Raw genomic sequence first — 72,089 nt, forward strand, 5'->3', positions numbered from 1 at the left:
AGATCAGTTGGTAAATAAACATTTGGGGTTTATAGATAATCAAGAAGATAATGCTTATAAAATAAGTATTTCCTTATGCTTTCATGGTCTTGGATGCAGAGAATATTGATGGCTTTTAAAATGATTTTGGCCCTTTATTTATCCGATGATGTCTTCCTCAGTCAAAGTTTCTCTTCTATGCCCTTTTATTCTCATTTGTAATCTTTTATTACCAGTAATAAACAATTCACTAAGGTTTGGGTTTTCTTTTTTAAAAAAATCTTTTTATATCTCTTCCACAATGAAACCTTACATCAACCCAAAGTAATACTTTTAGAAGAGAAACAAATAAAAGATAATTCATGAATGATACCAGAAATATACTGTCATTTCATTTGTAGGTACGTGTTATAAAGAATGAGGTAGAAAAGCAAAAATAAATATTATACTAGGATGCAAGATCAAGAGAGCCTTGGAGTCCATTTTTAAGTTTTAAAATAGTTTAGAGCAGGGATCTTTTCCTGAGGTTCAGGAATGACTTTGTGATGGGAAAGGAAGCAAAATGTTGAGTTTCTAAACATTCTAAGATTCATTGCAAAATTTTGGCTATATTTGATTATGTAACTCTTTTTTGGTAAGGAAGAGAAGTTTCATAGCTTTAATCATATATTGGTAGGAATCTGCCACCACAAAACAGAGAAAGACCCTGGATGGGGAGTTCCTAGAGTTATAATAAATAGATATCTGCTCTTTTGAGTCACGTAAGGAAATTAAATTTAATGAAGATATTTCTTTTTCTTTATTTCCTTTGCCCTAATTCCTATTATGATGAATTTAATGTATTTTGAGTCATTTGCTAAACCTTACATAAATGAACAATGTAGAAAATATGAACAACGTAGAAAATATTTTGGACTCACAATTCAGCAGAAGGGTGCCATAGTGATAAGTGTACAGTGGGGTATTTCTGAAGGACAAGTGAAAAGACAGAAAACAGAATGGAGTAGAAGCACTCTTTATCCTTGAGCCCACGCTGGGCTTCACCAGCTGGCTTATCATTCTAGGTGCCAATAGATGCGGCATAAAGAAGGTCAGCTGCCAAACATCATGGAAAAACCAGAGAGTCCTTGCAGGATGTTTAAATTCTTGACGTAAGTTGACAAAGGATGAGGACGTACAAGAGGAGGGTGAGTCAGTGACACATACGAGTTACACTCTCAGATGATCCAATGCCTAGTCCACATACCTTCTCTCAACAGCTGTTTTTATCGGCTACTTCAGAGAAATTCATAATGCATCTCATGAGTTCTGCCAAATATATGAAATTCTGGCAGAGGCAGTAAGGGGAAACATGCTCCCCAGTTGGCATTTGCCTTAGGGATAATGTTTGATGGTCATAATGTATTTTTTGTCACATTTTTGCCCTTTCCATAATAAGACTTACAGACTTATATCTAAATGCTGGAATCCATTTTAACCTTCTTAAAAAATATATGGACCATCAAGTCAAGTGTTTTTCAGATCCTTCCTATGAAACATTTTTAAACTGTTTAATTTCTTTTCAGAAAATGTTTTCAAATGAACATCTTTTGCAAATGTATTTCTCAACTTAAGCTCATATCCCTCTTTAGCACTCACCTTTTGAGAGCCTTTGATAAGTTTATAATTAAAATCCTATCAATACAACTCATGTAAAGTAATAACATCCTAGACCAGGTATAAGTGTTGCAGGCTTTCTCAATATTTGGCATATATAGAGTATCATACACAGTTGGATTCCTTTGCAAAGGAAGTATTTTATATTTAGAGATTTCATATGGGGGCAGAGCTAATGTGTTACTTGAGTCCATTATATTTGTATTTTTTTTTCAATTAATAAATTCTAAATTTCCCAACTTTGTGTAGAAAAACAAATCAATTTTATTAAAAATAAAATAAAAACAAATTACATTTTAATAAAGAGGATTCACCTAAATTCTAGGCCCCAAGTCAAATATTTCAAAAGAAGTCTCTTAGTATGGTTTTTAGGTGTAAAACAAACACAGCCTTTGCAGAAAGGCTTACTTAGAGCAATGAAGAATCTGCTTACGGTTTTTTAAGTAATTTTACTAAAACTTACAGAAATGAACAATTGGACTTGGTCTCTACTACTTCAAATGAGATAACTAAAGTAAATAACAAGATTAAACACTGGACACAGGATTTGTAGAATTCTGGATGTAGATATGGCTTCGGCAATATAGGAGGAATAAGTTCTAGTGTTTTACAGCATAATAGGATGACCATGATGAACAATAATTTATTGTATATTTTAAAATAGCTAGAGGAAAGGATTTTGAATATTCTAAACACAAAGAAATGATAAATGTTTAAGGTAATGGATATGCTAATTATCCTGATTTGATCATTACACATTGTATACATGAATCAAAATATCACACTGCTTGCCTGGGCAACATAGAGACACCATGTCTCTACAACAAAAATTAAAAAATTAAGCTGGCATGGTGATATGCATCTGTAGTCCCAGCTACTCAAGAGGCTGAGGTGGGTGGATTCTTGAGCCCAGGGGTTTGAGGCTGCAGTGAGCTATGATCACACCATCACACTCCACCCTGGCTGGCAGAGTGAGACCTTGTCTCAAAAAACAAACAAAAAACACCACATTGTACTGCATAAATATGTACAATTATTGTGTGTCAATTAAAGATAAAAACAGCATATGGTGAAGTGCACATCTGATTAAAAGATTGCATGATGTTTCTATATGATTCTAAGCACAAATGACTTCTTTAGCTTCTTTTTTTTTTTTTTTTTTTTTTTTTTTGAGGCGGAGTCTCGCTCTGTTGCCCAGGCTGGAGTGTAGTGGTGTGATCTCGGCTCACTGCAAGCTCCGCCTCCTGGGTTCAGGCCATTCTCCTGCCTCAGCCTCCCGAGTAGCTGGGACTACTGGGGCCCGCCAACACGCTCGGCTAATTTTTTGTATTTTGTTTAGTAGAGACAGGGTTTCACCGTGTTAGCCAGGATGGTCTCAATGTGCTGACCTTGTGATCCGCCCACCTCGGCCTCCCAAAGTGCTGGGATTACAGGCGTGAGCTACTGTGCCCGGCCGACTTCTTCAGCATTTTTATAAACCACTCACTTGTGACTTTTCTTCCAATTTTAAAGTAAAGATTCTCCATGCAAACTAACTAGTTGTAATAATGGCAGAGAAGCATTGTCCTTGCTAACGTGGGGAGAAGAAGTGAAAGCAATATCCAGAAGCATCATCCTCCTGTATAAAAGATAATCTTTTTGATCACAGACAACACAAATGGTAGCAATGTTGGGCCAGCATAACTATATTAAATCCAGTTGTCATCTCAGCTGTATTTTTGTCTTCAGGAGTAAGCAAATGAATTTCTCAATATTTTATCTTCAGCTGCTCTTAGGTTGTTACATTTGAGGCAAAATACTCTTGCAAGTAAAGTAAGATTTTTGAATGTAAATGGAGTAGAAACTTAATGGTTTTAGAAAATGAATGCACAATAGAAAGAAAGAGATAACATTATTAGTTCAAATAAACTGAAAAGAATAGACATACAAATCACTCAGTTGTAATTTTAAAGAATTCCTCAAACTAAACTTGAATTTAGGCATAAGCTTATGCTTACAGATTACTATTTGCTAGCTTACTAATTATTACTTGAATTAAGCAGTAAGAACTAAAATTTAAGTTTCTTAGTTTTACGGGTTGATTTGAAGGCATGCTATCTTGCTAATATTGAAATACATTTATTTCTTAAAAATTACTATTTTATTGGATTATGTCAGAAGCAGGGCTGTGTCCTTGAGGAAGGACAAGTTTCTTCTCCGACTCATCAAAATGAAGCTCTCACTGTTCTGCCCTTCAGAGGCTGGGTTGGGCGGTTGTTGTGCTGAATGGGGACAGGGTTATCACCTTCAACATTTGATAGAAGACTGCGGAATTGTGCCAGCTGGAAGGATAAAATATTTTAAAAATAAAAAGTTTTAAAAGTTACATAAAGCATCTTATTTACAGTATTACTAATGCACTGATATTTAGAAAACTGAGTTAGAAATTGCAGTGATATCACTAATAGGAAGAGAGAAAGCCCTAAATCCTTTACATTCATTCCTTTGAGCCAGGCATTTTGCTTTAATTATTGATGACTGGGTTAAAGTATCAACTTTTTAATTTCAGCTGGGGTATGTTGGGCGAGTGATGTATTAGCTTGGTACCTTAGTTTCCATTTGGTACTTACTTCACTGTGTTGTTGTGAAGATTAAATGGGTTAATACATGCAAAGCCCTTAGAATGATGCTTGACATACAGTATGTGCTCAACAAATGTCAGTTAGCAGCAGGCTACAATGCTTGTCCTGTAGGTTTGTTATGAGAATTGGCTAATGAAACATATGTAAGGCACATAATAAAAGTGGTTGAGCAACCAATGATACTTACTATAATCACAATTATACATAACAGTTAATGAGATATTTTGCTGAATATTTAAAAGTTTAAGCTCCACAAAAGGAACAAAAATATTTTGCCAACTCTCAAGGTATGCCAGCTGAGAGCGACAGTTCCCCAAAATCTTATTGAAATATCCACACAGTTTTTCTTTTATTTCTGAAATGCTTAAGAAGATATTTAACAGGTCGGACATTTCCTTATTAAGGAGGAAAGAGTAGTGGGAGTCATTTTTTTTTCCGCATAAAGGTAAAAAATATTGTATTATAATGCAGTTTTGGATAGTTTAATAAACCAATGTCCCCACATTAATATTTTTAAGTTGGGAGGAAAAATGAACTTCTCACAAAGCTGATTGAAATAATAATCTCTCTCACTGATACTACCAATTAAAGTAATATTCCTGCTACATATTCCCAGTACCCATTCATTCACAACTCTACCTGCTCTGAGCTGACACTGATGCTCTCCTTACAGATGATCCAGGTTACACTCTCATAAAGAGGAGGATGAGTCAGAGAGCCAGAGTAGGTCCAGAAATCCAGGGATGAAGGAAGGAGAGTAGAGGGGTCAAAATTTGTGAACGGGGCTCGTTTGCCCTGGAAGAAAATAATACATCATTACAGTATGATATAAAATACTTATGTGAATATATGTGACATATATATGCTATATTATCTTGTTATACATTATGTAGACATTTTTGCTAAGAGTCATTGATTTTTCTACTATTTAGTATTTCTTGACTGGTGTGTTTGTGGGTATAAACAGTAATATCAACAGAAGAAAAAAGATGAAAAATGTGTTACATGTAAGTTTTTGACTAAGACATCTTCTTCCTTCTTCATTTGGTTGCAGATAAGCAAAGATGCAAAAAACGTTTTTACAATCTGTATCTTTAAAAGATATTTAACTTCTAGTATAACGCTTTTATTTTTTCTCTAGGAATGATGCCAGATTCTATTTCAATGGCAAAGATCTTTATTGACATGCATATTGGTTGTTTTAGTTTTATTCTATTTACTCCTATCATCTTTTCTGATTATTACTTGTGTATAGGAAATGTACTGATATTTGTATGCTAATCTTTTATGCATTCTGTATTTTAGATGATTCTTCTGGAGTGTTCAGGTGGATGTTAATGATATCAACTGCACGTAATGATAGTTTTGCTTTTACTATTTCAATATCTGTTATAATATGTACTCTTTCATTATTTTGTTGCACTGATTAGGACCCTTATTATAATTTTCAATTGTGATGGTCACAGTGGCAGCTTGGTCTTGTGCCTGATTCAAATGAAAATGCTTCAAGCGTTTCACTATGAAGTAAAATGTTGATACAAGTTTCTAGGTAAAATTCTTTATCAAATTCAAGAAGTTTTCAGGCAGTTCTTTCATTTTGTTTCATTCTAAAGAAAGGGCATTAACTTTTATAAAATGATTTTTAAGCATTTAACAAGTTGATCATGAGGTTTTCTTCATCTTTAGTTAATATAATGAATTAATTTAAGATTTTCTAATATTGAGTCATTCTTGTATTTTTGGGATATACGCTACTAATTCAGAAACTACTCTTTTAATACACTGTTGAATTTGATTTGTTATAATAAATTTTAGGATTTCCTTTAGCTATATTCCTAAGAAAGTTTATGCTATGTTTTTTGTTTTGTCTGTTTTGTAGTTTTGATACCCGGTTTTAGTATCAGATTCCATTAAATTGATGGGAAGTTTTCTGTCTGTTCCTTCATCTGGGCAGTTTAGTTAACACTGGCATGATTGTTTCTTAAAAGTTGAGTAATCCTTTTCCATGAAATGGTCTGGGCCTAGTCTTCGTTTAATAGATACATTTTGACTATTGTTTATATTTACTTTTAGGTTCTCAGTCTATTTAGGTATTCTAACTCCTTGTGAGTCAATTCCCTTCACATTTTCTTGGAAAATTATCCATTTTATCTAAATTTTCAAATTTACTGGCATAATGTTATAAAAAATTTTGTCTCTTAAAATTTTCTTCTATATCTTTAGTCATAACTCATTTATTTCTAATAATGTTTTATATGTATGGCTTTTTTTCTCTTTATCCAGCTTCCCCATATTCTGACTTTTTTGTTGTTCTTCGAAAGAATCAACTTTTCAATTTATTGATAAAATTTTACCCTTTACTTAGTCATCATTTTTCTTTTTAAAATTTATTTATTTAAGATCGAGTCTTGCTCTGTTACCCAGGCTGGAGTGCAGTGGCACAATCTCGGCTCACTGCAGCCTCCACATCCCGGGTTCAAGCGATTCTCCCGCCTCAACCTCCTGAATAGCTAGGACTACATGCGTGCGCCACCATGCCTGGCTAATGTTTTGTATTTTTAGTATAGATGGGATCTCACTATGTTGGCCAGGCTGGTCGTGAACTCCTGCAATCTCAATCCTGAAACCTCAGGCAATCTGCCTGCCTCGGCCTCCCAAAGTGCAGGGATTGCAGGCATGAGCCACCACACCTGGCCATAATTTTTTTTTCTTATTTTATTCTTTTCTACTTTTATCTTCACTAATTGTTTCCTTCTATTTTCTTTTCTTTTTTTTTGATAACTCTTGAGTTGAGGGCTTATTTTTTATCTTCTGTCATTTATACTTTATAAGACATTCACTTAAGTTTAATCTTTTCTAGAATCAGCATAAATCAGATTTATTTTACACAAAAATATGACAGTTCTCCATGCTGCAAAAAATGACAAATCTCTGATTTATGGTTTAACTACTTACCAATAAAACAATAAAGCTAAGTTTGTGTATATAAAAAAATCCATTTTTTGAGTTGACTAATAAGAGTTATGGTTATCAAAGATTGTATATCAATCATATCTCAAAAGAATGCCCTTTACTTCTGAATTTTTATACTGCTAAAAAACTAGAGATATCTTTATTTATCAAATGGAAAATCACAATTTTGTTAGATACAGTTTTTCAAGCAAATTTAAATGGCTATGTAATCTGCTTTTCTATAGGCCATATTCTGCTGAGATAAATAAACCGTAACTATGAAAAACAAAAAACCAAAACAATTCCCTGCATTAGAGACTTTCTCAGAGGTAGGCAATGTTGAAGTAGCACCTTGATTTTTAGTTGGTAGTTTTTGCTATCACCTTCCTACTTCCCGGTTTTAATACTTCATTAAATGATTTCCATAGCTTTGTAAATTCTTGTTCTCTGATTTGAACTACTTATTTAGTGGATTTACCTTGGTTTTAATTGCATGGAGGGCATCAAGTACTTTCTGCAGCTTTGGGTTGGCCTCACCAACCTGGAGATTTAAGAAAATAAAGTATGAGATAAAGATTATTGTCAATCAAACACTGCTTAGCTAAGCTTTAATTTTTTTTTCAATTAGCAACTGACGAGAGGTAAGGTATTTTCTCTTTGCTTTAGAAGGAGAAGTTTTTCAAGCTGTATGTCTTTGAGAGCCTTTGTACTCTATAAATTGTTTATAATATGTACCTACGGATAAAGTAGCAAACAAAAAACTTGATTAAACTTGATTATTGGCAATATGTTCAAAGTTTTACAGGGCAAAATCTAGAAATTTATCAAAACTGACATGAAAACAAATCTCTTATTTTGGTCTGTTACGTTAGTTATCTTTACTACAGTTTTTGGTATATTGTAAGTGCTCAGTAAAGGTTAAGTAGAGATGCTATAATTTCAAGAGTTACTTAGTTATCCAGGCATACCCAATTTAATAATAACTTTTTTGTAGAACGTTTCAGGGATTCTTCTATAGAGTATTTGAGCAACATCTGCCATTTAAAAAAATCAACTGAATGTTCTTTGTAAGAAAAAATTCTCTTTATTTCTTTCCTAATGAGATTTTAAATTGATGAATTTCTGAATCTATGGTTTCAGGTTTCCTTATTAATATTTAATAATATTTCTTTCTTGATGAGATATTAAATTAATAAATTTCAGAATCTATGAGGTAGGACATTTAGAGGAAAGGGAATTTGGAAGAGCTGGAAAATAAAAATTCCTTTTTCCCTATGAACACCTTTCTATCTCACCTCCACTTGAAACTTATTTCTCTCAGAGGGAAAAGCAGAGATAGAACCAAGCAATAAAATACTAGGGAACTATTTTTTCACCTGTAGTCATCGGTTGAATGGGAACTTTAAAATAAGAAATTCTAAAATTTATGTTGCCTTATTTCCTTCTATTTTGAGGTGTAATTGGAAGCAGAGCTGTGTTACTACCTGTAACTCACCTTCATCAAAACACCAATAACTGCCAAACCATCAGCCTTTGAGACAGCTTCAGCAAGGCTGGAGTATTTTGCAGAATTCCAGTGAGCTACATGAAGCTATAAATGATACTCTGGTTAATTAATTATTTATACCAGTATGACGACAAAAGGTAAGTTATAAGTTAACTTGTTACCATATGATGATGTATCTTGGCTTAGATACATAAAACTTACGTGAACCTTTATCCAGTGGATTAGAAGAGTTACCTTCTTACTCTTAGGAAGGGTTATCTGTGTGCCAAGTAGAGATTGCAAAACCTGGAACCAGTAAGCAAAATGTCCTTTCCTACGATATTGTTATTTAATATTACTCCTTTAAATGTATCTCTCTTTGTTATGAAAGGATCAGGAAACATGACTAACTAGTTTTTGGGAAAATAATTGAAGTAATTTTCTCTCACATGAGGTACTTTATGGTAAATTCATGAGAAAGGGTTCCTGGAGTACCTGGGAGTCGGCCAAGAACCGATTCTTTCAGGCACATTAGTGCCCTTTTCAGAAACCTCTCAAATAAATATCTCCAGCTTAATGTCTCTGCAAACTCTAGATTTGTATATCTAAGTATGTATGTATGTATTCTTGATATCTCTACATGGATGTCTAATAGATGTTTCAAACTTAATCTGGCCAAAATAGAACTCTAGATTTCCTTCTTGGCAAACCTGCTTAAATTTACCTTCTTAGGATAAGGTTTTTCAATTGTTCAATCAATAAGTACAACAATTATCATTCATTTCTTACTTTCCCCACCTATCAGCATTCACATCTTACAGATTATACTTCACAACTTTGAGCCTTTGCGTTAGCTTCTAATTTTCTCTGGAATTTCCTTCCCCATGATCTTCAAGTGGCAAACTTTTGTCTTGAGTTAGGGTTGAACTCAAATGCCACTCCTTAAATAATTCTTTTCTGATCATCCAACATAAAGTAACCACCACAAATCAAAACATTTCTATCCATATCACTTATTTAATCTCTCTTCTTCCTATTCTCCTCCCTCCCTCCCTCCCTTCTCTCTTCCCTTCCTTCCTCTGAAATTTTTATTTTCCCTATCAAATACAAGTTCTGATCACAAGTACTTTTTAAAAACAGTATCTCACGCCTGTAATTTCAGCACTTTGGGAGGCCGAGGAGGGCGGATCATGAAGTCAGGAGTTCGAGATCAGCCTGACCAACATGGTGAAACTCCGTTTCTACTAAAAATACAAAATTACCCGGGTGTGCTGGCGCATGCCTGTAATCCCAGCTACTCAGGAGGCCGAGGCAGGAGAATCACTTGAACCTGAGAGAAGGAGGTTGCAGTGAGCCGAGATCGCACCTCTGAACTCCAGCCTGGGTGACAGAGCAAGACTCTTGCTCAAAAATAAATAAATAAATACAAACAAAAAATAAATAAAGAGAGTATCTGGCATATTGTAGGTGTTCAATGAATATTCATTGAATGAAAAAAGAATGATTAAGATAGTATATTCAGAGGGATCACTTACTGCAATTTCCTCTGACCATGCCAGTCTAGAGTCTGTCCCTACTTGTAATTAATTATTCTTACATCTGTATTCCTGTGCTTCTTTGTGAATAGTCATGCTGCCATTTACTACTATATTTATTTAATCACAATAATTTATGCCTACACTTCCCTGCTTGAAAAGGGCTTGCTTGTGTCTCTATGGAAATATTAAGTAACATTATTCAGCACATGCAACATGAAAGGTGCTGGTCTAAGTGTGCTCTGTATGGGTTTACTCTTTTCATGCTGTTAACAATCATTGAGATGGATACTAATGTTATATTATCTAGATTCTCTATATAGGAATATTGGAACGTAGAGTGATTCATTCGAAGTTGTACAGCTAGTAAGTGGTCGAACTTTGATTCAAACCCTGGCAGTCAGCTGGGTACTTGCATTCTTAAGCAACAGGCGGTACTGCCTCTCAAATCTAGTGTCATAGCTATCCCAAGATGGTTTAATAAATTGAACTTAATCACAGGCTAAACTTTGTGGCTAAGTGTCTCTCATATCTAGCATGGGTTATATTGATTTTTCTCAATTTAGATGAGAGAGTCACTAATTTAGTTTTCTTGGATACTACCAACTGTCTTTCCAAAATGATACTACTAATTTAGGCTGTTAGTCGATTTAATTTTAATCTATCTTCAATTTTATGGAGGGGAAAATCCAATTAACAGATTCTCGCAGCATTGAAAGGTGTTCGTCATGCTTTACAACACAAGGTAAAGCAAGTTTTATTTGTACACAATCGCCGATATTCTATCAGAATAAAAGATACATATACTTTGTAACTTGGCAATCTTCCCTGTAAAAATCTATCCTACATAATTACTTTCACTAATGCACAATATATATGTACAGATATATTTACGGAAGCATTTTTCAATAAAAGGAAAATAAACCAATTAAACAAAAATCGTATGTTGTGATTGTTCATCAATAGAAGGCAGTTAAATAAATTATGATGTATTCACCCAAATGAAATACTATGCAGAAAGTAAAAAAGTGAGGTGGAATTCAGTCTTCTGATTTTTAAAAATTATCATGATAAATGGGTAAATAGAAAAAAGCAGGTTGCAAAATTATGTATATTATAGAATTCATTTTGATGAAAGCAAAATTAAAAAGTCAACCTGCATGTATGGGTACACGTATATTATATAATTCACACAGCTAAAGTAAAGAGCAAAATTTCTCCCATTTTAATCTCCCAGACCCACTGTTGACAGTTTGGTGTACATGTCTCCAATTTTTCTTTGGATATACAGATAATAATGTCCTGAAATAAGTCACAAATTCCATGTGAGAGCAGTTTAAGAGCCAAGGAAGCTCAGACCCTCATCTAGGTGTATGCTGCTCTCTATGACCATTGCTATGGTTAAATTCGAGCTGATAGTAGGGTCTTATTGAATTGTCCCAGCTTGGTCACAACCATACTGCTGGTGTGTCCAAACTTGAACATTTAAATAAAGAGGAAATGGTGGTGTGTTCCATTTGGGGTTAGAGCTTTAAAGGAGAGCAGTGTCACCCTTTGAAGCCTATGATATCAAGGTAACAGTTTTTGAGGCATTCTCAGGGAAAGGTGAATCTTGGGCTCAGGAGTTTAGCTGCCTCTTTCCACATGAAAAATTTCCCTCTCTTGCCAAACATTATGTGTCTGTGCTTGATTTTAATGGAACCTGGGAGTTCATTACCAGAATACTGATTCCTTTGGAGTCGTTATGATGTTGTTTTAGGAGAGAAGGGAGAAGCTGCTTCTGGGAGTACTCTCAGGGTAATTATCTCTCACTTACTAAATTACATTACCTCGCTAGAATATTTCACTCCATCCACTGTATGTTCGGAACCATACTCATTTGTACTGCCCCAGTGAAAATGGAACTGAAAGAGCCTATAGCTGTCGGAGAGAGGACCACCTTTCAGCACTGGAAGAAAAGGGAACCGACTGTTAGTCTGATGCTCCGCAAACTCTAGCTTATCTTTGCATTTAATATAAACCAACACTAAATTGTGCTGACTAGAAGTGAAAACAAACATTAGTGCCTAAACTTTCATCTTGTTTTACCCCACATCCATGAGGATGGCAGCCATATGTATGGTACATCCCTGACTGTGGCATTGATGAGATATTCCATGAGTTATATACATTTCCCAGCACACGAGCTATAATTTTACCTATTTCCAACTCCTAGAAGGCATATTGCAAGGTGAGTGAATTATATCATTACAGCGCTGTCCTTGAATCTCCTTTTATTTGCAAGTTTATTCCTTCATTCTTTCAACAAAGACAATATGCCTCAAAAATCTTCAGTAGTTTATTTTGAGTAATGAACCATTCATCACCTACTCTGCAACTGATGAAGACACAACAGTGTATCTTGACAGCTTTGTTGAGAATCCCTGGCCAAGGACCAAGAGAGAGTACCATGGGGCAGTGGGGCACTTTTAAAACTTTGTTTGGAGAGCCTATCCAATGATAATATTAGCTAAATGCACATCATATCAGACCTAATCTAATATTAATAATGGACATAGCCCCAAGGTACTTAAAATTTAGGCCTCAGAAGGTTGCAAACAAGTTTAGCATTTTAAATCAATAGAACTGTTTTATGGAACTGTCATTTAATAAAATATTCAATAAACCTTCATGAAAAGCTAACTCTGTAGCAAAATTTGTTCCAGATTCTGGAGTATAAGGATAATTCAGTCACTGCTTTGTTTTTCTTTTCTACTGTGCTCATTCATCTTCATCCCAATTAGAAAATATTTTTCTTTTCAGTTGTTATAATATTTGTAATGACTGGTTCACTAGACCTTTCTGGATAAATACTGTTTATTCAGAGAGAGTAAAGTGAGCACACAGATACCGGAATGATCAGAAGAGACGTGATAGTGACTTTGAGAAGAAAGACTAAAAATACAGAGCTGGGAATTCCAAAAATTATCTTTACCACCTGGGCATTTTCCAGAAGTCCAAGATGCCTCACTAGATTACAGCAATGCTACACACAAGCACAAAAGACTTAGAATGGGTGTCATGTTTCTCGAGTACTATTTTTTAAACTTCCCTAGTAGACTGTAAGAAAAAAAATATCAGCAGGGTCTTTCAGCTCACCTGATCGGTTATCGTTGTCCTCAAAATTTACATGGAAGGAATGTCCCACATTGATAATTTCTTTGGCTGTGGCTGGGTTGTAGGAGACACTAATAGGTTTCAGAGAGGTGTCATGTTTGGTTTCACTGGTTTTAATATCAACAGGGGACTGGTTATTTCCATTGGCAATGGGATATAGCTTGCTCCATTGTTCAGGACCTACAAGGACAAACACACGTGTAAAATCAATACTTTATCAAATGCTTGATTCCAAGTTTTAGGAGTGTAGTTACCTGTTTGCTTATTAGATTAGGGTTTAAGTGTATTAAATGATATTCTGTTAAGATTAATAAAAATTCTGTGTTTGAAAATGTCCCTTTTCTTTCTTTCTTTCTTTCTTTTTTTTTTTTTTTTTTTTTTTTGGAGACGGAGTCTCGCTCTGTCGCCCAGGCTGGAGTGCAGTGGCGCAGTCTCGGGGTTCACTGCAAGCTCCGCCTCCCGGGTTCACGCCATTCTCCTGCCTCAGCCTCCCATGTAGCTGGGACTACAGGCGCCCACCACCGCACCCAGCTAATTTTTTTGTATTTTTAGTAGAGACGAGGTTTCACCGTGTTAGCCAGGATGGTCTCGATTTCCTGACCTCGTGATCCGCCCGCCTCAGCCTCCCAAAGTGCTGGGATTACAGGCGTGAGCCACCGCACCCGGCCCGTTTTCTTTCTTTCTTTCTTTCTTTCTTTCTTTCTTTCTTTCTTTCTTTCTTTCTTTCTTTCTTTCTTTCTTTCTTTCTTTCTTTCTTTCTTTTTCTCTCTCTCTTTCTTTCTCTCTCTCTCTCTCTCTCTCTCTCTTTCTTTCTTTCTTTTTTTTGACAGAGTCTTGCTCTGTCACCCAGGCTGCAGTGCAGTGATGTGCTCTCGGCTCACTGCAACCTCTGTGTCCCAAGCTCAAACGATTCTCATGCCTCAGCTTCCCAAGTGGCTGGGATTACAGGCATGTGCCACCACACCTGGCCAATTTTTTTTTTTTTTTTTTTTTAGTAGAGTGGGGTTTCATCATGTTGTCCAGGCTGGTCTCGAACTCCTGACCTCAAGTGATCCACCCGCCTCGGTCTCCCAAAGTGCTGGGATTACAGGCATGAGCCAAAGCACCTGGCCTCTTTTCTATATTATACTATAAAATAGTGTATTTGTCAATACTACTAATATAGATCTATACTCATAGTATATAGGATTAGACTATACATATTTTATTATCAGCAATAGGTTTCTAATACAAGCATACCTCATTTTATTGCATTTCACTTTATTGTGCTTTGCAGATATTGCATTTTTTACAAACTGAAGATTTGTAGCAATCTTGCATCAAGCAAGCTTATTAGGGGCATATTTTCAACAGCATGTGTTTACTTCACATCTCTGTGTCATATTTTGGTAATTCTCACAATATTTTAAACTTTTTAATTGTTCATATATTTATCATTGTGATCTTCGATGTTACTATTGTAATAGTGTTGTGGCACCATAAACCATGTCCAAGTAAGATGATGAACTTAACCTGTAAATGTTGTGTGTGTTTTAACTACTTTACTGACTGGCTGTTCCCCATCTCTCTCCCTCTCTATAAGTCTTCCTATTCCCTGAGACAACAATATTGAAATTAATATGATTAATAACTCTACAATGACCTGTAAGTATTCCAGTAAGAGGAATAGTCACATGTTTCTCCCTTTAAATCAAAAGCTAGAAATGATTAAGCCCAGTGAGGAAGGCATGTCAAGAGTTGAGACAGGCCAAAAAGTAGACTTCTTGTGCCAGTTAGCCAAATTGTGAATGCAAAAGAAAAGTTCCTGGAGAAAATTAAAGGTGCTACACCAGTGCACACACAAATGATAAGAAAGCAAAGAAGCATTATTTCTGATATGGAGAAAGTTTGAGTAGTCTGGATAGAAGATCAAACCAACAACCACATTCCCTTAAGCCACATCCTAATTAGACAAGGTTACAGCTCTCTTTAATTCTGTGAAGGTTGAGAAAGGCAAAGAAGCTGCAGAAGAAAAGTTAGAAGCTAGTGGAGGTTGGTTCATGAGATATAAAGAAAGATGCCATCTCCATAACATGAAAGTGCGAGGTGAAGTGGCAAGTGCTGATACAGAAGCTGCAGACAGTTATGCAGAAGATCTAGCTAAGATAACTAATGAAGGTGACTACACTAAACAACAGATTTTCAGAGTAGACAAAACAGCCTTCTATTGGAAGAAGATAGCATCTAAGACTTTCATAGCTAGAGAGGAGAAGTCAATGCATAATTTCAAAGTTTTAAAAAACAGCCTGACTCTTTTGTTAGGGTCAAATGCAGTTGTTGACTTTAAGTTGAAGCCAACACTCATTTAGTACTCTGAAAATCCCAGGACCGTTAAGAATTATGCTCACTCTACTCTGCCTGTGCTCTCTAAAAGGAACAATAAAGCCTGAATGACAGCACATCTGTTTACAGCTGGTTTACTGAATATTTTGAAGCCCACTGTTGAGCTCTACTTCTCTGTAAAAGAAGATTCCTTTCAAAATATCACTGCTTATTGACAATGCACCTGGTCACCCAGGAGCTCTGATGGAGATGTACAAGGAGATTGATGTTATGTTCATGCCTACTAACACAGCATCTATTCTGCAGTCTATGGATCAAGGAAAAATTTCAACTTTCAAATCTTATTTAAGAATACACTTTGTAAGCCTGTAGTTCCTATAGATAATAATTTTTTTTATGATGGATCTGAGTAAAGGAAATTGAAGTTGTCTAGAAAGGATTCACCATTCTGCATGAACATTCATAATTCAAGGGAGAAGGTCAAGTTATTAACATTAATAGGAGTTTGGAAGAAGTTGATTCCAAAGTCATGGATAACTTTGAACCTTCCCAACCTTCAGCAACCACCACCTGATCAGTCAGCAGTCATCCACATTGAGGCAAGACCCTCTTCCATCAAAAAGATTAATACTTGGCTAGGCATGGTGGCTCACACCTGTAATCCCAGCACTTCGGGAGGCCAAGGAGGGTGGATTATGAAGTCAGGGGATAGAGACCATCCTGGCTAACATGGTGGAACCCCATCTCTACTAAAAATACAAAAAAATTAGCTAGGCGTAGTGGTAGGCGCCTGTAGTCCCAGCTACTCAGGAGGCTGAGGCAGGAGAATCACTTGAACCTGCAAGGCGGAGGTTGTAGTGAGCCTAGATCATACCATTGCACTCTAGCCTGGGTGACAGAGTGAGACTCTGACTCAAAGAAAAAAAAAAAATTAATACTTCTGAAGGCTCAGATGATCACTAGCATATTTTAGCAATAAAGTATTTTTAATTAAGGTATGTATATTTTTTAGACATAATGCTATTGCACACAATAGACAACAGCATAGTGTAAACATAACTTTTAAATGCCCTGGAAAACTCCAAATTTTATGTGACTTGCTTTCTTGTGATATTTGCTTAATGATAGGGGTCTGAACCTGAACCTGCAGTATCTCTGAGGTATGCCTGTACATATATCAAACATATTTTGTAGTCAGTCATGCCCCAAAAGACAATGCTAAGAATACATGCAAAGATAGTATAATTATTTAAAGCAGCCAGTTCAACAATTAACCTACGGCTGTACTGTTATTTTAAATGCTTAATATCTCTCCTGTTGGAAATGGAAAGAAGCTATCATTTTGATCTATATAAACAGGAGAACTCTTACCATTTTTGTCATCATATCCCCAGTCTGGACTTGCCATTATCTTCTACTGAGTTTTCTTTTTCTGAAAACAAAAATAATACCTGAAATAAGTGACTGCAACTGTGCGTGCAGGAGATGCCTTAAATCCCTGCTTGGGCATTTTTATAGAAACTTATTTGCCCTTAATAGGCCATTATTCCATCATCTCTGCTTATCAGGAAGTACACATATCTAAAAAAGGTGTTGTAAAAAATTCTACAAGGGCTATGTTAGTTTCAATTGTTTTATTTTCTTATATTGTAAAAGAGAATTATCAAATCCTAGATTTTATAAAGCCAAGTCCTGTTTCACTCATGTTAGTAGAAGATACGGCTTAATATTATCATATATAATTCTTTAGATTTTTTAAATGAAAAATACTTTGTACACTTAAGATTTCTAACTCTACCTTTGTTAGTTACTTAAGCAATACAAGCAAAAGTAATTTATCAGGAGAATAATTTGTGTGTTTACAGGCTGATCTTAACTAGTATCATAATGTTAATTTAAAATCAGATAATTAAATTACTAATCATTTGCAATATATGTTATTTATAATGGTACATTTTATAGATGTACAGGGTAAGAATAAAGTTCATTTTGGAGCAATATTGGAATTCATAAATGGAGAAGTTTTTATTAATATTAAAGTTAAATATGGCCCAATATTTATTTGATACATCAAATAGGTCTACTAGAATGAAAGTCTTCTTTTTTAATAGTTCTATATAATTTATAAACCCCTTTCTTATTATTTTATTTCACCATCACACATACATACAAATCCTATATAGTAAGAATTAGCATTTTGTAATTGAGAGATGTTGAGGTACTTTGCCATAACTAGCAACAAGCCAAGAAGCCAAGACTTCAGCCTCCTAATCCAGTTGCCTTCTTCACTTACCTCCACCAAATGCCACAATTAATTCCCCTCCTATGCTCACAATACTCTTAAGTCCAAGTTAAGCCTGGACCAAGATGAAAACTGATGCCCATTGAATGATGAGAAGGTACACAGGACTTTTCAGGAAGGCAAAGAAAACTGATTAGAATGTGCCAGACTCTGACCAGTTCTACATATTCAAAGCTCTAAACATGCTCAAAGAAAAGACAACCAGAAAAATAAGCTTCCATAGTGATGCTTTTTTCATGCCATGATAGTCATTCCTCCTTTCACACTGTAAGGAGCTGCTGCAACCCTTGAAAGAAGAGAGGGATCAGGGTAATTTTCACCAAGGCTGACTGGAGAAACGTTGTTTGCTCCTTTGCAGTTAATGATGGTGCATTGTCTTATACGCAGAGTGGGCTGTGGTCATGAACATCCACAGAGTGGGAAGAGACCCAAGCTCCCATTCTATGGCTTCAGTAAGCATAAGAAGATATTGTTTAAAAGGGAATTTTTTTTTTCAAAGTACTGTTTTTTGAAGGCCCAATAGGGATCAACTGCTGTGCTAAAAACTTTACGTGCATCAACTTATTTAATTCTTATTATAACAAAATTGGGCATTAAAATCTGTGTTTTCGGCTGAGATGGGAGGATCTCTTGAGCCTACGAGTTCCAGACCAGCCTAGGCAACAGAGTGATACCCTGTTTCTGAAAAAAAAAAATTGCGTTTTGCATTAAAAAAAATTGAGGCTTACAGAGGTGAAGACACCTCCTCAGGGTTACAAAGCTTGCAAGTGGCTGTTTGTATCCCATAAGCCTAGGGTTTAAACCTAGATCTGTCTAATTCCAAAGCTAATACATTTTCTCAACCTTTCACTCTCAACAATTGTCCACTGACCTCCAGTTGATTCTGTTTTCCGGAGGATTGGATTAGGTGATGTAGCTTGGTTTGGCTCAAGATGACCAAGAGTCAGGCTTCATCCTTGGGCTTACTTCACTCTGGAGGCTCATGGAGTGACGGGAGCAGGCTACCCTTTGCCAGGTAATTTGCCTCCTAATATTGTATACTTTGTAAAAAGTAACTTTAGCTTGAACTGCTCTATTAATCAACAAATTTGAAAAACAGCAACCCCTTTCATTACTTGATTATGTGATGATTTGTTACATGAATGCTTTAACATCCATATGGAATGGTAATTTATTTAAAGTTTTAGGTACAGAATGACACTGGACCCTAACTATTATCACCTTTTATTTTATTATGTACCCAGGGTGTGCTAGTGTACTGCCTCAGGCAGAAAATTATATAGAGAAAGGATATAAAGTTTAACGAGCCTTTATGAGTCCAAACACCCTTCCCATTTACCTTTATCCCTCTTTTTCTGCCTACAAATTTTGCTTCTCCCAGCTGAATCTATGCCAAATTCAAGATGTTTAATTTTGTATTCACTTCACTTTCACCAACAGTCTCCTCCCAGTATACTTTTCCAGGATGATCTTTGGGCTACTTTTGCCTACCAAGAAGGAGTTTAATCTACACAGCCTCTGCTTATCTAAACTAAAAAAAAAATATATATATATATACACTTTTAAATTTTATATATATAATTTAAATTCATATGTAATATAATTTAATTATATATTATATAGAATATGTAGTATATAATATAATTTAAATTTATACATATATATTATATATTAGATTACTACATTTATTTATTAACACTAATTAATTTCACCTAAAGATTTTTTAGTACCCAAAATGTGTTTCAAAAAAGCATTTCTTCAGTGTTTTTAAGTATATATTTAAGTCAGTTTTAAATTATATTTAAGAGCCTTAGTATTTCTTATTTTAACTTTTGTTCTTCTACTTCCTTTGATACTTTTCATCTAATTTTTATTTTAATATTTTAAAATTAAAAACATGAACTCTTCTGGAAGCAAATAAATTATGGTGAGTTTCAAATTTAAATTTGTACTTAGAAAATAACTCTCTGGTATAAAAGGAACAAAAAGTGAAAAAAAGTGTCATCCATGCCTAGTTATGGGCGAGATCTGCTAAATGCCACTGAAAGGAAAAATCCACACCTTGGCAGGACCAAATTCCAAAAAGCCATAGCCGTTCTACAATGCTTAGAGTTCCACAACAGTAAGTGGCTTTCCTGGGATTCATATTTTCCCTAAAATGAGGAAATATATATTGTGAAAATAAGTGTCATTGTTGACTATTAAATTAGGCCTGACTCTCACATTGCTTCCTAAGTTCCCTGCCCCTCCAGAAATGGTATCATTTGGGGTGGCAAGATAAATCTTATTTCCAGTGGAGAAGTGGGTCATGGAAAATGGTGATATTAGCCTGGACATTTCTGCATTGAGACAACTAGACATTCTGATTAATCAACTGAAGTGGCAGGATGGGTTATCTGGATTTCACAGTTATCATTTTCTCTCAGTTGGGCTTTCTCATCACCACTAACAAAGTTGTGTTAGTAACTTTATTCCTTCCAGTGTTTGTATTTGTCTCCATCCATACCGAGCTTGTTCCCATTTTAGGACCTGTGTGCTTGCTGTCCTACTGTCTGGGTTGCTCTGTACCCAGACCTTTGTACAGCCTCAAATATCTCCTGCTTAGATATGACTTTCCTGAACTCCAAATTCACATGTCCCCCTTTTCCCAGTTACTCCATTATATCATTCTGTCTTATTCTTTCATAGCATTTGTCGCATCTTGAAATTATCTTGCTTGTATTATGAAATTAATTTACTTAATGTCTATAATCATCTCTAAAGTGGCATCTCTATGATATGATAAAACCTTGATCATTTTTTTTCACCACCATGTTCTCTTCACCTATAATATGCCTGGAAAACAGTGGTACTCAATAGACACTTATAGAGAGGATAATTAAATGGTCATTTTAAATTTAAACTGTTGTATATTTTTAAAGATATAGAAGAACAGAATGTTTATCAGGGACTATGCTTACCCAAGTGCACTGATCTGAACTCAGGTTCTGTGGTACATTGATATTTGGGCATGTGAATGAGCTTTGCTATACTCATGTTTGTTTTTGGATTAAGGAAAAAGCCTTTCCCCTCTCAGTTCTATTAATGGGAGGAATGAAGTGGCCCGTCTGTGTCTGTCAGTCATTACTGGGAGAATGAGAACACTGATCTTTGTAAGTGTCAAGTTTTTGACACTTTGTAAGTGTCAAAATCTAACTCTTCAAATATAGTTTGAACTTTTGACATATAAATTTCAAAAATCCGTCACTCTTATGGCTTTTATTACTGTAACTAAAGAAAAGTTTCAACCTTTTATTTCCTGTCTTAGAACATTTTATTTTTAATGCAGTTGTTAACTCTGCTAATGAGTGTTTTTTATTAACAACCAAGTCAACTCTTTATATGTAATCATTTTAATACATGCATAGAGGCATTCACAATGTCTTACAATTTCATGCTTTTGAAAATATTAAGTTTTAAGTATGTCTCATTGACTGTCATGCTTATTGAAATTACTGGCTAGAAAGACACACACATTCAGAGAATGTCTTGTGAACTTTTATGCTAATAATTAGGAATCTCTTCTATTGCATGAAGGATAACTTGGGCAGGCTAATAGTACTATCCCCAAATTTGTTTTTAAAATTGAAAATATACTATTGTATCTTATCTTCTATAACTGTTTGGGAAACAAATGAGTCTTTATAGAACAGATGATGACACTATTAAGTAACATTTTCCACCTAAAAAGAAAATAACATGCATTAATGATTTATAAATCATAAACTTCTGCCAGATGTGGTGGCTCATGCCTGTAATCCCAGCACCTTTGGGAAGCTGAAGCAGGTGGATCACCTGAGGTCAGGAGTTTGAGACCAGCCTGGTCAACATGATGAAACCCTGTCTCTACTGAAAATACAAAAAATTAGCCAGGCATAGTGGTGGGCACCTGTAATCCCAGCTACCTGGGAGGCTGAGGTAGGAGAATCGCTTGAACCTAGGAGCCAGAGGTTGCAGTGAGCCAAGACCGTGCCACTGCACTCCAGCCTGGGCAACAAGAGTGAAACTCCATCTCTAAATAAATAAATAAGAAAATTCTGCACTAATATAAATGATCAACATAAGCCTCAAAAAAAAAAAAAAAAAAGGGTTTGATTTTAACTCTCAGGCAAATAGATGATGATATAAAACAAAATAGTTCAAATATTGCATGTGGCCTGAAATTCAAACACTTGCTTCATAGATACCTGTTTGCTGTATGTTAGACTAAATCCTACATGTAAATATGAAAAAAGATAAGTTCTCAAGTGTAAATATTAAGTGAGGTGAAGGTCAGTTCTATTAGTTACCTTGTTGTAACATCCTTCATGCATCTGTTTGGGGGTTCTAGCTATCTAAAATCTTTTTAAGATTTAAAAAAAATGTCTTCTTACTCCTGAAATCAGCTTTGTTAGCTCTCAAATCCTTTTATCAAAGACTAGATTTCTAAAATACATGTGTAATGACATGTCTTTTCTTAATCCAGTGGGTTCCCAATGTGTGGTTTGTAAATCACCTGCTTTGAAGTCACCTGAAGTGATATTAAAATACAATGTGTGTGTCTCAACCAATCCTTTATTTTTGTGAATGGCCTTGGCCAGTTTAGATGATCAACAAATAAGCTCTTTTAGTAAGTATTGGTAGCTTTGTTAGTGGTATCTGGGAGTTAGATGACTCCACACTCACAATCTAATTACCAAGAGGTATATTTCAGTGAAAGCAAGTCTTCAACAATCAAATTTCCCAAGTGTACATGTGTTATAAGCAAACAGCCAGAAAATAGTCATATGACTTGCCTGTTGTTTCAGGTGGGCTGGCTGCACGTGAGGCTCACCAACGAGCACCTTGCACGAAAAGCTCACTTCAAACAGACGTCAGTGACATCAAGACCTCTTTTGGGTCAGGGAGCTGGGTTCAGTGGGGCTTAGACCTCACATACTCCATCAGTGTCATTTGAGTGCTGGGCTTCTCCACTCCTATGTTCATACAAGACATTTTCTGGGTCCATAAAATTTTTCCTTCTCAGTTACTTCTCAGGTACTCTTGATACCACTAATTGTATAAAATTCTTTCTAACATTTTTTATAGTAAATAACACAACTTCAGGTGTTGATTTCAGTACAAATAACTAAGTAGCCACCTCTGAAGAGGGCAGGTCCTGATTAGGACACTATCAAGCATTCCTATTAGGCATTAGATTATATGAACAAAAGTTATTTATACTGAAGTGATGTATAATTATAACACTACTGAATCAAAATCTCTGCATGCAAGACCTGGGAATGTATGTTTTTAACAAACATTTCCAGGTAATATTTTAAAAACATATTTGTAGACTTTTACAAACATTTTAAAAAATCCTAAATGCTGTTTTCTTGACTTACTTTCTCCTTTAGGAAGAATACTGAATTAATATTCACTTCAACAGCCACTTCAAAAACTACTCTCTGTTTTTCCAAATGAGATTTCTCCCCATAAAATTTCTTGAATTTTTAATGCTTTTACTAGTACCTAACTCCAGTGAAGAAATTTTTTTTCATTTATTTTTTGTGATGCCCTTTTACCTATTGAGTCGGTATGCTAAATACAGGGTGGTGACTTGCTCTGCAGTAGTTTTTAAATCAAATGCTCAAGTCAGAGCCATGATTAAGTGAAGACAGGTACAATAACTAAATGCGTTCTAGTACTGGAAATATCAATTGTTGCATGCAGGAGATTGTCATTTTAATTTACTTTTATCTGATCTTTGTCTTAGTAGATCTATCAAAGAAAAGTGGCAAGAGCACTATTTGAACTAAGGATTTGCAGAACGACTCATTACTCAAGGGCAGAGTTCACAGAAAACGTACATTACAGAGGTCTTCTTTACTGATCTTAAAAGAGTAAACAAAGACATACAATGAGGATGATGTAATATCTACAATGCTCCTTTAGTCTCTAGACTGTTTTTTGCTTCACAGTTATTTTTAAGAATTAGTATTAACTGTAAATTTTTTTATCTGTCTAACCCAATTTCTTTGAGTAATGCTATTTCTTTATGATAAACCTGGGTTAATAAGTATAAAATACCTAAAAATATTTTCTAAATGAGGATTAGCGATTAATGCACATAGCAGATGCACAGTAAAAGATGGTTTTTACTTTTTACTGAGTGTACTACTACTAATAGAAAACTGTGGGCTATGGTTGAAACTGAAATGCAGCCAGGTGTTAAGGAGGACACAAGGCTATGTCTGAGCTTCCAAGGACTGGATGATGCACATTAGCTGATCAGCCTTGAAATCAAGGGACATAATCCGACCCCCTCATCCTGGAGTTTTTCTAATAAATGGGGAAGGAATAAATGGAATGATTACAAGTGCTTTCTGATTTTTAAAAAATCTTTTTATTTTTAGCTTCTACATGAAGGACACAACAGGTGCTTTTAAAGAAAGAAATAGATATAGTTTCTTTTTAGAGTAACCCAATAGAATGAGACCATTTTACTCCAATATTTTCTTTACTCACATGATCTTAATGTATAACTTTTAAGAAGTTCAGAGGCTGAGAAAAACAAATATCAGTATTTCCATTTCAAAAGGAAGAAAGAGGCTTTTACAGATGAGAAAGTTAAGCCACTTGTCCAAAGTCAGATGAAAGTGTTAAAAGTGGAATGTCAAGTCTTTAAACTCTGGGTCAAGAATTCTTCCCACCATGGTAAATTATAAAATCAAACTAACAATAACTTTTTCATTACTTTTTACTTTATTATCACAAAAGAGTTTAGTCATATGGGAAACTATTACCTCATAACATCATTGTAGTTTCCCTAAAACAGACCCTATAACTTTGGCTTGATTTTGTCCATGGGCGTTGATGATGGGGTATAGACCATCATTATCTTCGGAGAGAATGCATGCTGCATGCTGTGGTTTTTGCATCTCCACAGCCAGCCTGCCCAGCCCACGAAGCTATCACATGCATCCCTACTGAGGCTCTTCAGGGCCTACCATTCCCACATTTGTGTGGAGAGACCAAGCTACTCATGATCTATGCTTGCTGATTCCAGTGTAGCTGGTGAATGCATATTCTACATTTCCACAAAAATCCACTTTATTTCTTCCAGTCCTAGGTGTAAAGGATGGAACAAAATAGATCCCACAGGATGGAACAAAATAGATCCTCCTCCCTTCTATTTCTAGAATAGGAAGGAGAAAAAAGCAAAATTATTTATTAGGATCTTCACAGCAAAATTTCAGAAAAGAATCCTGTCCTCTTAGCTAAAGGCAAAATAGCAAGGTTTGAATGAAAGTCCTTCCTGATCCTATTTCCTTTATGCCAAAGATTACTTGGGCAATTAATTTAGCCGGTCAAAGTCATGTCTTATTCTGAATTTCCTGTTTTACTTTCTAAACATTTTTTTTTTCAAGTTGCTCCAGGAAAATAAGAGTTACCTAAACATATTAAATAAGTAGATTCCTAAGATGGGCTTAGCTCTAAGTAAGTGAAGAATTTTCAGGCCTCTTAAAGATCTTTGATACCATGTAACTCTGTCCTCAGTGACTCCCACAGAAAGAGTGCAAGGCAGCTTCTCCTGTGGTTTCTTAGGGCTCTTTTAGCTTCTGGAATCAGAAAACTCTGGAGAGGCTGCTTAGGCAACAGTTTTCAAGTGTGACTTGAAAAGCTCTGCGTTTCAAAATTCCAGGGTTATGAGTGAAAAGGTGTTGAATGAAAGGCTCTTAATTGCATCCCCTTGCACCTAGTTTATCTGGCCCTGTGATGGAGTTCCTTAATATGCACCACCTGGACACTGCAGTCGTCCTAATTCCTTTAAGACTGTCCCGGACTCTGCCTTTAACTAGTTGGTAAAGTTCCACATAGCCTTTGTGCAACTGCCTGAGGGTTGCAAAATGAGGGGATGACATGTTGGCAAGTGCCTCAGTTTTCCATCATCACCCAGGAGGCAGCCAGAACCGGTCTGGTGAGAAAGAACTCCAGGAAAAACACCTCCCCAGGTTTGTGTCAATAACGCTTTTAAAATGGAGATCCGGGGAGTCCAAAGGCGTTCTTATGGGCCTCATAGACTAAGAACCAAGCTCAGTCAGAATGAAGCTTATTAATGTGGACTTCTTAGAATAAATAGGGCTGATTTTACGCAGTGATTCGATCTGGGGAAGATGAATTCTTGGCAATGCTCTCAATTCCTCCTGTTGGTAATTCCTAGGGGTGCTTGCTAGCCAGGGTTCACGTTCGATGTTCTTACAATGCAATCTTTTGTCGCTCCTATCTCAGGCTCCAAGAGTCCTCATACAGTCCTCTGCAGAGCTGGACAGGATTTTACTGCGTGGTTGCTTGCAGCTGGCAACAGCTGTCGCTACACTTTTTTATCCACATTTATTTTTGTGTGTTAAGATTGTGTTTCTAGTCCTCCCCCAACTTCTGATACTACATAAACAGTGCCAAATCGTTTGCTGGCGCACATGATATTATTAGTAAAGGCCAGTGGCTTCTTCCAAGGGAGCATTGACTGTTTACGTCGTGGCTTTATGTAGCCACTTCTGGGTATGGCACTCACTGTGGCATTTATTTTGGTTAATGTTTTTCAAAGACTCATTTTGACTTTAAAATCAGAGGCGGCAAATGAAACTTTGTTTAAGGATTCATGTCCCTAAAATGTAATGTTGGAGTGGTAAGGAAAAAATCATCTTTTAGCAGCAGCTAGGTATAAGGTATAATGAAGTTTGCGGAAAAGAAAAATAGGGTTTATTTTATTAGATCCAACATTGAAAACACTGCCCTAGCGTGATGGACATGCCTTCTGTATGAGATGAGTATGACATCCACTCAAAAAACAGCCCAGTGGGGAGAGAAATGCCAGCAATAATAGATGTGACCTTTTAGTGCCTTGGCTATTGGCATTGCCTGAGGGTAATCCTAGATCACCCATTTTTCCATTTGGATGTAGCTGAGACTGACAGGGCAGGTGTCCTGCCTAAAGCAACTGATTTACTGATTTACGAGCAGCTTTCAGTCTCCTTCCTACTTGCCTCTTCCAAAGTGAACTTGAAAATCCAGTTCTTTTCACTACCTCTGCAGAAAACCTAGAGGCAAGCACAGGATTTATTCTTTGTTACTTGTAAGGCTGCTGTTGGAGTCATGCAAAGGTCGATGATTAAATGACATACCATAAAGATTGTTAGTATTGTTATTAAACCCAGTAGGATTAAAATGCAGCTACTGACGAAAGACTTGAACTGCAGTGTCTAGATGAAGCTAATTTGAACACAACTTAATCCCCTCATCATAATATGAACAAGGAACAAAACAAATGGTACCATGGCAGCTGGACACTGTCTCAGGCACCACAACTTCTGGTTGTTGAAATTAGCTATGGGTTGATTTTGTAACTCACAGTTACATATTACCATTAATGTCACCAACCTGTCTCGTTAAACACCAGGTCTGCACCCAAATCATTCAACCTAACCTCATGGGGTGGATGAAGAAAGTGTGTTTTGAACTCAATGACCCATGGCTTCTTAGGGTATAAAATATGGGCTAGACAGCACTGAGTGTGGGAGGGGAGAGAATCACATTTGGCCTCGCTACATGTTACAAGCGGTGCTTGCAGAATCCTGGCTCCCTCTCTCTACATCCTCAGCAGGAAAAGTGCTTAAAACCATTTGAGGGGGCATAGCTTAGTTACATCCTGAATAGACATGTGTGAACCTGTCTTTTCTGGAAGCTAGATTTAGGTTAGCTTGAATGTCCAACCAATACCTGTATGCCTGCTTTCCATTCTGTCCTGTGCCATCTGGAGCAACTCAGCTCTCTGGACCTTAGCCCCAGTTTTCCAGTTTGGACTGTGACCTTGCCTTTGACCTGTGGTTGGTCTTATATCATAACCACTGACTGCTGCCCGTGTCAGGATGCATGCCCCTGCTCTGCCCATCGCCTTCCTGCCAGCTTAGCCCCCAGCTCCATTTTTTTTTTGAGACATCGTCTCACTCTGTTGCCCAGGCTGGAATGCAGTGGTGTGATCTCAGCTCACTGCAACCTCTGCCTCCCAGATTCAAACGATTCTCGTGCTTCAGCCTCCAAGTAGCTGGGACTACGGGCATGTGCCACCATGCTTGGCTAATTTTTGTATTTTTAGTAGAGACGCGGTTTTGCCAAGTTGGACAGACTGGTCACAAACTCAGCCTAGCTTCTAATCCAGGACCTCTTACACCGTCCTGTTCTATGGTCTGATGCTGACCACTAGTTGAGTTCAGGCTCAAGTGACTGCTTAGACCACAGGCTAAGAGTTTAGGCCTGGGAAGAATACTGCTGAGGCACCCAAGACCCAGAGGGGAGAGTACAGGCTGTTTTGAGCCAGAAACAAAGGTCACTGTGTGCTCTCCAGTGGTCAAAAATTTGAGCAGAAATATCTGGCTTAAATGGGAGAAAAGTGAAAGCAAGAAGAACATGAGCCATTAATCTTGTGCCACACGAATAACTAACATGAGGCTATAGACTTGCAACTCAGCTCACTTGGGTAGCATTTGCATCTTGGGTTTCTCACACATTGTGAAAAACCACCCAGGGATATTTTTATTTATGATCTTAATTTAATTTTGTTGGATGGGTACTATGTTCATGTGGTTTCAAATTCAAAGATATAAAAGGGTACAAAATTCAAAAAATCTTCTCCTATTTTCCGTTCCAGAGAAAACCAAAGTTATCAATTTATTTCATACATTTAAAGAGATATTGGATGCATATACATGAGTATAACTGCATGTATCATTTTGCTCTTTTGAAAAAAATACAAATAATACATACTGTATACACTCTTTTTTGTCCCTTACTTTTTCCCCTTATACATTAGAATTTGGCCCTATTACTATACAAAGAGTAATTTTATTTTTCTTTTTGTTTTACATGTTTTGTTTTACTTTTTCTCCAAAACCCATTATCTTGGCATTTGGCCATTATACAAAGAGTATTTGTTTTTTGGCTTTGCAATGTTCTGTTTTATGGATTGCCATTGTTTAGCCATTCCTCAGTCAATGGACATTTAGGTTATTTCTCATTGTTATAAACAATGCTGAAATGAATGGTACATTTCCTTGTATATGGTGAGGACTGCTACTGGATACAGGAAAAGGGGTCTAGCAATATAAATACCTTGTAAATAAATACATAGATTTTTGTTCTTCTCAATGGCTTCTCACTACTTAGATTCTAATAACTATCCTGACAGGGAGGGAAAGGTAATACATACTTTTTTTTTTTCTTTTCATTTTTTGAGGCAGAGTCTCACTCTGTCACCTAGGCTGGAGTGCAGTGACATGGATCTCAGCTCACTGCAACCTCTGCCTCCTGGGTTCAAGAGATCCTCCCAGCTCAGCCTCCCGAGTATCTGGGATTACAGGCCTGTGCCACACCCAGCTAATTTTTTTTTTTTTTGTATTTTTAGTAGGGACGGGGTTTCACCATGTTGGCCAGGCTGGTATCAAACTCCTGACCTCAAGTGATCCACCCACCTCGGCCTCCCAAAGTGCTGGGATTATAGGCGTGAGCTACTGTGCCTGACCCATTTTTCTTTCTTTCTTTTTTTTTTTTAACATAAGGAAAAACATATATAAAGAGAGGCAAAGGTGATAGCTTTCTTTAAAGGGAAAGTTGAATGGAAGGAAATTCATTTCTTAGATACACCTTGGAGTACCACGTTGTAGCAGGGAAGTCCATTCCTGCTTCCAGAAAAAGTGCTAAGACAAAATCTTGTTGGGATGATCTGTTTTTAGAGCTCTTTAAAAAAAATCTGTTTCCTCACATATATACAAAGTAAAGGAAAGCAAATAGCTTATAGAACAAGGATGGCTTTTACATGATTGAGAGCAGATTCAAGGTGGAGTCACCAGTGGAAGTCATTGAGACAACAGAGAAGAGATATCTTTCAAGGTGGTGAACCAGCTTCTGATTGAAGGGAGTGTGTGGTGGTGGGGAGGCAGGAGCAGTCTCATTGTCCTTGTAAGTAGCTCTCCAGGACAGCTTTTGTGTTTGATATAAAGAGAGAAAACAAGTTTTGTGAGCACAGTCTTAAAACCAATGGAGCATACCTTAGTTACATCCTGGAATAGACTTGTGTGAACCTGTCTTTTCTGGAAGCTAGATTTAGGTTAGCTTGAATGTCCAAGCTATACTTGTATGTCTGCTTTCCATTCTGTCCTGTGCCATCCGGAGCAACTCAGCTCCCTGGACCTTAGCCCTGGTCTTCCAATCTAGACTGTGACCTTGCCTTTGATCTGTGGTTGGTCTTATATCACTGCCACTGACTGCTGCCTGTGTCAGGATGCATGCCCCTGCTCTGCCCATTCCCTTCCTGCCAGCTCAGCCCAGCTTCTACTACAGGACCCTCTTATCTCACCCTGTTTTATGGCCTGATACTGGCCACTAGTTGAATTCAGGCTCAAGTGACTGCTTGGACCAGAGGCTGAGAGAAATGCAGCAAATCAGGGCACTGAGATCACTGACTGCTGTGCGAGAAAAACTGTAGCTGCAAAGGAAGAACTGGTACACACGAACACTGAGAAACATCACCCCAAAATTGCTCTTCTCTAACTGAAATATGAAGATGAGTGTACAAAGAAAGAAACTTTAAAGCTTAGTGAGAAAGCAACTAAACATACCTGTGCACTTATTTTTTTATTTAAGAATTAAAAACAAATTTTTAAAAGACAGGGTCTTGGTCTGTCACCCAGACTGGAGTGCAGTGGCGCGACCACTGCAGCACCCAGGTCCTGGGCTCTAGCAATCCTCCTGCCTCAGCCTCCCGAGCAGCTGGGACTACAGGTACACGCCACTATGTCTAATTACCTTTTGTTTTCTTTTAGTAGAGACAGAGTCTTGCTATGTTGCTCAGGCTGGTCTTGAACTCCTGGGCTCCAGGGATCCTCTTGTCTCGGCCTCTCAAGTAGGGGCATTATAGGCATGAGCCACCATGCCTGGCCCAAGTTTAAATTTTCACTTTTAAAAGTATATCCTTTTTATTTTAAAAAAGTGATTAAGTGTATTTTATTTATTTTGTTTTAATGTAACTTGAAGCTAAGCTTACTGTGTGAACCAAGCCATTTTGATCAGTGATAAATTGCAGGTCTAGTTTTCTTTTCTTCTTATTGAAAGATCAAGAACCTCAGCCTGCCATGACTTTCTTGGCTTCCTTTACTAGCATTTAATCCTTCTAGTATTTGACATAATTCCCATGACAACATGTGGACTGACTATAATGTCCTTCATTTCACAAATGAGGAGATTGAAGTTGAAATATTTTGTCACTTGCCAGAAGTCCCATGTCAGGGTGGCAGTGTTGATATTTGATCCCACTTTTTGTGCCTCTAGCCCAAGAGTTTTTTCCATGACAATCAGGAACCTTGAGATTAAAAACACATTGAATGTTGTCATATGTTGGTAAGAATAAAATACCAAAAAGAAAATGCCTTCTACACACAGCTTTTCTCATGTACTCACTCTAACCTTCTATTTGCGCAATTGGAAGCAAATGTGTTAGCCTCATTGAACTTTAGTTTTCTTGTTTGTGAGGTAGAAATAATAATAACCTTACACAGTTGTGAGGATGAGTAAATAGTGTATATAAAGTGTTTCATGAAAAGATAGCACTCAGTGAATGGCAAGTTTCCTATAATGATAATAATAATAATTATTATATATGAGATCAGGTAGGTGAAAATATTTTATAAATTGCAAATTGATAAATGCAAGGTAGTCTTGTTATAATTATTTTCTTACATTTAAAAATATTTATTCACTATTTTTAGAATACGTTTTAATGGTTGGATCCATTTAGTATATTCACTTTAGTGTTATTCTAAGCCATTATCTTAGGAAATTAAAAATTTTAAGTTAGTTTAACTGAAGTGAATACCAATGCTTCTGAAAAGTGCTTTCTTTTTTTTAAATTTTACTTAATCTTAAAACTAAATGTCTTTCTGCAAGAAGAAATAATTCAAAACTTCTGTTGGGATCAAGTATGATTAATAGGCTGAAATCAGGAATAAAACTGCTTTATAGAAGAGTAAGAAAATAAGGCACAGATAAATCTCCTAAATTCTTCTTTGTGTACTAGTGGAAAACAAAATAAAATTTCCTCAACCCTTAAAAACTTCGTGAGCTCTAAAACCATTCACAAACATAATTTATTATTACAGAATCCCAGTTGCACACCTGAAAACCCTGGGGCCACATGTGTTTCAGAATTCAGAATTTCTCAGATTTTTTTGAAAGCAATGTAACAAAAATACTATATATGAATGCCCTTATCAGGGTCTGGAGGAGCACCTTGTAATTGAACATGTTACTATTTTTGGAGCAAATGTATGAAAAGTCATGGTGCATGCAATAAATAAAGACTATAAATAGCTTTGTGTCAGGTCAGGTTAGGCCCACAGATGAGTTCAAGTCAAATCAGGTCATGTGTTTTCAGGAATACTTTTGGTTTTCAGAAATTTTTGGATTTCAGAGCTGGAGATAAGAGACAGTGGAGCTGTATTTTTATCCCCAATGTGGAACAGGTCAACACGAAGACAATGTGTCTGGTAGGAAGATCATCAGATCTGGACTCAAGCAGGCCTGAACACCTGATCTACATTTTACTCCTCGGATTTATTGTGGAAATTACTTCACCTCTATAGGCCTCTGTTTCCTTATCTGAAAATGGGGAAAAGAATCCTACTTTGCGGGATTGTGGTAAGGGTTAATGATAATATAGGCCAGGTGTCTAGTTACCTGGTACTTACAGTATGATTGATAGCTGCTATCATTGTTCATGAGAGGTAGTATCTAATGAAATAGAATAAAATCTTTTTTTTATTATTTCAAATTTGAAAGTAGCAGGGAAAAGGGGTAGAAATTTTGTGTATGAATCCCAGCAGACTTCCTAAAGGGAAAAGGGGCAAAGCCCCAAAGCTTTGTCTCTGGGACTTAACATTTATTGAAACCTATTAGGCTGGACAGGATAGCAACTGACCTCAGCTCAGAGTCAGGGAAGTTCCAAAGAGTCCAAAGAGCCCCTGAAATGAAACCCCCAGGAGGGTAGAAAGAACTTGCACAGTGGGTTGGTCCTGACTGAGAGACGGGCAAATGTAGTCTGGGCCTATGAGGAATTGGACATAGGAACCTGTCTCACCCTGAGCATCTGTGGTCATGCGTTCAACCTGCGCGAGTGACTATGTTAATTCATTTATTTATTCATTCAGCAATTGTTTTTGAATGTCAACTAAGCATAGATCTATGAAAATATCCAAGAAACATACAGAAACAAGTCTATCTTCATTAGCATTATAGTTTAAGAGGGACTTAAACAAGGAGCAACAGCAAATCACCCAAAATCGTGGTGAATTTTCTAACGGGATAAACTTGGTGAGCAGTGGTAAGGGCAGGAATGGGCTACTTACAAAGAGGAAAGCAAGAGGAGACAGGACAGTCATGACCGAGGTTGAGGTGTGGCCAGAACAATCCTCCTCTGTGACACCTCGCTGCTGTGCCTTCTCATCACCAGCTTTCAGATGGAGTGCCTTCCCCTCAGAAGGCCTTCTTGACCTCACTAAACTTCATTTCACTCTCCACTTTCGCCAGTCACTTTCTCCCCATTATCCCAGTTTATTTTTTCAGAACTTTTATAACCATCTGAAATTATCTTTTCTAGTTTTGCATGTATTTATTACATGCTTCCCCTCTTTAGAAAGATTCTTGAGAGCTCTTAACATTTTGTCCAGTGTCTGATGGTGCCTCATATTTGTTGAATGATTAAAAGGAAGACTACGCAAAGACCTCAAAGCAAAAGAAAAGCTAGATGCATTCTACGAAATAAAACAAGGCATTTGGGTCTTGTTAATGATAATGGCCTCCAATGAATCCTGCCTCCTGCTATCCATGCCCTTATGTAGTCCCCTCCCATACTGACTCAGGGCGTGGCCACATGACTTATTTGGCCAATGGGACATCAGCAAACAACACAAGTGAAGGCTTGATAAGTGCTTGTTTAGAACACAGATGAGCCACGTGAGAAAGTCCTGCCTGGTGTGGAAATACCTTCAAGAGGAAATACCACTTGGAGTGCAAGGTGCTGACGTTCCATCTGTCCCAGCTGAAATTCAGTCACCCAGCTGAAATTTGCTCAGTGAATAAGTCCAGGCAAAACCAATAGAAAGATCCACCCATCCACCCTGTAACAGTGAGAAGAAAAAAAAAAAAGTTGTCATTCTAAGCCACTGAGTTTTTGGGTGGTCTGCTATGTGCAAAAAACCTGAAACAGAGCCGAGGCATAGTGAGCAGGCGAAGGTAGTGTGAGATGGTTTAGGAAGGAAAACAATCATTCAGAACCTTACACATGTCAAATTACTGTATGTTAAATACAATGGAAATTAACAGGTTTGAAGGAAGGGAAGACTTATTACTGAAAAGATCAGTTAGGAGGCTATTCCAGATATCTTTCGCTGCTTTGAGTAATGGAATATGGTGGAAAAGACCAGACACCAGTGCCCAGGCTTAGGCCTTATCAGACTGGCAACTTCTACTTCCCTTCTTTAGGCCTGAGAATGTTTAGAAAGCTAATTACTCTGCTGGAGCTATACTTGGAGAGGCCCTTAGTCACAGACCCCTTCACCCTGCTCTGCCCCCAAATTCAAGACGAGGAGATATACCTCATCTTTCTATGGGAAGAGTGCAGTCCACCATAAGGTCCCAGATATTATCTCTTAATTCTCACAATAACATTATAATGTCATTAATATCACTCAAATTTTTACAGATGAAAAAATGAAGTACAAATGATCTATATAGCTTTGTTTGAGCTTTCACAGACGTAGAGGCAGCATTTTAATTTAGGTCTTCCTAATTCCAAAAGCAAGCTATTGCCAATATAAGATCTGGATGGGTTCTGGGTTGGCAATATATGAGAGTTTTGGTGGCAGAAAGAGAGGAGGTGAAAAGTTGTATTAGAGTTAGGGAGAAGTTAAAAGGAAAGAAAGCGATATTCCAGGAAAGCAACTTTTTCTTCTTACTACTCCTCCCAAATTGTAGATGACCCTCTGTGACAACCACAACTAAGTATGAGCTCTGAAGAACAATACATCCTTATTCTATCTGGTTGGTGTACAAGGATAATTGCAGTTTTTGCCATTACTTTCAATGGCAAAAACCATAATTACGTTTGCACCAACCTAGTAAGTCTTCCACACTTACTATTGCTTCAAATCCATTTAAAAGGAAAAATACTTATTGAAGCATAGTCATTAGTAGCTAAAAACTAGAAACCACTTACATATCAGCCAACAGGAGAACAGACAGGTACATTGTGGCATTGTTATACAGTAGAGTATAAACAGAACTGTATGCTCAATGTATATAATTCTTAAAAACATAATCAAGAAAAGTTAGAGAACAATGTATATAGCACAATACCGATTTTATAATGTTTAAAAATATGCAGAGTGATGCAACATGTAACTTACAAATTCATACTAGGTAGCAATCACATGAACAATACACTTAAGAAAAGTAACTACCTGTTCAGGTGATCACAGTTGCCTCCAGGAAGAAAAAAATAAAGAAAGAAAATGGGAAATCTAGATTAAAGTTTTAATGGTATCAATAATTTATTATTATTTTTAAATAAGCAAATATGGCAGGTAGAAACAAAAGGAACTGTTTTCAAGGTGATTTTGGTGAGATCAAAGGCCAAAGCAAAGTTGTGTGAAAGCTTAGGTGGCAATTTGTAAAAATTTTAGCCCATTAGTTCACCGAGTACAACATAGGACCTTGAACACAGTGAGAACTGGAAGAAATGAAGTGTCACTTTGTACCTTGATGTTGTGCGGTTGGGAAGGCACCCACACACTGTACCCTACTCAGCAAAGCCACATTCTCTTAATGGTTTTCAGAAGCCAAGGTAGAGAGGAAGTGCCTTTTAAAAATAGCTTTTGAGGCAAGAAAGGCCATAACAGGAAGGACAGATGGAAGAACATGAACAGACTTGTTTCTGAGCACGTGAAACATCCAGGAATTAACATGGTGGGTTTTGATTGGAGTGGAGTATGGGATGAATCTATTCCTGCAGGCCAGATCTATGAGTCAGTGACTTCATTCGGTGGATGAGTCCTAGGGAAATTCAAGTAACTCTTAAAAATAGAAAGACCTGGAATTGCTAACAAATGAAAAATAAGATTCAACCACTTGTAAATGATATCAGGACCTTTCTTGTATTAATTGGTGGAGAGAGTTTGGAAGAAGAGACACTAAACCTCGAATGAAAAGGAAGCCCTGCATGGAAATGACGTGAGGCAGGATGGGGCAGCTGGAGAAACAAACAACCAATTTCATCAATGGTTATCTTCTGTTTACCTTTGTTTGTGCAAGAGCCCAGAAGGAGCTGCTTGCAACAGTCTTTCACATATTGTTGATAACTTGGTAGGGGTTATAACAAAGGCTTATTCCACTAATGCCCCTAAAAATATGGGCATGTATCTTATCTCTGTGCACTGGCCTCTTTAATATACCCTGGGACATCCAGATACCCTGAAACCTGAGTCCCAGGGCGTAAAACCCACTTCCTGGTATTGTGTATGATTTGCCAATAAGGAGACTAAATTCCCTGGAAGAACATGGAGAACATGTGCTGATGTTCCAGACAAATTATGTTTTCTGGTTGTAGCACTTGTTCAAAAACAAGACACTGAAAAAGCAAGCTATGAACATATAGAAAGAAGGGTTCAAGTCCCATTGAATCTTTGTTAGCCAGTCTTTGGGAACAAATCCCATAGCCCTTCCTCCATAAATCCTTCTAGAGAGAAAAAATATGAGATTTTTAGCCTTTTACCTCCTCTAACCCTAACTTGCTTGAAATACTTAGTAATTTTTCATATCTTAAATAGAAAAATCAAGCCAGCCAGATTTTATTTATAAGAAGATGAAATACCAGTTTTCCCTGAAAGTAGGCCTAAATGTAAACTAAAGACACTGCTGACCTTTCCTTGTCAATCTAAAAGGTAAAAAAAAAAAAAAATTCAAAATGGCCTGGGCACTCAACCGTAAAGCCTTTTTAGAAAACGATACAAGTGTTGGCTGGGCGCAGTGGCTCAGGCCCGTAATTCCAGCACTTTGGGAGGCCAAGGCAGGAGTATCACTTGAACTCAGGAATTTGAGACCAGCCTGGGCGACATGGCAAAACCCCATCTCTACTAAAAAACACAAAAATTAGCCAGTCATGGTGGTACGTGCCTGTAGTCCCAGTTACTTGGGGGACTGAGGCGGAAGGATTGCTTGAGCCTGGGAGATCGAAGCTGCAGTGAGCTGTGTTTGCAGCACTGCACTCCAGTCTGAGCAACACCCCTTGTCTCTAAATAAATAAATAAATAAATAATTTAAAATGATACAAGCATAACTCTTGTTTCTCATCTCCGGTAACTGTAAATGGCATTATACCATTCCTATTTCTTAAGGAAGAAACCTAGGAGTCCTCCTTGAATATTTCCTTTCACAAAATCTATTTATCAAATCAACAGCAAGTTTAATAGCTTCTTCCCCCTAAACATAATTTAAATCGTCTCTTTTTGCACCACCGCCTGCCATCACCATTTCTCTTGCAGAACCATCAGGCCCGGGGGAGACCACACTCCTGGAGAGAATGTGGGTTCTGCAAGAAGTAATTGATACCTTCAGGAAATGCACCTTTTCCCTCTAAACACAAAGCAAAACCCCCAAAACTGGGAGCTGGGCCTTAGAGGCACATGTTGTCCCATCCTGAGAGTAGATGCCAATAATAACTCTGAGGCTCAGGTCACTGGGATGGGAAATCTGAATCTGTGACTCTTCTCCTTGGGGAGCTGAACTGGTTCATGGTTGCTGATGACCACTGGCTACTGATCTCTTTAAGGAAAGATTGTCCAGTTTAGGAATCTAGGACTCTCCCAAATCATCAAATAATGAGTTCATGAAAACCACCAGATACCACATAAGATAAGCATTGTATATGTCAAAGATGTTTAAAGAGGTAATAAAGAAGAAAATGTTAAAGAGATATCAGATGTGACCAGGCACCATGTCTCACACCTGTAATCTCAGCACTTTGGGAGGCCAAAGCAGTATGATTGCTTGAGGCCAGGAGTTTGAGACCAGCCTAGCTAACGTGATGAAACCCTGTCTCTACTAAAAATACACAAGTTAGCTGGGCATGGTGGCAGGCACCTTTAATCCCAGCTACTCAGGAGGCTGAGACAGGAGAATCGTTTGAACCCAGGAGGCGGAGGTTGCAGTGAGCCGAGATCACACCACTGCATTCCCTGGGTGCAATGTGAGATGCTGTCTAGGTGACAGAACAAGACTCTGTCTAAAAAAAAAAAAAGAAAGATAACAGATGTGAAGTATTGAGCTTGATGTCTAACACTCAGTAGGGCTTACTTACTATGTGGAAGCTCCGTCTGGATTGCACCTCATCCTTTCTTCACTGAACCAGCGCTATTAGCACCAATTTACCAGCTACTATCATCTGAAGGTACACGTTGATCATGCAAGTTACCTTCTCTGGGCAGGCAATCCACATCTTTATGGTATTAAGTTTATGGCAGACTATACAGAGAGGTGATATAGTGTTTTCTACTGCTGCTGAAACAAATCACCAAAATTTTAGCCTCTTACAACACAAATTTATTCTGACACTTCTAGAGGTCAGAAATCCAAAATACATTTTTGGGGCTAAAATCAAGGGGTAGGCAGGTTTGCATTCCTTCTGCAGGCTCTAGGGGAGAATTTGTTTTGTTGTCTTTTCCAGTTTCTATAAGCCTCCTACATTCCTTGGCTTATGAGCCCTTCTCCATCCTCAAAGCGAGCAGTATGAAATCTCTCCCTCCTCTTTTCTTCCTCCTTCTTATAAGAGTCTTTGTGATTGTATCAGGCCCAACTAGATGAATCAGAATAATCTCCCATCTCAGGATCCTTCATTTAATCACATCTGTGAAGTCCCTTGTGTTGTGTAAGCCAACATTTTCAAAGATTCTGGGGATTGAATCGTTGGGGTCAATTATTTAGCCTACTACAGGTAGGAAGCAGGGGGAAACTTCTCAAGGACTCATTTAGTGATGGTGGAGTTTGGAGGTGGTGGTGGCTGGGGTACTGAGGAGGAAACAGGCCAAACGGGAAATAAAAGATGATTTTCGACCCTGGGTGTAATTGAATTGGCATATTTTGAGAGGGTGGGATTCAAGGAAATTAGCTTCACTGAGGGCTGAAAAAGATTCAGGGATTTTGCTTTCTAAAAAGCAAAATTGGGAGTATAATTGTGGGGAGGGGGAGAGCAAGGGGAGTTAGTGATGGCTGAAATAATACAATGTACAAATAGTTTCATTACTAAAGCATATCATTCTCTGGATATTGATGGATATCATTCAATTGGCTGTAGTTGATGCAGCAGAAAAGAGTTCTAATTGGTCATCCATTGATTCTATTGATTCTATTGAAATTTTTAGGCAGTTAACTTATCATATATTATTTTGATGAAAATATCAGTGCTGATATTAGCAATAGATACATGAGAAGAAGCAATTAAAAAGATCTAAAGATGTGTGGTTTGAAAGAATGATTATCAATATAGTCATTTATGTAGACTGCTTACCTTCAATTCCCTTGTGGCATGATAGCACTAAAGCCAGTCAGGGTGCTGTGAGTTTTATTTTATAAAGGCTGTTAAGTCGAAATAGGTTTGCTTAGTGATCATGGTTGCTGTTTTGTGGCATATCCATTCACTTATAATTTAAGGAAAAAGTAAAGGGAACTTGTTTCTTTCTCAACACTTTTGCTTCAGGCAACCCCTTGTTGCTTTCACTACTAATGAGAGAAACTCCAATTCTTTAAGAGTTAATTTTAAGATAAAATTTTGCCTGCATGTTTCCAATCCCTAGAATACCATTCACAAGAGCATAGCACAATAAATCTGTTCATGCAGGTGATAAATGCTGTTGAGGGCTCTGCTTGCTAACCATTTATGAAATACAGATTTACATACTTTCAAGGCATATCTGTGAAAATGGCAGTCCTTTAACTAAACACTCAGCTACACAGCCTTTCTGCTAAAGGCAGCACCCCCTGAGTGACTTGCCTACACTCTGAGCTCTTCCTGCCTCCAAATGAATTGGTGGTTGTTACCCTCCTGCCTCCAGTGTGTTGGTTACTGTTGCCATCCTTGTCGAAGGTAAGGGTCCAGGCCCACCGGCTTGGAGTGATGTGTGTCTCCTTCCCTTTCCTTAGGCTCTCGTGGTAAATGCTGCCAATTCTATCTTCACAACCCCCCTGGTGTTCTTTCCTTCCTTCTCCTTTCATCACGATTGCCTCTCACCTGCTGACATCAAATCACATCCTAACTGACCTCATTGCCTAAGCCTTTGCTCTCTCATATCCAGCTGAAGACCTACTGCAAGAATGATAGCCCTGAAGCCCTGTTCCAGTCAGCTCATTCACGGTCAGGGAATTTTTAACAGCTTCCCACTGCTTTGCATAAAAGGCAAATACCACCACCTAGCAGGTAAGGGCCTCAGATCTACTTTTCCAGATTTTTATTTCAATAGTTTCCTTTTTATTTTTCAGTAAAACAGAACTATATGTTGTCCCCAAATTTCTTTTCTTTCCTTTCTTTTCCTTTCTTTCCTTTTCTTTTCTTTTTTCTTTTCTTTTTTTTAAATAGAGACAGGGTCTCACCATATTGCCCAGGCTGGTCTTGAGCTCCTGGGCTCAAGGGATCTGCCCACCTTGGCCTCCCAAAATGCTGGAGTTACAGGCGTGAGCCACTGCACCTGGCTATTATCCCCAAGTTTATTCTGTGTCTCTCTCTCTTTACCTTCAGACTTCGCGATGTGCTGCTTTTTAATGTGAAATGCCCAACTCTTGTCCCAAACACACATATCCACTTGTGAAAATCTAACCTATCATTAAAAGTACATCTCAAATGATAGGTATTTCTTGAATAAAGTCTTTCATCTTTGCATTGCCTTAGAGTTTGGTTTACATCTTTCTTATGACAGCACTCACATGCAAACCTTGGTTATATTTATGTGTACACTTGTCTCTCCACCAGGTGGGTAGTAAGACTCTCAAAATCAGAGTCCGAATTTTATCAATCCTAGGACTCTTCCATTCTCTTCAGTAGATAATCAAAATCTTTTGTTAAATATTGGAATGGATAAGCAAGTGAGTTGATTTTGTTAATTTGTTTCTACAGAACATGAGTGATGTGGTGAACAAACACTCTGAGCACATCCAAAACAAAAACCATCTGGAGCTAGAGTAACAGCATTTTTAATCAAGCTACACTGTCATACACACTGAGCTATTAAAAATTTCATGCTGGAAAAGGTGCCAGAATCTTAGCACACTGTTTTCAGGAAAGAGATACCGTTTCTTTCCCTAAGACGTGACCTCGTCTTAGTACCAGAAATGTGAAACCTAACTGGAGAATAAATAAGTTTCAATTTTTAATAGCTCATAAGCTCTGACAGGGCTGGGAGTATCAAATTAACTTGACCATTATCCACCCTGCAGTGCCAGCCGAGGGGCATGTGGAGAGAAAGGTGCTGAGGGTGGGTGTGGGTGTGGGTACTCAGCTTCTAGATGGTACTGGCAGCAACAGCTGCCGTTTGGCTCTGGAGGCAGCCATCTGCTCTCCCTCTGTGGGCAAGAGGCCTAGGATGAGATGTGGATGTGGGTGGTCAGATGGGGCAGGGGCTTAAGAGGAGGCCTCAGGCCCTGGTTGGAGATATAGCTGACCTATATGAAGCAGAGTAATTAGTTATGGCATCACCGGTATATAAAAGGGTGAGGAAATCTCAGAATTGAGTTATAATACCTGCTTGTGAGATGATATTACATTAGTGATGACAAAGGGTAACTTCTATGAACTTCCAGAAACAAAGGATTATCTGGGGAGTAAACTTAACAGGGGCTTCATTTCAGAACAACATGAAAAAATTACAGGCACATAAATCTAGAAGTAGGCAGCTCCGTCTCTACCATAATGGATGATGAAAGGTGAGATTAAATGATTCTGAACTTTGTCTGACATGATAAACCTCTATGACTTAAGAAAGTGAACCCTGCTTGGCTGGACAGAGCCTCCCTAATATTATTATGGTAAAAGGAATTTCTCACATTGCAGGCTGGGCAAGCCAAATATGGACTTTGTGCCACAATGTTCTGCACCCGTTCGTACACAGGGCTTTTGCTTTAAAATGAGCATTTGGAAGAACTGGTAAATCATTTTATGCACTTTGCTTGTGTTATATTCTAAATAAATTTATAAATGGTTGATTCCCTTTAAATCTTATTTTTAAATCATATCCTCTTCACCTTCAATATAGCCTGGCTTGTTAATTTATTTTTTAGTTCAGGGCGAACAGCTGTGGCCATACACATGAAGAAAATACAAGATATTGGGAAAGATGATAATTTCATTGCATATCCATGACCCCCTCTTCTTGTTAATGCCCTGCAGGTAAGAATCAATCAGTAGAATACGCAAGGCCTAGGGACCTCCAAAATAGTGAAGGCTTCTATAGACCCAGGCATAGGGCAGTGGCTCCCCTAGGTACAGGATAGATGTTTTGCTCTGAGATAAGGAACTCAGAACCCTTGGCTCCCTGAGTGGATGCAATCAGTGAAACCTGGTAGATGTCTCTTGGTCTTTGGAGAAAAATTCCCTTTGCCAATATCCTATGTACAGCTTGCGTCCGCAGGCCAACTGTAGTGGCCCTGGAGAGGAACTACAACTTTGAGCGGAACTATTGTTAATCTACACAGTTAAGGAGGGGAGAAGCCCCACCACGCTCTTTCTTCCTTTTTTTTTGTTTTTATTTACTTATTTATTTTTGTAGAGATGAGGTCCCACTATGTTGCCCAGGCTGGTTTAGAACTCCTGAGCTCAAGTGATCTTTCCACTTCGGCCTCCCAAAGTGTTAGGATTACAGGTGTGAGTTACTGTGTGCCACCCATCATGCTGTTTCTCACCTGGAGCTTCAAAAGGTCACTTTTCCCCCTTAGCCTCCAAGGAAGACTTTTGACCTTTTGCTCACAAAATAGCCAATGGCCAACAGTGTGAGAAGAGATAATCTATGTGACCACTGTTTAGATGTAGATCAAAACAATGAGAGACCATGGGAGTGGGAGACAAAATTCAAAAGACTGATAATATTCCTGTGGAAACACAAAGTACTCCAATAACTCATTTGCAGCTCTTATTTAAATTATAAATGGACATAGAGTTAGATTCAAATATCTCACTTTTAGGAGTCTGTGCAATTGAAAAATTAGCAAGAGTAATTGGAAATAAATGTGCAAGGATGCTAACTGATCAATGTTTATAAGAGCAGGCATTTCAAAATAACCTCAAGGGGGAATGGAATTGAATAGTGTGATACTAGACAAGTGCTTTTGTGATACTTTAAGTGTAAAAAGTGAATTGAAGAGCAATGGCATAATATGATCCTGATTTTGCATATGAAATGTTTTCACATCCTCACATTTATGCATTCAGTGAAGAGAGATTAGAAAGAAACACCAGTCTACTAACATTTGTTGCCTTGAAGAGAACATGACTCTAAAAGAGGACAGATTGTTAATTTTTACTTGATTTACATCTGTATTGTTTGATAGTTGCAAGTAACATATATTCTTTTTGTAATAAAATTGTTTAAATTTTTCTTAACCTCATATTTAAAAGTTTATAAGATTTTGAGATATTAATCTGAAGAATTTCAGAGACAGATTATAGAATTTAAAAATTAAAAATTTCTTGCCTTAAGAATGAGTCAATATTTTAATAAAATCTTGTTTTAACCAATAAGAAAAGTTTATAAGAGGAAAAGAACCATTTCTGTAGTTTCTACATGTCTACTGACATGTCAATATAGCTATTGTGCCCCCTTTTGAATATTATTTTATTGCCTTATAAAATTGGAAATCTCCTAACCAGATGAACACATGGAGAAGTTATTTTATTTTGTACGATCTACATGATGATTATACTCCTAAGAAGAAAAGAAATGTACTTGTTTGAAAAAAACCAAGGGAGTCAGGGGAATCTCACTCAACTCTGTGGCATAAGAGAAAACTTTTAAATTAAATGATTGGAAAGAGAAAAACAAAGCTAGGGATAAGTTCTGAAACCTTTTTAAAAAATCTTTACTTTGTGGTTCCTTTAAGGGAGCGGTTCTCAAACATTTCTGTGCATCAGAGGGCTTTGTTAAAACACAGATTGCCCAGCCTCACCTTCAGAGTTTCTGATTCAGTGGGCCTGGAATGGAAGCTGAGAATTTGCATTTCTAGCAAGTCCCAGATGATGCTGATACTGCTGCTCTGAGGACCACACTTAGAGAGCCACTGCTTTAGAAATATTCCTTGTATACCCTTTGTCAGAAATGGCTAAGATTTCCAGAAGCAAGAATAGGAATAAAGGCAAGATGTACACAAGTGATATCTGATACTGGGGTTGAGATTATGTATGATATACAATTTTTTAAAAAGTAAGACTATGACTAAGCTGTCTATTACACTACATGTGCTGCGGTAGTATTTTGTATGTTGTATAAAACAAAAGCATTAAATAAAACAAAAGTATTTAAGAATACTAGAAAATTATTTCTATGTATTAAATCTCACTTATTTTTTTCATTGCTTATAAAAGAATATGAACTGTAGAAGTTTCCAGCTAGTTATACATATTAGAAAATAAACAAAAACAAAATATTGAAAGAAGAGAGGACAGAATGTTTACGAATCATTTGTAATTTTAAAATTAAAAAATTAAATTAAATTTAAAATAATAATTATTATTATTATTTTGAGGCAGAGTCTCACTCTGTTGCCCAGGCTGGAGTGCAGTGGCGCAATCTCAGCTCACCACAAACTCTGCCTCCCAGGTTAAAGTGATTCTCCTGCCTCAGCCTCCTGAGTAGCTAGGACTACAGGTGTGTGCCACCATGCCCAGGTAATTTTTTTGTATTTTTAGTAGAGATGAGGTTTCACCATGTTGGCCAGGCTGATCTTGAACTCCTGACCTCATGATCCACCCTTCTCTGCCTCCCAAGGTGCTGAGATTACAGGTGTGAGCCACCGAGCCCGGACAAATTTAACATTTAAAAGTTTTACCTGTCTTTAGTTGTGGTACATGATTGCTTTAAAAATACGGAGGTGTTCTTTTCACATTTTCTTTGTGTGAAACAAACATAATATCTTTTTAATGATTGTTTCATTGTGACTGAAGCAGCTGAAATGCACAGTGTGCTCTTTTGAGTTTCCCTATAATTGTTCAAGATTGATTTTTCATTGTTCTTAAACTTTTTTTTTGGAGAAAGAGAAACATGGAAAAAAAAAAAGAAAACTTTAGATAATTATAACCTTATACTATCTTCGGGGCAATGCCTCATTTCCAAGGGAGTTCAAGCACTGTGCATCAGAGCCAGGAGGTTCCAGACTTGTCACTGTCACGCCAGTCTTATAACTTTCCAACAGGTCCTCCTTCCCAGATTTTCTACTTGAAGCGGTACCAAGCCTCTGGACAGAGCTTCAAGGGAAAGATTTTGGGGTCATGGGTTTTTTCCAGGGAAGCTAGAAAAAAGCTTCCCTTGCAGTTTGAGTTTGAAGGCAGCAGTTTAGTGGCAGATCAGGACACCTAGGAACATTTCCAAGGAAGTAGTCACTTCTCTCCCAGCCTTGAACCCTAATCTCCGGGTTCTTCCCTCTGAGATTCTCCCCCGTCTCAGCTAAACTGTGCATCATAATTGCATGGCTATTTGAGCTATTATTTTTAAATAAGATGTTTACTTTGTGAAAGCTCTTATGTTAGGGAAACCAGAGGTCAGCATTGCAGTTTGTTTACAGATCTGTGAAATGACTTTGCCCTGCTACCCCCTTATTTACATCAGATTTCATCTTTCATGCTACCCTCTCTTTTCCAACTTCAGTTTCCTAATGCTCTTGGTTACCCCACTTTGGAGATCACCCCAGCTTGCCTAGGACACATCTCTCCAACTTTCAATGCGTAACCTTGGCTAGTTAACCATCTTGAAACAAATTCATATCAATGCATTAATGACAGAAAATAGCTTAATGTGGTAACTTCTAGTCACATCTTTGCTTTACATGGTGATTTTAAAGATTTTAAGTAAAGAAATGCATTTTGAACAATGAAATGCCATGGACTGGTAGGGCCAGCAAGAAGGAGATGTTTAGCCAGAGCAGCTTCCCATGCTCCTTTGTATCATAATAGCTAGTTCATCTTTGGTTGATGCAAAAGTTGTACTTAAGAGAAAGCATGTGAACAGGGTTCTCTTTTAAAAGTATACTGCAAATGGCTACCTGAAAGGGAAATGAATGGGAACCCTGGCACTATGGTGGGTCAATCTTGATGTTCTCCATTCATCCCTTATGCCTGTTACCCATGTTAGTCTGTTTCTTATTAATTGGAAATTATTTTTACTTATGATTAAGAAACTGTTATAGTCCTGGACTTGCATGTAGAGGATAGGATTACAATTCGACAAATAGCCAAGTAATATCTGACCAACTAAGTTAAGATCCTTAGAATCTGGCTACATAGGGTTTAATGTGGCTAGCAAACTACTTCCTCTGTAGTGAGAAATAACATGACACCAAACCTTTCAGAATCAGGCCAGCAACTGAAATGGGGGGAAATTGAATCAGCTGTCTTTGAAGCTGAACCCTGTCATTAAGGGCTAGATGGCACAGCCATAGAATAGGTTAGGACTGTTCTAGAGAACTAGTGATGGTTATATATTAATACCTGTAATTTATAAGCCCATAAGGATTTATGCTTCTTGTATTTTATGTTTATTTATACTGGTTTTCCTTCACTTTGACAGTCTCAGTCTATCTCAGATTGGCAGGAAATCAATTGAAGTAAGCTTTGTTCAGACTTCATTCAGACCTCTGGGGATACAAATGGTAGTGACCGGTTATCATGGGAAGAGTGAAATTCAGAGGAAATTGAATCAAAACCCTCTAAACTTAGGCATTTTTAATAGTACTAAAACCTTGGAGTTTTTTTAAAAAAAACTTCAAAAATCTTTTAGCTTTGTTCTATCTTATTTTTATTCTTTAGAAAGAGATATGGGAACTTTATGATCACCTTGGATGATTTTATTGTAGTTAGAGAGTAAAACATTCTAGCTCATTTCTGTAAATATGCAACTCAGTAACCATGTCTCAGTAGAAATGCTTTTTATTTACAGAGAGTAAATAGAAAGTAATTTCAATTTTCTAAAAAAAAATACTCTCAAAATGTATGACAACATGTAGTATAAGTATGTACAGATACACTATTTAAAATTTATGTCTTAGACTTTCTTTTCTTAGCTCATATTCATTTTTATTGACTTTTCTCAGAAATTATTTTAATCAGTCCTGTATTAAAAGATGCACAATTTCAAATTTCTTCTTATCAGATTAAGACACAAAATAGGTTAAAATATAACTTGCCATTGTTAAGTTTAAATGGATCTTAGAAGTGTTAAATTTACATTTTCATACTATTCTGGATACTTCTAGGAATTTTAAATTTGATGTCATAATTCTTCTATCACCTTTGGTTGTCTGCATTTAACATGTGACACAGTGTGATATCTGAATGACTCTCTGAATAGCTCCCAGCTATAATGACTACTGCCATCTTTGAGATGGATCCACGGATTCTGTATCTATCTTATGTGCAGGTAGAGGGAGTTTAAAGGAGATTTAAATTACCCTGTCAACTCCAATGACTCTTCATCCCTGGAGTTTGGTTAGCTGATTCTGTGCCTTGGTCCTAGTAATTGGGGGTTCTATCTCCCCTAAGATCTGAACTCATACCACAAATGATTTCAAGACATGTTTCTTTTCCTAAAGGTAAGCCTCTGGCTTGGTAATGATTCTGGCGCCCTAGGCTTTCTAGGTCTGCTAATATTAATTCTTTTGGTCATGCATTCCTTTGAAATTATGGTAAAAGTTAGGTTTGTTTCCTTTGGAAGTGCACATATTCTCAGGTACGTGTGCATATACACACATGCTCACAATTTTGAATACAGTTTCTGGGCTTTCATGAATCCTAAGGCAACCCCCAAAGAATGGGATCTCTGAATATTTCAGGCTTTAATGCCATGTGTAGTACACTCAAACAGAAATCAGCCCAGCTGAGGCAGCATCCTAAATCACATGCCACTGAAGCTGTCTTGCCCTTTGGTGCACCAGAATCTTGTCAACAGTAGTCAGGTAGGGTCCACCCAATACAAATATTTGTCTAAAGCAATACCTAGAGAGGTAATAGGATTTACAGCTTAATGAGAAAAATAAAATCATCTGCTGAGCATGAGTGAAGCTACTTTAGAGAATGAGAACAGTAAAGATTGTACTGTGTTGATAAAGACTTAATTGCACTCAGTGAATTACAGAGCAGCAAGGTTCTGATATTTGCTTTCAGTTTCTCTTCACTGAGGAACTTTTGAACTTCTATATGCATTGTGACTAAAAGAATTGTGGCCTGTCTTCTATGGATGAGTTTAAGCTCAACCATCAAACATCCATTAAACACCAAGTATATGTCAGGTCCTAAGCTGGGTGTTGTGGACAAAAAAAAAAAAAAAAAGAGTGAGAAGCTCAAAATGTTGTACAGGAGAAAGATGTGTACGTAAATAATAATGAAAGGGATTGTTACTTTTTAAGTGTAGATTCCATGCTAATGGTTTCACATGTATTATTTCACCAAATCTTTAAAACAATCCTAGAGGCATGTTTATTTTTATCCTCATTTTATAAGCCAGGAAACAAAATCATGGACGATGGACCATATGCCATGGTAGAACTAAAGTTCAGACCTGAGCACAGGGAAGACCCAGGTTTTTGGGAGGCCCTTTTTAAAAAAGAATGCACTTTGTACTCATCAGATGGCTACTATGAAACAAAAAGAAAAGCCAACCAGGCAAAAATACCACAGAAAACAAGTGTTGGTGATGATGTGGAGAAATTAGAACCCTTGTGCATTTCTGGTGTGAATGTACAGAGCTGTCACCATTGTGGAAAGCAGTATGGTGATTCCTCAAAGAATTAAACGTAGAACCACCTTACGGTCTAGCATTCCACTTCTGAGTATATATCTGAAAGAAGTGAGAACAGGGGCTTCTACAGATATTTGTACACCTGTGTTCATAGCAACATTATTCACAATAGTCCAAAGGTGGAAACAAACCCAGTGTTTATTGTCAGATGAATGAATAAACAAAATGTGGCACTATATATACAGTAGTTTCCCCCTTAACCAAAGCTTTGCTTTCTCTATTTCAGTTACACATGATCCACCACAATCCAAAATTATTAAATGGAAACTTCCAGAAATAAACAATTAATACATTTTCAATTGCATGCCATTCTGAGTAGTGTGATGACATCTCACAGCATCCCACTCCATCCTTGCGGGGCCGTGAATCTTCCTTCTGCCCATCGTATCGCCTCTGTACACATTGCCTTCCCCTGAGTCACTTAGTACCTTCTCGGTTATCAGATTTGCTGTTGCCATGTTGCAGTGCTTGTGTTCAAGTAAAACCCTTATTTTACTTCATAATGGTCCCAAAGTCCAAGACTTGTGACACTGGTAATTTGGATGTGCCAAAGAGAAGCCACCAGTCCTCCCTTTAAGTGAAAATGTGAAAGCTCTTGACTTAATAAGGAAAGGAAAAAAGTCGTATACTGAAGTTGCTAAGATCTATGGTAAAATCAAATCTTCTATCCAGGCAATTGTGAAGGAGGAAAAAGAAATTCGTGCTAGTGTTGCTGTTGCAACTGAAACTGTAAAAGTTACAGCTATGGTACATGCTGGGTGTTTAGTTAAGATGGAAAAGGCACTAAATGTGTGGGTGGAAGACATGAATAGAAAACATGTTCTGATAACAACTTGTTGCACGAGAAAGCACTGAGCATCTGTGAAGACTTCAGCAAGCAAGAAATGAGTGACACCAAGCCGCTTACTACAAGTAAGGGCTGGTTACACCAATTCAGGAACACAGAAGGTTAAAAGGCTATGGCTACATCACAATGCTTACATCATTCACTTCCTGTCATCTCATCACAGAGGCATTGCAACATCTCCCATCACAAGAAGAGTGAGTACAGTACAATGTGATATTTTGAGAGAGAGAGACCACATTCACATAACTTTTATTATGAAATATTGTGATAGTTGTTCTATTTTATTATTATTGTTGTTAATCTCTTCCTATTCCTAATTTATAATTTAAACTTTGTCATAGGTGTGTTTATATAAGGAAAAAAACATAGTGTTTATAGGATTCGGTACTATCTATGGTTTCAGGTATTGTAAAGTATCCTCGCAGATAAGGGGGACTACTGTTCATACAAGGAAATATTATTCAGCCTTAAAAAGAAATGATACATGCTACAATATGGATGAAGATTGAAGATACTATGCTAAGTGAAGTAAGCCAGATACAAAAGGACAAATACTGTGTGATTCCACTTATATGTGATACCTAGAATAGTCAAATTTATAGAGTTAGAAAATAGTGTAATTGTTGCCAGAGCTCGGGGGAGGAAGGAGTGGCGTGTTATTGTTTAATGAATATGGAGTTTCAGTTTGGAAAGATGAGAAAGTTATGGAGATGAAGCGCGATGGGGGTTGCACAGCAATGTCAATGTACTTACTGCCACGGACCTATATACCTTAAAATGTTTAAAGTAGTAAATTTAACTTCACCACAAGAAGAATACAAAATTAATAATAAAAATTAGTGACTAAAGTGAATATCTTTTTAGAACAAGAAAATGATTTATAATAAATCAAATATTTTACAAAGTTAAATATCAAAAATATCACAAAATAAAAAAAAATTTATATTCAGCCACCGCCAGACACAATTCTCTAATAGTTTTTATCTATATTTAAATCTCATGATTCTGAATTATCTCTTCATATGACAAAAATTTTATATTATTTTCTGTAGAGAGAATAGAAAGATATTTCAGTCTTATTTCAAGCATGGTTGATTAAAATTTGTGTTTGTTCTTATTAATACTGGGATTCATAAAACTTCACACACATTTGAAGTACTGCTATAGGTTTGTGTCTTAATACACAGGATTCTTTAATTTTGCACTATATTCATCAAAAAAATTTTGTAACGTATTATGTGGTTTTAATTGTACATAAGACATTATCAGATACATTCCTGAGAGAACCTGTCTTAACTAGGTTTTCTGGTCAAATTCTAAAAAGGAATTCTCTGCTTACAGTTTTACACATTGGATGGTTGAAATTTTTTTCCCTGGATTTGCTCTGCCTCTGTGCATTTCACCATCTGTTTCTCTTCAATAACCTACAAATTTCTGAACCTGGGAGCCATTAAGAAGCACACTTTCAGTTTTCGATGTGACTTCTGGCCCTGCATATTTGTTTTGGCATGGTGGGTGCTACCCTGAATGGCTAGCAATAAATTATCAATATACAGAAATGACTGATACCCACATAAATATGTCCCACTAAAGCCAAACTAAAATTATTCTCAATTCAACATCCTCCCTTTTGGTCTCAAAAATGCCCGCAGCCTCTCCAACAACACCTGATACAGGAAATATGATGCCGAACAGTTGTAGTAAAATGATAATGGGGTTGACTGATTGTGGTTAAATATCTTTTGCAAATTTTATATAAAACATTTCTTGTGCCCTTCTGGGATCTTGGAAGTAAATCAAGCCAATGAATGGTCTTGCAGCTTAAGCATCATTATTTTTACAATATTGCCCCCTCTGCCTAAGTCTGTCTCACTCTAACATGTTTGCTTCTCTCCACTGTGCTATTCCACCTTAGATAATTGTAAAACATTAAGATAAGGGCAATGAGAGAAACCTAATTAGACAGTAAGGACACATTAAGGAAAGACACATAAAACAACCTGGAAGGAAGGCTAGGGAGGGAAGAACTCACCTATCTCATGCTGGCCTGTCCTGGCATTGCACTGTTTTATTTTATGTATTTTGTTACCCCTTTCAGAAAAGTAACAGCACAGCTCTGCCCAACTAGCACATCTAATGCTGTGTCCCACCCACCTGCCCTACACTGACCAGTGGTGCCATAAAAGTCCTGTTTTTTTCCTTTTCTTTTGAAAAAAAAAGTTAGAACAAATAGAAACCTTCGAACAAATGTTGGCATGATAGAAACAAGGAATAAAATACATAGAAACATCCCAAGGGAAGATCTACATGCTCTAAATGAGTTTGTGTCTCTTGGAGAGGAATAAAATCCAGAGCACAGAAGATGTTCAGATAAGATGGATGAAACTCAGAATAACTCGAGGTGCAGCGAAGACTCAGGCAGAACAACTATATCCTGGCATGTGCTATCCCAAATTTCAAAACTAGAACGGTGGATGTAGGTGAGTTATAGATCATGAGCTTGATGCAAATGTAGGTAATATTCTAAGATACAGTATTCAGTAGATAGTGTTAATCACGTAAGGAATAGTCAATAAAATGACAATAGGATTATTGATATTGAACTGGGTATAAAACATGTAAAAAGCAAGTTGACTCCAATCAGGCAATAAAGACATTAAATTCAGTCGAGTAGTAAATAATATCCTGTAGAGGGAATTTTACCTATCAAATTACACAATTATAAGCTATAAAAGAAGCCGGGCATGGTGGCTCATGCCTTTAATCCCAGTACTTTGGAAGGTCCAGGCTGGCAGATTGCTTGAGGTCAGGAGTTCTGGACCAGCCTGGCCAACATGGTGAAACCCCTTCTCTACTAAAAATACAAAAATTGGCCGGGCATGGTGACTCATACTTGTAATCCCAGCTACTTGGGAGGCTGGGACACAAGAATTGCTTGAACCGGAGGGCAGAGGTTGTAGTGAGCAGAGATCACGCCACTACACTCCAGCCTGGGTGACAGAGTGAGATTCTGTCTCAAAAAAACAAAAAAGTTGTAAAAGAGGTAACTTTAAAAATTGGGTAAGGGGGCTGGGCGTGGTGGCTCACGACTGTAATCCCAGCACTTTGGGAAGCTGAGGCGGGCAGATCATCAGAGGTCAAGAGATAGAAACCATCCTGGCCAACATGGTGAAACCCTGTCTCTACTAAAAATATAAAAACTAGCCGAGTGTGGTGGCACACACCTGTAGTCCCAGCTACTCGGGAGACTGAGGCAAGAGAATCACTTGAACCCGGGAGGCAGAGGTTGCAGTGAGCCGAGATCGCACCACTGCACTCCAGCCTGCCTACAGAGTGAGACACTGTCTCAAAAATAAATAAATAAATAAAACAATAAATAAATAAAACTAGGTAAAGGTACACATGATATACCAGACTGCATGAACCGGTGTGAGTTTGGAAAGCTCTGTTACCTCAAGGAGATGTCCAGCAGATTGTGGTACCTAATTAGGTCCCTGCCCCTCTCTCAAATTCTTTAACTGACACTTCAATCCCAGACTTGATTCTCTGATACAGTATCCTTGGCCCAGTCAGATCATACATCTGTCTATTCTCTTTATTTGCATAAGTGGCTTTAAAATACTGGGAGAAGAAAGAAATAACTATAAGAATGTTGAAGTTAGTCAAATCTACAATATTAACATATTTGTATTAACTTTAGAAATTTAATAATTTAATCATTGGGATAACCTATGATAGATTGTTAAGTTGCTTGAAGCATTTGATAGAACCTGATAATATTAGAAAATCAGTTATATGAACCGTATAATTTTAATTTTAAAGTACAAGAGCATTTTCTTCAGTCTATATGCAGTGTTTGAATGTTTAAGAGAACATAACTTACTACTGCATACATTTGATTTATTACTTTTACTGGAATTGCTTTAATTATTAGAACCCCCTCCCTCCTTTTTTAAACTTGCAAGATGTATAAAAGATACTAATGTGTCAGGCATTTGAAATGTTTGCGAGATTCAGGCAGACTAAATTTGTAATTGATATAATATATGATATTTAAAAGAACTTAATTAACCAAATCTATCAATTGCATTAATTGTTTAGGGGAATTAACCTCAAATTGAAGATTAGTCATGGAATAAGTTTAAATGGTAATTTATATTGGCCGGGCGCAGTGGCTCATGCCTGTAATCCCAGCCCTATGGCAGGCTGAGGAGGGCAGATCACCTGAGGTCAGGAGTTCGAAACCAGCCTTGCAAACATAGTGAAACCCCCTCTCTACTAAAAATACAATAATTAGCCAGGTGTGGTGGCACACGCCTGTAATCCCAGCTACTTGGGAGGCTGAGGCAGGAGAATCATTTGAACCCAGGAGGCAGAGGTTGTAGTTAGCAGAGATGGTGCCACTGCACTCTAGTATAGGCGGCCAAGTGAGACTTTGTCTCAAAAAAAAAAAAAAAAAAAAAAAGAGAGGCCAGAATATTATATTATCCTTTTCAAATTTCCAGATTTCCAGAGATCTGCTTGATAAATATAGAAGGTTTAGAAAAACTATAAGGGTTTTTTAAACTTTGCAGCTTTCATTCATTGAATAGTAATTAAGATGTAGGTAGGACTGTGTTTTATAAGATTTAAAGATTCTTTCGGCAGTCAGACAAAACACTTCAATGCTTAGCCAGATGAAAGGCAGAAGTCTTTGTTACTTACACTTCCGAATGAGAGAAGGCTGCCACAGAGGACCACGCAGGGGGTTGCACTTGAGGACTGGATACCACAAGCTGGAGGGGGAAAGGGCAGCTTATGTATAGCAAAAAGGGTGGGGTTAGCTAGGTTGAATAATTTTGAAAATTTGCACAATTTTGGCAGGCTTTGGGGCATGGGCGCTGTCTTTAATTATCTGATGTCTGGCCCTGTGGTGATTAGAGTGGGTACATAGTGGCCCCAGAGTGTGAGAACCTGATAAGGGAAGTGGTTGGGGTGTGGATTTAATCGGCTGCTCAAGAAAGGAAACTGACCAGCCTCTAGCCGAGGCCTCAAAACTAGGTCAAGACAGCACCATAATCAATAAAAATACCATATATGAAATGTATTTAGTCACTGATTCCTTTCTATCTTGATGTTGATTTTGAACTCAATTATTTGGGGTATTTGAGTGGCCTGAACAGTAGAGGAGACTTCTACAGAATAGGGCCTGAGTTGCACTAAACAGCATGGAAAACATTTTATTATGACAGTAACAAGGAAGAAACCAAGTAGAAATGTGACAAGTCCCGGAAGGCTGACTTGTAACCAGGCTCCCATTTGTTTGGTGTTGGCCAGGAGAATACATCAGTCTTGGCAAGGGCCTTTAGTCATATTTTGACTGAATTTCAGAGTGCGTTAAACATGTAAGGCATGTTTTCTTTAGGATGATGGTTTTGTGATCCAGGCTTTCTGTTAGTGACCTCTTGATTGGTGGTGTTAACCCACCTACAACAAGAAGCTCTAATAATGTTACAAGCACCTCTTTGACTAGTTAATATATAATCAAGGACAAATTTACTGTCAAAAAACATTTTTGCCAAAGCTCCCCAGCCTAGCAGGACTAATATTTGCTGTAATTTAGAAATATGATATACTAGAGTTTTGGACATTTGTAGGGTAGCATCAATTATTTTTGACTGTTGGACTAAAGCAATGGTCCTTGTGGCCATCGCAGTGAGTCCTAGAGCAGGGGTGAGTCCCAGTATTATAGGTACGAATGTGGCACATCAGTGACGTTTGGCTGGATGGGGAAAGAATAATTAACATTTATATGAATAGGAATGCCAAGAGAGGTCAGAATGCATCTCATGGCTTCCAGTTTCAGGGTAATGGAAGGGCAAAGTAGAGGGGATAAGCACCTTTGTTGGTTGGGACACAATATAGTTTTGTGGCATTACCTTTAGACTGGAAAACTGTACCTTGATTTAGGTAAAGGGAAATTACTAAAGAATGGGACTGGAGGAAGACAGTGGCTTTTGTTGGGCATATGGTGAGAGTATGCAGTTGTTCATTGGGTAGCCCACCTGTGGTACGTATTGACAAAACACAAGTGCAGTTGCCACTTGCCATGAGGGGGCACCCCAATACAGGAGAAGGGGCCGTTTGGAAGTGGTTTTAATTTCTCAATATTTTTCATCTCTGGAGCAATTATCAGTTGGGTAAATGTGTGGTGTAGGATATGTGGAAGCAGGCTGATGAGTTACAGATAGTCACTGCAGAAGAGTCTACTTCAGTCAAATGTGTTTGTATTTTGGATGCCCGTATAAATATCAGAGAAACTGGGGCAGTGGATTTGAATTTTACTCATGTAGTCTTTTAGAGGGCAAGAGGTGAAGATGCTGTTAGGACAGAAGAGATGGGGGTGGGAGTAGGGATACAGACAATGAGAAAGGGAAGGGAAAGACGATGGAACGGAGTGAATGGTTTGACAGTGGGAGACCAGCAGATGCTCCTTTTACTCCTAGGAGAGCACACAGGGTGGATACTTCAGTTAGATAACCCTTTAGGCAGGAGAAGTGGGTGGGATTAGCAGGAAACCGAATCTTAGAAGCATTAAGGAGGCACTGGACTTGGGCTCATAAGGGCTTAGCCTGGTATAGAGTGGAATTACAATCAAAGGGTGCAGAACTTACAGTTTTATAGGTGTCTGTAAAGTCTGAAAAGTCCTTCCAGTTTTGTGGGTCTCGCTTTTTAAAACAGAAGTCAGCGGTGTAACTAGCCACTGGAAAACCAAGAGCCTCTGGTCTCCTATGAATGGCAAGACATTCCATGTGCCAGTGTAGTTGGCACTGCCCATAGTTGGTTGGGAGACGGGGGCATGCCATCTTTAACGGCGTGGTCTTGAGCTAGGGCAGTGTGGGACTAGGGTATCCTTCCCACATGGATACCCACTAGGGTTGATGTGGGTCATATTTTTGTGGCTCTATGGTGTTATAATGAGGCTGAGTCATTCGTAGAATTTGAATACAATGTTGGGTCCTGGGAGCTTTATTTGCTTGTCTTTTAAGTCAAAGGCTTTGTGGGTGCACCGCTAGCAAAGATGCTGGCATCCAGGATTCTGCTATAATTGGACCAAAGTGCCAGAATCTGAATGGTACAATCAAAGTCTCAATTAAAGGCAGCTAAATGTCCCTACAAAGGACAGGATCTTGTTCCTTTTTACAGTGGCATAGTATTCCATGGTGTATATGTACCACATTTTCTCTATCCAGTCTGTCATTGATGGGCATTTGGGTTGATTCCATGTCTCTGTTATTGTGAATAGTGCTGCAATGAACATACATATGCATGTATCTTTATAATAGAATGATTTATATCCTTTTAGGTACATACCCAGTAATGAGATTGCTGTGTCAAATGCTATTTCTGGTTCTAGGTCTTTAATGAATCACTACAATGTCTTCCACAATGGTGGAACTAATTTACATTCTCACCAACAGTGTAAAAGCACTCCTATTTCTCCATAGCCTTGCCGGCATCTGTTGTTTCTTGACTTTTTAATAATTACCATTCTGACAGGTGTGAGATCATACCTCATTGTGGTTTTAATGTGCATTTCTGTAATGATCAGTGATGTTGAGCTGTTTTCACATGTTTCTTGGCCACATAAATGTCTTCTTTTGAGAAGTGTTTGTTAGTGGCATTTGCCCACTTTTTAATGGGGTTGTTCATTTTTTTTTCTTATAAATTTGTTTAAGTTCCTTGAAGATTCTGGATATTAGACCTTTGTCAGATAGACAGATTGCAAAAATTTTCTCCCACTCTGTAGGTTGCCTGTTTGCTCTAATGATAGTTCCTTTTGCTGTGCAGAAGCTCTTTAATTAGATCCCATTTGTCAACTTTTGCTTTTGTTGTAATTGCTTTTGACATTTTTGTCATGAAATCTTTGCCTATGCCTATGTTATGAATGGTATTGCCTGGATTTTCTTCCAGGGTTATTTTTTATTTTATTATTTATTTATTTATTTATTTATTTATTACTTTTGGGTTTTGCATTTAAGTCTTTAATCCATCTTGAGTTAATTTTTGTGTAAGATGTGAAGAAGGGGTTCAGTTTCAATTTTCTGCATATGGCTAGCCAGTTCTCCCAGCAACACTTACTAAATAAGGAATCCTTTCCCCATTACTTGTTTTTGTCAGGTTTGTCAAAGATCAGATGGCTATAGATGTGCAGTCTTATTTCTGAGATCTCTGTTCTATTCCATTGGTCTATGTGTCTGGTTTTGTACCAGTATCATGCTGTTTTGGTTACTGTAAACTTGTAGTATAGTTTGAAGTAGGGTAATGTAATGCCTCCAGCTTTGTTCTTTTTGCTTAGGATTGTCTTGGCTATATGGGCTCTTTTTTGGTTCCACATTAATTTTAAAGTATTTTTTTTCTAGTTCTGTGAAGAAAGTCAATGGTAGCTTGATGAGGATAGCATTAAATCTATAAATTACTTTGGGTCTTTTGGCCATTTTCACGATATTGATTCTTCCTATCCATGAGCATGGAATGTTTTTCCATTTGTTTGTGTCCTCTCTGGTTTCATTGAGCAGTGATTTTTAGTTCTCCTTGAAGAGGTCCTTCACTTTCCTTGTTAGTTGTATTCCTAGGTATTTTATTCTCTTTGCAGCAATTATGAATGGGAGTTCATTCATGATTTGACTCTCTGCTTGTCTGCCATTGGTGTATAAGAATACTTGTGATTTTTGCACATTGATTTTGTATCCTGGAACTCAAAGTCATTATCCTCAGCAAACTAATACTGGAACAGAAAACCAAACACCTCATGTTCTCACTTATAAGTGGGAGCTGAACAATGAGAACACGTGGACACAGGGAGGGGAACAACACACACTGGGGCTGCTCTTGGGGTGATGGCAGGAGGAGGGAGAGCATCAGGATAAGTAGCTAATGGATGTGGGGCTTAATACCTAGGTGATGGGTTGATAGGTGCAGCAAACCACCATGGCACTGGTTTACCTATGTAACAAACCTGCACATCCTGCACCTGTATCCCAGAACTTAAAAGAAAATAAAATTAATAAAAATAAAGGTAGCTGAATATAAAAGCTCTCAACAGTCCCTGTTTTTTCTAGACGTGTGAAGAGAGGGGTTCTGCTGTACATGGGTTTTAAATCATATGGCCTGATTGGAGTGCATATGGTTACTAGGGTGTCAGGTTGTTTGCCAATTAATATATCTATGGCTGGGGCTGGAACTCCAGTATTAGTCTGTAGGAACCCCTCCAATTTAACCAATTTCTATGTTCCTTTATAGTTCCTTTATCGTAATTGGTTAAATTGGTCAAGTTGACAATGAGACCTGGGCGCCATTTCTGTATTGTGGGAGAACCCAACCAACACTTTCCTCCACAAGAGTTTACCTGAAACACTTGGATAAACAGGATTCTGCCCCACATAATAAAAAAGAAACACTGCTGCCAAAGAAGTTACAGACTCCTGGAATAGGCTTCTGCCAAACACCGGCTATGAGCAGAAGCATGGGGAATGCAGACCCTGCAAAGTGCAGCTCAAGTGGCTCATCACTCCTAATGGTCTATGGTGGGCCCCAGCTGTACTAGTATATAGCTTTGGAGTTTAGCCAGTCAGCACTGCTCATTTTTAACGTTCCAATACAGGAATGTGGATAAGGAGAGACTTGGCAAGCACCGGCAGCACAGCAGCACCAGCTGCAGTGCAGCTCACCGACAGGCAGCAGTTGCATCCCTAGTTGTGCTGGTGTAGGTCTGGAGCCAATGAGTAAGCCAAGAGCAGACCCTCACACCCTGCACCCTGTCCCCACAAGGAGCTACCCAAGAGTCCACAATCATGGCCACACCTTCCTGCTCACAGCACCAATTGTTTATAAGATCTGAAGACTTTTGATGGGGGACACTTATAGGAGTTGAATCGGGGACTGAGTGAGTAACTGCAAGCTATTGGGGGCAGCTTACATATGGCGCACAGGTTGGGGCTAGCTCAGTTTCATAGGCTCTCTGTGGATTGGATGATTTAAATAATTTTGGTGGGCCCTGGGGCTTAGGGACTGTCCCTGGTTGTTTGGTGCTAGGTCTCAGGGCAGATTAGGGCAGATGTGAGTGTGAGAGCATGATAAGGAAAGTCTTCAAGGTGTGGACTTAATCAGCTGCTGGAGAAAGGGGATTTATCAGCCTTTAGCCAGAGTCTCAAACTGGGTCAAGACAGCACAATTTCAAAAACAAACAAACAAACAAAAACAATAAAAAATAAAAGAAAACACTATAATGTAGACTAAGAGACTCTTTCTGTGCATAAATACCCTCATAAACATTACAAACCAAAAGATGGAGGTAATCACCGAGAGCCAGCATTGGTTCACTAAGAATGAGTGATGCAAATTTTGTGTTTTAGATCAGGAGTCCCCTGATCTAACAGGTCACAGTACAGGTCCCTGGCCTGTTAGAAACAGGGCCGCATAGCAGGAGGTGAGTGGCGGGCCAGCGAGGGAAGCTTCATCTGTATTTACAGCTGCTCCCCGTCACTCACATTACTGCTTGAGCTCCACTTCATGTCAGATCAGCAGTAGCATTAGATTCTCATAGGAGTACGAACCCTATTGAGAAATGTGCATACAAGGGATCTAGTTTGTGTTCTCCTTATAAGAATCTAATGCCTGATGATCTGTCACTGTCTCCCCTCACCCCCAGTTGGAACCTACTAGTTGCAGGAAATCAAGCTCAGGGCTCCCACTGATTCTACATTACAGTGAGTTGTACAATTATTTCGTTATATATTACAATGTAATAATAATAGAAATAAAGTGCACAATAAATGTAATGCACTTGAATCATTCCAAAATTATCCCCGCCCCCATGTCAGTCCATGGAAAAATTATCTTCCATGAAACTGGTCCCTGGTGCCAAAAAGGTTGAGGATCCCTGTTTTAGATTACCATGTACTCTCTTGTGAACTAGTGAGTTTCCTGTCATTCAAATTATATTAGAAAAAGCTAAAAGATTACTAATTACGAGTAACATTTATAATGTAATAGACTATTTGTACATCAATTTCACATACTATATTTCACAATTTTCTTTCCAAACCGGATTCACAGTGAATTCAGTGACCACATTTTTAACTTATTCCTTTGTAATTCCATAGACATTTATTGATAATTAAAGATGTGCCAGTCAGGAAACAAGTATTGGTACAAAAGTATGTCAATTCATTAAAATTAAGTAAGACATAGCTATATAGAACAACATAGCTCATTTTGAAAATACATGCAAACAAAAAGATACATATAGTTGCATTATAATGGACACTTGTGCAGGGGAGAAAAATGGGAGATGGTTATGGGGATATAAAAAAGAATAAGTTAAAAAGTAATGTAACAAAGAGGGAAAAGAAAAAAGGGGCTTTCACAGTAATAATGGCAATTTCCCCTGAACTGAGAGATGTGATCAACTTGACCTTCTACACCTGTGGAAAGTACATAAATAAAGGAATAAAACATAGTCCCTGTCCTCAAGAAATTCACAGCTTGGCAGGCAGACGTAGGTAGAGACATTGTGATTGTAACACATGATTAATTCGGTAAGCAGAGAATGCTTAAAGTGGGTACCCTAGACAGACTTCAGGTGCCTAGGGTAGGAGGCTCTTATCAGGAGAGATTTCTCTGGACAGGTACTAGTTAACCAGGTGACATGGTGCAAAGGCAATCCCAGGCAGAATATAAGATATGCAAAAGCATAGTTGAGAGGAAGAGAATGATTTGGAAGATTGCAAGTGCAACTCTGAGAGACTGATGTTGTTGTCATGTCTATTCATTTAAAATTATTTATTAAGCACTCACTATGTATCCAAGTACTAAACATGTGCAATTTGAGGTTCAGAGCATTTGTATTTTGCTTACACAGAGGTAGAATGAACTGGAGCTAGGACTCAGGCCAAGGCCTTCTGACTTCACAAATATCGTGTGCTCTTTCCCCTCAGGCTCCCTTCCATGAATGCTGGAGAAAAAATTTATTGAATTAGATAGAGAGTTGGACTAGATGACCTGCAAGCTTTGAGACTGTGTTCCATGAATAACATCACTAGAGTACTTTGACTTTGCAAATAGTGCTTTGATGGTTTCTGACACTCTTGGATGGCCCATTTATGACACCTGTCTGCAGACATTTTAAAGATAGAGCAGTTGTTCTAAAAAGTTTCTGAAATAACTGTGCAGTGAGTATCAACTTCAAACATGCACAGGGAATGTTTTAATATCCTGTTCTTATGTAAATGCCAGGACCAGGCTGGCTGAAGGTCACCAGAGAGGACACAAGCTAGGCTGAGAGAGTTTGACCTGTGCAATATTTGAGAGCCATAGACAACTGCACTTGTTAGGGGCAATGACAATGCATTGGTCTAGGACTGAGGCAGACATTCAAAGGACAGGAAAAGGTTCAACATCAAGACAGTAGGAGTCAGCAATGGGGTGGAAGAGTAGTTCCAAGTTTACTTTAACTGATACACAGATTGAAATCTTCTGGTGAGAAATTAGATTACTGATCTATTTGTCACCAAAAATGAAAAAGGACTCTGACTCAATCCAGTGATTTTTTTCCCATAAAATTTAGTTATTTCCCTGTTGATTTCTTAAAGGGAATGTCTGTGCTCACTAAAATGCATCTTTATATACATTTATTTACATTTTAGGACACAAGTTTAGATACATGCTCAAAGAAGTCTAAACTTCTTCAGAGGTTAACAGGAATAGGCAACCAGCACATAGAAAATTTAATCCATGAATAATTGGAATGCAATTATGTTTACTTCAAGTTGTCTTCTTTTTAAAAATAATACCTGCAAAGCTATTTTCTCCTACTCTATGCAGCTTTTAACAACTAGCTGAAAGCCAGATAGAAACCATAGGAGAAGAAACACAGAATCTAGATAATTTGCAAACTCTATGTTCAGCTTTTACTTTAGTCTAAAGTTGGTTATAAATACCCAGGAGGTGATTTATCCTACTTTATTTGTAATTATAATGCTTTAAATATGTGTTATTATGCAAACACATTAAAGACTTTAGTGTGATTTTCTGAATTAGCTCTGAAGTTAGAGTGTCACTAAAGCTAAGCATCGTTCTTCTGTAAGAAAAACAACAACAACAAACACCTCCAAAACTAAATATGTTCTTCATAAATTTCAGAGAAAAGAAAGAGGTGAAAGTTGATTACCCTAAATCATCATTTCAAAAGCTGCAAAGTCTGCAAACGTACAATCAATCTTGCCCTTGGGCTCAGTGCCATGACTTGATGGAATTCAGACTAGGCTGTGATCTCAGATTTTAACTGACCATTTGGAACTATCACTCAGAACTCAGGACTCTGAAGCTAGAGTCGAAAAATCCTTATCAGCGATGATGGCATTTCTCTCGGCAGACAAGTGACTCCACCTGAAATTTAAGTCTGGCTTAAGGCTATATTTAATGTGCAGTATCATATCATCATCACTGGCTTTCTCTGACCACCTTGCCTTTTGGGAAATGTGATCATATTTTTATATAACACTGAGTTTGCTTCTGACAAAAGAGAGACAAGTGAAAAAGGATCAGTCAAATCTTTTAGAAGATACATAATAAATTAAAGCAAACTAAGATAAACAATATGGTGAAAATGTTTCTCTTTTGTATACACAATTTTACATTTTTAGTTACTTTATTCATTGGTAACATGTTGAGAAATATTAATTATTGGGAGCCCTGCTATGTGAAAGCAAGTCGTCTGCTAAAGTAACAAGCTCAACCATGGACTAGCTGTGGTTGTGGACCATTGACAAAGATCCCACTGTCTCTCACATTTAGTTTCCTTATCTGTAAAGTACTAACTCTAAATAGCAACTGCATTAGGTGCTTGTGAGACTTCAGTAATATGTTTTAAAGTACTAACACAACACTTAGAACCTAGCAAGTTCTCAATAAACTGTGGCTACTATTATTTTTTTAAATATAAAGACTTTGTACATTTGCATGCACAACTTTTGTGCTTCACTAGTTTTTCTGTCTCCAATATTTGATGAAGAATGGTAGTTTTTCACAGACAATCTCAATTTTGAGGCCAGAGCCCATTTAAAGATTAAAGAACTCCTATACATCTTCATTTTGTTTGTAAATTTAGTGATTCTTACATAATTCTTTCCTTACCTTCAACAAAATCTCCTGAAATTTGATATAATACATGTTAATAAGGCACTGTATATTTCTAGTTTAAGTAATTTAGAAGAATTATAATTATAAGTATTATCATAAATATGCATATTATGGAATATTCATGTTAAATTCTTCAATAGCTCTTTTTGTAAAATTTATTTTAGACTTTCAGTTTACTGGCAGATAAAAAGATTATGTAGCCAGGAACTGATCAACTTGCTCTTTCCTTTTTTATTCTTATTTTTGAGATGGAGTCTTGCCCTGTTGCCCAGGCTGGAATACAGTGGCACCATCTTGGCTCACCGCAGCCTGCCTCCCAGGTTCAAGTGATTCTCCTGCCTCAGCCTCCCCAATAGCTGGGATTACAGGCGCCGGCCACCACACCTGGCTCATTTTGTGTATTTTTTAGTAGAGATGGGATTTTGCCATGTTGGCCAGGCTGGTCTTGAACTCCTGACTTCAGGTAATCCACCCCCTCTCGGTCTCCCAAAGTGTTGAGATTACAGGCGTAGGCCACCGCGCCCGGCCAACTTGTTTGCTCCTGTCTGAAAGTCAGAACTATGCAGCAGATCATAATTTCCTTTCTGGCCCTGGCTTCCATATGTCCATTCTGTAAATGTATGGTTTTATATCTAGACTCTCAATTCCATTTATTTGGTATAGATGTCTATTCTTGTAGCAGTATCACACTGTTTTTATTACCATTTCTTCATAGACCATTTTGAAATCAGGAAGTATGCTGATTTCTTCTTGAAACAAATAGATTTTTAAGGCTCAACATTGTTGTAGATTATTTTCCTTCAACTCTAAATAACATCACATACCCTTGACCAAAGTACAGGATCCTCAATTAGGCAATGTCATCTGTCAGAATGTGTGCAGTATGTAGCTTTCAAATGAATGTCCATGGACTCAGATGATAAAACAATTCAGTAATGTAGCAGGATATAAAATTAATATGTAGAAATAGCATTTATATGCAAAATAAAAATAGCCAGCTAAAAGATAAAATGATACGGAAAAATTCATTTACATAGCAAAAGAAGATAAATACTTAAAAGTGAACAGAACAAGAAATGTGCAAACTCTATGAGGAGGACACAAAAACAGACTTGAACAAATGAAAAGATAGCCATTAATTTTGGGTAAGATGACTCAATTATAAAGATGTCATTTCTCTCTAATGCAATCTTAACAAAATACTAAATACAACAAAATGCCCATAAAAAAAGAAAACAACGAACCAGAGTAGCCAGTAAAATACTGAAAAAATTAAAAGCTATGAGGAGACTTTCTTTACCAGCTATTAAAACATACTAGAAAGCCTCTGTCATTAGCACAGTGTGGTACTGTCACATGAGTAGGCTGACAGACTAGTGAAATAGAATAGAAAGTCTAGAAATAGATCCAAATATATATGAAAATTTAATATTAATGAAAGTAATGTCTCAAATTACTGGAGTAAAGATAGACTTCTATTAAATTGCTGGGAAAAGAAGAAAGGTGGCTGGGTGCAGTGGCTCATGCCTGTAATCCCAGCATTTTGAGAGGCCGAGGCAGGCAGACCACCTGAGCCCAGAAGTTGAGACCAGCTTGGGCAACATGGCAAAGCCCTATGTCTACAAAAAATACAAAGAATTAGCTGGGTGTGGTGGCATGCGCCTGTAGTCCCATCTACTCTGGAGGCGAGGGTGGGAGGATCTCTAGAGCCTAGAAGGTTGAGATTGCACTGAGCCAAGATCATGCCCCTGAACTCCAGCCTAGGCTACAGAGTGAGACCTTGTCTCAAAAATAAATAAATAAATAACTACAAAAATAAATAAATAAAATAATTCATTAAAAAAATTTTAAATAAAACAGTTATGTCTTTTGACAAAAGATACAGTCAGATTAATTCCTCACCTCTCACACATGAAAAACAGAAAAAAAGAAAGAATCCATGAAAGTACTAAAGGATGGATGAATTCTTCTATAATCTAGGTATAGGAAAAGACTCTTAAACTATGATTAGCAATCCATATTCAAAAGAAAAGATGGATGAATTTGACTGCATAAAAATTCTGTCAAGGCAAAAACACCATAAGTGAATTGTACAAAAACCAAATAGCAAATTGGAGGAAATACAGATGTCAATAAAAATAAAGCAATTTGAGTGGGAAATTATGGAAGCAAATTCTTATTTTATTTACTGTACCTACCACCTCTTCAGAATCTTTCATCTTAAGTTTGGCTTACCTCAACATGATTACTCTGACACATGTTTGCAGCATTTGTATGTCAGGTTATTTTATGGGCTATAGGAATTTCTGCCTGACAATTGCCCTCTCTCAAAGTCTTCTGAGAAATCAGTGCTGTGCCTCTCCAATGGGAAGCTGAGAGCACCAGCCCACCCTGGGCTTTTGTCTTACCATCAGGTTTCTTTCTCTTCTTCCTGAAAAGCCATTGTTCCTTCTCTCTTTCGAATGCTTTCTTCTCATACAATCTCTCCTCAAGGGGAAGAAGAAAAGATGAAGTGTGAATAAGGAATATAATTTATAACTAGGATATATTGAGTTGTGAGATGATATAAACAAAGAAACAGCTTCATATTACTTTTAGATATAAAAAGTAAAATATGAATATAAATTCTTATTAAAAATAAAATGACTATACGTGAAATCGTACATATTTAAGTGTGCACTTCATTCTGAATTGAATTAAGATAATGTATGTTTCCTATATAATATGAAAATAATATTTCATATTTAACACCAGAGAGAGCTACATTTCCTCATTTAATTCACTCTAATTATGAAAAAACAACCACAATAAAGCAACATATATTCTTGAATTTATGAATAATAAAACTTGTATTCTTTGATCAGTTGAATGCAGTTGAATTGAAGGGTGGTTAGGGAAGTTTCAGGAAATAAAGTTGTGTGTTTTCTTTATTTTTTATTTTTTTGAGATAGAAGCTCTCTCTGTTGCCCTGGCTGGAGTGCAGTGGTGCAATCTCGGCTCACTGCAACCTCAGCCTCCAGAGCTCAGGTGATCCTCCTGCCTCATCCTCCTGAGTAGCTGGGACCACAGGTGCACATCACCATGCCTGGCTAATTTTTTGCATCCTTCATAGAGATGGGGTTTTGCCATGTTGCCCAAGCGTGTCTCAAACTCCTGGGCTCAAGTGATCCATCTGCCCCAGCCTCCCAAAGTGCTGAGATTACAGGTGTGAGCCACTGCACCCAGCCTGTGTATTTTTTCAAAGAGTGAATTCAATTTTTTAAAGGCGTGCTATATTTGGGAAAAAATGACTTTATTATTTTCCAGAACTTTTTTGCATAATGGTTTATTTTTATTCATTTTCCCATTATTGGTTGAGGAATATGAAACTTCGCTTTGCTCATTTTGGATAGTTGCTAGGAACGTTTTTCCTTACCAAATTCAACTCAATTTTGGCTTTAGTTTCCAGAATACATGTTACCTACTGGGTGCCTCCTTGACAAGTTACTGAAGATGAAACATACTGGTTCAAAATTTCAGTCTGTTTGCTCCTCTTTAAGTGAGATGCCATTAAAACAGTGATTTGAAAACTCACTCTACAGATTTTAAAATACTAATGTGGATTCTAGAACCTTGGCATACATGAAAATCTTATTATTTAAAATATGTTTAGGTCAGAAACTAGCATTTCTGTTTATAACTTCTATTCAGGCAATTATAGCAACATAGGTTTCGCTCTTTTTTTTTTTTTTTTTAAATCAAAAAACAAACAAACCAAGCATCTTTTGGGTCTTTCCCTCCTTCTGAAACTCCCTCCTTCTGTATATTCCTCCCTTTGTTTCTAATTGTTTCTGAGAGCAGAACTCTATTAACTGGATTTTGACAACTGGATGAGATCTTATTTTTCCAAAGTGTTTCTAAATATAATACATCTTACTTCCATAAGGAACACACACATTTGGGAACAAAAATCTCTTCTTTCCCCAGATTCAGGATCTTTTGTACCACAATGCCTGCTCACTTGTCTTGAAGTATCACTTCCTTGTTCATTAGTCTCTGAAGAAATGTATAGTATTTTCTTTGCCTATAAAATTAAGTGATCCACTCCTCAGCCTCATTAATTAGAAACTGAATTAACTCAAAGATCTTTAGAGATAGAGCAATACAACGTTAGAACATGTCAGAAACACTCCTACATTTAGTGATGGGAGAACTCGAACCTGGGGTTGAATATATATATATTTATCTTATTTCTTCTGACCATCAGTCAGAAAGAGAAAGCTGAACCATCAGTGGAGAAAGCTGAACATTTCTTATTGAATGACACATAGAAATTAGCTTGGAAGGTGAGGGACCAAGAATGTGGGCAAGATCAGCTTATACCATGCCAGGTACAGCAATGTTAATGGCTCAAATGGCTTCTAGGGGCAGCCATGATTCTTGGAGCAGTGTTTCAGCAAACTGGAAGAGAGGAAGAAAATCACTTCATTCTGCTTCTCCTCTGAGAATAATTGTGCTAAATTATTCATGGATTATCTCTTTTAATCTTTGCTACAAACTTATGGAGTAGGAAATCTGATAGCCCTATTTTGTGTATAATAAGGTTAATCAGTTTGTCCAAATTAAACACTTAGAAAGTAATAGCATTGAATTCAAAACAAGGCAGTCTGACTTGAGAGTCAATTTCTATATGAATACTTTGTGTAGCTAGAGAAGGCCAAGAGGACCTCCCCACCCAGGACAAGACATGGATTGGGTTTGAAAGTGCATATGAGTTTCTGAAACTGGTCAGACTGAAGGCTCTGTCTGATATTTTCTCCTTTTGATGCCAGAGGGCCAAAAAGACAAATTTTAGACTCTTATTTTGCAAAAGATCTTAGAAATTGTATAGCAGACAGAGTCCCTGGGAAGCTTAATGATTAGTCAAAGTCACCAAACCAGTCAGTTGAAGAGCTAATATTGAAATGTCCATTTTGGGGACTTTCTTTTCACCACTTCACTGCAGTATACTTTAAGTATCAAATGGGACTAGAAAATAATGTGCAGGAATAATTTTATGGGAGGTAACAAGAGTCAGTCTGAGTCAGCTGAGGAAGCAGACTGAGTTACGAACCTTACTTTGAAGAACAGGTGGAATATTTACAAAAAAAAAAAAAAAGTAGAGGGAGATTTCAAGCAAGAGAAAGGCCCTTTCATTCACTACTCTACTCAGCAAACTTATAATACAATCATTGATACCCTCTATAAATTTCCATTCTACAGTCTTAAATTGCCTTTCTACTAAGAATGCTTTTATTCCTTTTGTCATTTCAAATCCTATCCCTTAAGGTCCACCTCAATATTTGCTTCCATGAAACCCTGCATAGACCATTTTAACCCTAAATGTTTTCTATTTTTCTTACCTGAAATTCTCCCAACCCTCATGCTCAAAAACGGCAGACTCTCATCTTGTACATTACTACTCACCTTACAGTAGTTCCCCAATTGCACCATGTGTGAGCTTTCTGTAGTTCTCTCTTTACCTCTTTTGTTTCTCAAGATGTTTTTATTTATGTGTTCACAAACTATTTATTGTCTCCTAGATTCCAGGCACTGGCCCAAGTGCTCGATACATGAAGGTGAATCAGACCCTGAGTTGGTCCTCAATGAGGTGCAGAGAGGCGGAAGGGACAAGAATGCAAATACATTATTATAATTAAGTTATGAAAAAATGTTTTGTGGAGCCTTGCTCTAGAGACAGCAAAGGGAACAAATAAAGAAGTTGTCAACTCTACTTTTCCTGTAACTCTATGCTTCATTATAGGTTGGGACACTAGAAATATTTTTGATGCAATGACTTATATAGTGAATGTAACCATCTATTTATATGGGATTCCATGTAAATTCACCAAAGTATAATATTGGAAGGATTTTGACTATTGTTCACAAAATTACAAAATTTATACTAGAAGATCTGCCAAAACCCGTAGAATTTCTTTATTTCTCTAGTTTCAGTCCTCTGGAGTCTCTTTGTGACTGGTAAACTCTCAACAAGTCTCAAAGGTCAGTAAACTTAGATAGAGATTCCATAATTGGAAGGGGCAAAAATGAACTCTAACGCACTTCTGACCAGTCTTTATAGATGGCTCTGCTCTTCCTAGAGAAACCAGAAGCAGAGAGGACTAGCACAGTAAGAAGAGAGTGGTGAATCCATTAGGCATATTCAAACTCAAATAGGGAGCAGGGGACAGAGTTCTGGGCCCACAGTAAATGTTTAATAAGCACTTGGTCAGTGAATGTCCTTATGGCATTTGCTCCTTAGAACTCTGTCCTGAGTTACGACGTTTTAAAAGGCTATCAGTCTTCTCAACCCACTGGCTTAGAAGTGTCAATGCGCAGAGGTTTAAGCTCTGTTCTAAAGTAGCCTGCAGAGCATGCTCGCATGTTCTGGCACAGAGACCGGCTTTGTACTCTAGGAAGCCTCCTGCGTGGGGTGTCATAGAGATTCGAGAAATCAGATTTGTAAAAAAGAGAAGGAAGCTGCCAGCCCTGGAGAGGTTCCAGAGCCACCCACGGTTGGCTGCCAAAGCCTGTATTGGGCATTCAATAATAGCACTATGAGGGTTAGGAGGGGCAGAGAGAGATCAGCTAACTACACAGAAGTGTGTCCATAAATGGCCTGCGGAACAGGCCCTTTTCTCTACCCTGGGATTATAGAGGCTCACGAAAAAGGGAAAAATCATTTCAGATCACTCTATTGTTAGTTATATATATGTATGTTCAAGCACTAGCAAATGATGCTAGTTAAGCAGAAAGGTGATACATTGAAGGAATACTGTGTAACTCCCAAACCCTCTGGAAGTCTAAAGAACCAAACTCATAATAAAGGAAGAACCAGGACAGACTGGATGACCAGAGCTTGTAGAGATGGACCCTGGCTGCCGTCACTGGCAGTCCTGCCACGAGTGGCCCTCTGTTGCTGGTCACCATTACTGCCTGTTCTGGGACCACTCCCCCTTAATATTGGACTCTTCTGCTGCCAGATCACAACTGATGAATTCTGCACTGTCGCCTCTTGATTGCATCATCCACTCTAGGAATAATGTCTCAGATGAGACTTTCCTCTGGCTGAACATAAGTCCTCTAGCTACAGGGAGCTCAGAAAGGGAGTAGCAGCCTCCCGCCTCCTTCGTCTTTCAGGATGAGATGCAGGGCTCCACTTTCTACTAGTCTTGATGTTTCCTCACATACAGAAGTTGTCTGGATGCTGGTTATTAAGCAATTGTCTCTTTGCTCTCTTCTTAGTGGCACTGGGGCTGAAACTGTGTGAACCATATTCCTCCATTGCCAATTGGCCCCCTGTCAGATTCTACCAATAGGGGTCATTAGAAGGAGATGAGAAGGCTAGGGGATGGGGGAGAAACTTGTTCCTTCTTCATTTGCTCCCTGTGCCTATCAGGCTCTCCCCAGGAATGATTATTCACCCTGTCTGAGGCAGTCAATTCCAGTTTTGAGTTTCTTCCCACATTCCAAGAACCAACTTCATAATTGCCCACATCCTACCCTGAGAGGACAACTCCAATCTGCCCGTGCTCCATCTTCAGTGACCTGGGCCTTAGCTCAGTGGTGACTCCCTTCTGAGCTACTAACATACCAGGGAGGCTGTCCTTTCTCCTATGATGTTTGGGTCCCAACTCTACAGGACGTTCTCCCTAAGCTTTCAGGTTCTCGTAAGGCCAACCTCTTCTCTTTGCTGCTCCAAGCACAGGGATGGCAGATGCCCCCACAGTTTTTATCTCTGTGTCACCTCAGTTGTCACTTTTGCCTTCTTTAGACCCCAACACCCATTTAACTAATTCCTTATGTTACATTCTTCCTGTTAAAACATTAGTATGGTTTAAACATATTAGATCTAGAATAATATAGCTTCCAAAATGACAAATGCCCTCCAC

At 37.7% G+C, this 72,089-nt stretch overlaps 1 protein-coding gene across 3 annotated transcripts; it reads right to left on the reverse strand.

Moving 5' to 3' along the window:
* Positions 1-2,255: 2,255 nt before the first annotated feature.
* Positions 2,256-54,811, reverse strand: CA1 (carbonic anhydrase 1). Of its 3 annotated transcripts, none has more exons than XM_008001003.3 (9): positions 54,703-54,809; positions 34,099-34,232; positions 17,079-17,139; positions 13,368-13,565; positions 12,059-12,177; positions 8,704-8,799; positions 7,687-7,749; positions 4,896-5,051; positions 2,256-3,956 (listed from the first exon to the last, which is right to left on the reverse strand). In XM_008001003.3, exons 3-9 carry the CDS (start codon positions 17,113-17,115, stop codon positions 3,840-3,842), a joined length of 786 nt encoding a protein of 261 aa, XP_007999194.3. In that variant the 5' UTR covers positions 17,116-17,139; positions 34,099-34,232; positions 54,703-54,809; the 3' UTR covers positions 2,256-3,839. The 3 variants fall into 3 exon arrangements, with proteins under 3 accessions (XP_007999194.3, XP_037856257.2, XP_007999193.3); XM_038000329.2 differs by lacking the exon at positions 34,099-34,232 and adding an exon at positions 22,824-23,003 and having other exon boundaries at positions 54,703-54,792; XM_008001002.3 differs by lacking the exon at positions 34,099-34,232 and having other exon boundaries at positions 54,703-54,811.
* Between the last annotated feature and the right edge of the window lie 17,278 nt (positions 54,812-72,089).

The sequence above is a fragment of the Chlorocebus sabaeus genome, chromosome 8 (assembly GCF_047675955.1).
Source record: "Chlorocebus sabaeus isolate Y175 chromosome 8, mChlSab1.0.hap1, whole genome shotgun sequence".
In the NCBI taxonomy this organism is placed as follows: domain Eukaryota; kingdom Metazoa; phylum Chordata; class Mammalia; order Primates; family Cercopithecidae; genus Chlorocebus; species Chlorocebus sabaeus.

Coding starts and splice junctions, on each gene's coding strand:
- CA1 (XM_008001002.3), bottom strand. CDS start 17,115: ATGGCAAGTCCAGACTGGGGATATGATGACAAAAATG. Junction 13,566..17,078: donor GGGATATGATGACAAAAATG/GTAAGAGTTCTC, acceptor TTGTCCTTGTAG/GTCCTGAACAATGGAGCAAG. Junction 12,178..13,367: donor GGACAACGATAACCGATCAG/GTGAGCTGAAAG, acceptor CTTTTCTTCCAG/TGCTGAAAGGTGGTCCTCTC.